This window comes from Notamacropus eugenii, chromosome 5 (genome assembly GCF_028372415.1).
Source record: "Notamacropus eugenii isolate mMacEug1 chromosome 5, mMacEug1.pri_v2, whole genome shotgun sequence".
NCBI lineage: Eukaryota > Metazoa > Chordata > Mammalia > Diprotodontia > Macropodidae > Notamacropus > Notamacropus eugenii.
Window position 1 is genome coordinate 458,912,174 of NC_092876.1, and position 72,089 is coordinate 458,984,262.

The 72,089-nt window shown below is 37.5% G+C and overlaps 1 long non-coding RNA gene and 1 pseudogene across 1 annotated transcript; both read right to left on the reverse strand.

Annotated features, from left to right (window-relative positions):
• Positions 1-266: 266 nt before the first annotated feature.
• On the reverse strand, positions 267-35,870 carry LOC140507257 (uncharacterized). The gene is made up of 4 exons (XR_011968267.1): positions 31,551-35,870; positions 5,235-5,348; positions 567-4,140; positions 267-463 (listed from the first exon to the last, which is right to left on the reverse strand). It is a non-coding gene; the product is annotated as an uncharacterized lncRNA (long non-coding RNA).
• Positions 16,034-23,713, reverse strand: LOC140507256 (translationally-controlled tumor protein-like; annotated as a pseudogene).
• Positions 35,871-72,089: the final 36,219 nt, after the last annotated feature.

Below are 72,089 nucleotides of genomic sequence, written 5' to 3' on the forward strand. Positions count from 1 at the left end.
ATATGCAAACATACACTTATTCACACATCATATACATGCACACAGATGCATTTTCATATGGGATTCCATATCTTGTTTTCCTTGCTTAAGACTATTTTGGCTCTCAGAGATGTCCTGTCTATACGTAGCTTCAATTTTATTGTACTAGAATGTGCATGAAAATAAAACTTTTTCTACCTTGATTTTCAGGTGTTTCTTATGGCCAATTAGAAAACAGAAAAGAGTACAAAAAGAAAAGCCAATTTTTTCAGATGCTAAAAGGTATTTTCATCTTTATTTATGGCATGTTAGTGTAAGTTTTAGCAATTATTGGCATTTGTGACTTCACAGACATTGAAATATTCCATGGATTTATCTGATGGGAAAATAGGTTGTTCCTACTTATGGAATCCAAACATCTGCTTCCAGTCTGTGAGGGGACATGCTTCCAGAGATGCTTTGACTACACAGAATTGGTGTCTACCTTTACAAAGAAATAGGAGTATCAGTAGCTACCAGTTTCAGATACTCAAAGACATGGCATAGTCACATATTAAGATACACTTAAGCCCACATACACATAATACCTGAAGTGCAGTCTTGTTTCTATACTTCCCTTGACAAACATGTCATATTCTCACCATAACTTCATCTTCTGAAATGCTTTTTGCTCTTCATTGTAGATCTTGAATTTGTGAATTTTTCCATGTTTATCTTTATCCTTCTGTTGTGGTAGGAAATGTTTCATTCTGTCTTCCTTATTTTTCCTCAGAACTAAGAATGAATCCAGAAAAAATGTTTCATCAGTCACACCATCCACAGGTTGCACTACTTTATCAAGTTCAGCTACTAAAAAATGTGCGAGAAAATGCAAGGAATAAAATGTAAGGAAAGTAAATTTTTGTCATCATGATTTTGTCATGAAAACTAACCATTTCTGTCTTCTCATTCTAATTAATCAGGCAGTCAGTAATAAGCAGCCAGTCAGTAAATATGTGTTAAGCATCTACTAATGTGTCAAACTCAGGACTAAGTGTTGGGCACACAAAGAAAGCCAAAAGATAGTCCCTGCCCTCAAGAAGCTCACAATCTTATTGAGGAGATAACATGTAAACAATCAGGAGAATCAGGTTTGGCAAGAGGATAAATATGTAATAATGAAAAGGGAGTGGATTAAAAGTGTGAGATTGGGAAAGGCTTCCTGTATGGGATTTTAGCTGACTTAAAGGAGGCTAGGGAAGACAGATGGTTGAGCATTCCAGGTTTGGGGGAGAGTCAGAGAAAATGAGAGATGGAGTATTTTGTTTGAGGGAGAGCAAGGAAGCCAGTATTACTACATCAAAGACTGTTTCAGGAAGTAAAGTGTTAGAAGGTTAGAAAGGTAGGAAGAGACTAGGTTATAAAGGGCTTTGAACAAAAAGGACATGATTTGGTATTTGATCCTAGAGGTGATAGGGAATCTCTTCTAATGTATGAGTAAGGCACAGAGGAATGACATGGTCAGAAATATTCTTCAGGAAAATGACTAAGGGCACAGGTATGCCAACCAGCTGGGTACTGTAGTAGCTCAGGCAAGAGGAGATGAGAGCCTTCATGAGAATGGCAACGTCAGAGAAGACAATAGGGTATATTCCAGAGAAAGTTGCAAAGGGGAAATTGAAAGATTTTGGCAACAGAATGGATCTCGGAGAGGTAAGAGAAGGTGAGAAGTCAAGGATGACATCTAGGTTGTGTGTCAGTGGGACTGGGAGGATAGCATTGCCCTTGAAAACAACACAAGTAATAGAATGTGGTAGTGTTAAGAGGAATGAATGATGATGATTTCAGTTTGGGACATGTTGAGTTGAAGATGGCCTCAGGATATATCAGATGCAAAACTGGAGATCAGCAGAAAGATTAGCGTTGGATAAGTAGATTAAAAAATCACCCACACAGAGAAATGAACTCATGGCAGTCAATGAGCTCATTAAGCACAATGGTACACAGGGAGGGTTCAGAACAGTGCCCATTGGGACATCCAAGGTAAGCAGATGACCTGGTTGATGAACCAGCAAAAGAGATGAAGGAGGAGTGAGTGGTCAGATAAGTGGGAGCATAACCAGGAGCAAATAGACAATTTAGAGAGGAGACTGTTCAAGAGAAGATGGTGATCAGCAGTGTCTAAGGTTGCTGTAGAAAGGGCCAAAAAGAGGAAGAGTGAGAAAAAGCCTTTGGGTTTGGCAATTAAGAGGTCCATGACTTCTTTATAGAGAGCTTTTTCAGTTGAAGGGTGAGATCAGAAGCTGGACTATAGAGAGGTAAGAAAGTGAGAGGAGAAATGGAGGTACCTGTTGTAGGTGGTCTTCTTAAGGAGGTGAACTACAAAAGGCATAACAGATATGCGACCAGTTAGAAAAGGTGCATGGATCAAGTGAGGGTTTTTTGAGAACAGGGGAGACGTGTATGTTTGTAGGCAGAGAGGGATTGAAGGGGCATGGTACGATAGAGAGTCAAACATGCTGGAGGAGAGGGGTTGGACTGCAGGTATGGAGTTTCCCTTGACAAGAAGAAAGACCACATTTCATATGTGAGACAGGTTTAGGTGGAGTTAGTGGCAGAGGCATTTTAGTGTTGGTAAATGAGGAGGAAGAAGGAGAAGGAACTCTCCACAAACAGCAGCTGGGTGACTAGTCAGGGAACCTCCTGACCAAAGTGGAGCCACGTTCCCCCTCATACATATATGTAGCTTGAGCCACTTCCCTCCTCTCTGCTGTCTTTCCTGGGGCCTTTTCCCTGGGTCGTGGCCCACAGGCAGGGTCATGAGGCTCCCTAGGTGCCAGTGTCTACTGCATATGTGGTGATTGGAATTAGTGTCTCCTGAGCTGCAGACACAGCCTGGGAGATGCTGACACAGGGTCCCATCTGAGTCCTGTGGGTGCAGCCTGGAAAAAAGTGTAGGAGAAGTACTTGACTTGGGTCCAGAGAATCACTATGTACCTCTCCATAATCTACAATGGGATGGTGCCAGGAAAAGCATTCCATGAGCAACGGAGACCCCAGGGAATAAGGGTTTGACTCTTCCCCAATCTTCCCTGCCTTGACTCCACTCAACTCCTCTGGGTACAGAAGTCTTGGGATCCAAGGGCTTTGGAGGAGACAAGTACCAAGTAAAGGGTCTGGTAGTCAATGAATATCTTCTACAAGAATGACAAAAAAGTCCTTCAACAGAAACCCTTGAAGTTCTTCCTGCAGGGGATTCTTTGGGCCCAGCAGAGTACCCACTTTGGTGAGCAGATGGTTTCCCTGAGTTTAGACATCTAAGGGGACAGGATTCTGGGAACTTAAAGTGTTCAGCCTCTTATTGGGCTGTAGCTTGAGTTTAGGGGGTGAGGGCATAACAGGTACCAACCAGAATCTTGGAAGAGAAAGAGGCAGAGTTGAACTTACCTCCAGAAAACCAAGATTAATTTATTAGCAGTTTGGCCAACAGAATCAATGCCTCAGGTGGGCTTCAGTGCTTCCTTTTTATCTGTGCTATTCTGATTCAAAGACTTTTGGTACCTCAGAGCCTACTAATGGGTAAGATGGAAGCAAACTCTCTTAAATTGAGTATTCCCGTTCCTCAGAACCTCATGATTAGCACCAGTTTCAAAGCCCAGATGGGATGAGTACTGCAATAAATACTGCTTTGGATGGTTGGATAGAAAGAAGTACTTGATCATCTTTCATCCCTTATATTTATATATTGAAAATTGTACTTTGTGTTCAGGTCAGCTTTTCCACCCCTGTGACATGTGTGAAGAATGAAAACCTCCCAAGAGACAGAGTTTCTGGAAAATTAATTAATTTATTCTGAAATCAATAAATTAAAGGTTAGTGCTTTCTCTCTGTGACCAGGCAGCAAGGGAGACTCTGAAACACCTTAAATAACCTTCTGACAGAGAAAATGCCCCTGACAAGTAAAACTCAGCTCTGATTGGTGGATGTTTCATGAGAAGGTGGGCTAAAATGTCTTCAGTTCTTTCTGCTGAGAAAGTAGCTTGATCCTGAGACTCAGCATCTGGGCAGGGTAGTCATTTCCATCTGGATGTCTCTGACTAGTTTTCTCCTTCAAGAGCTGAGTAGTCCTACTCAGCCATACCCTTCAGCAACAAATTGGCCTTCTCAGGAGCTGGGCCTTAACTGAAATAGAAGGAAAAGGATGGATTGCAAATTAATAATTAGTTATTAATATAATAGTGTAATATGAATCTCATATGAAGATATTTAAGGATTTATTGATAGGTACTGCTGCCAATCATACTTACCAAGGCACAGACATTTAAATAACAATATATTTATTGTATGTTTTCAGAGCATAGTCTCATGGTGTCTAAATAACCACTGAGTTCCAGATAATTTTCATAATTTTCATATATATATATGCATATATATGTATATATATGTGTGTATATATATGTATGTATATATATATATGTATATATATATATATAGTCTCTAGTTTCATCAGAAAAAATAAAGTTGGATTTTGTAGCTACCAAAGGGAAAAGGGAAAGATTTACATTTCAAAGATAACCTTATAAAATTGATAGCAGGCTTATGGAGAGGAAATAAACAGTTTACAGCCAAAGATAGCAGAAGGTGCAAAATTTCATCCAGTCAAGTTGTAAACTGATCGAGGAACAGAGGGGGAGTTACTCTGGAATTTACAATTAGCTGGGTAATGATTATCATCAAACTGAGCCAGAAAAACTTTTTACCTCTAACCAATTAAATCTCCGGGTTGAATTATTGGCAGTCTCACCAAATTCCGTGCTGTAAAAAAAGCCTTAGCTCATGTTATTTTCTGTACAGAGAAGATGGTTGTACTGGGACCGATAAAAAGGAAATTTTAAAAGTCTTATGACCATTTCCCTCTTCTTGTTTGTAAATGGACATGAACTGGACATCCACGACCACATTCTTCTACGTCTTCTCAGTCCCCTCTCTGGATACCTCATTCCGAGTCCTTCACAAGCATTTCCCAGACAAATAGAAGTATTAGACAACCCTGAATAACGGCAAAACCAAGGCAATAGTAAATAACATGGAAAGAGTAGATTTCTTATCCTTTTATCTTTGATTTCGCAGTCCTATGAAGTCATCTGCTTCTGGGAATCATTTTCTTTTGGAAACTCTATGGCAAAAGGGTCTATTCTACTGCAGTGTTCACAAAGTGTCTAGTTCATTTCAAGAATCCTGGTGTCTTTACTTGGGATGCCAATTGTCAACAATACCTGGAACAGGCCTTGTTTGTAGGGTCATATTGGAGAGCTGTCCTTCCTAGGACATCCACCTCTCTGGTTCCAAGTCACTTGTAGAGGTTCCTCAGGTAAACCTGCTTAAACCTCCTAGAGATAAGACATAGTATAATTTAGCAGAACCCGACAAAAAACAAATCATATTAGCTTTCCAGTAATTATTTCATAATTGGTGATGAAAGGTATTTCAGACTTTATCAAAGTAATGTTAGAAACTTAGCAATGGGGAGAATATCATCTGAGACTCCTATAGGCCATCTGAAAGTTGAGAGAATTTCAGGCTTCACATACCACTTCATCTTTCCATCTTTTTTGAACTCTGTATATTATATGGGTAATGTTATACGTAGGCTAGAGGAGTACATATAAGTAAATAAGTCCTACTGTCTCGTGATATCATCAGAGACCCATCTCAAACAGAAAAAAGAAATCTTCCACTTAATAAAAGCTCGTATATAAGAGAATATGAGAAATGATTCACTTGAATCCCTATTCTATTCCAATCAGTAGTTACATAAATCATATGGGGATAATTAAATAAGATAGGTTCCTATAGCATGCCTTTTTACTAAACCTCAAACTTTAATCTAATGTTCACCACTTGTTTGCTAGTTAAGAAGCTCACTTGCACAACCACAAGAATGCTAACAAAGATATCTCCATCCTGTTTTGCTCAGTTTGATGTCCAGACAGCATGGGTGGGATGCTTTAATTCTTTGGAAAGTCTCCAACTTATTTTTGTATCTCTGGACCTCTCCCTCTTATCCAACATGAGCAGATAGATGAGCATTTTATGACCATGTAGTCACTGGAGATGACTATCACCTTCCCCATCCTATGCCTTACCTATCTTGTAATCACTTATGCTGATGAATCGTTCTTGTCCCTCCTGGAAGGTCAAGATCAAAGTCTATCAATCAATGGGATTTTGTATTTTACTTTGCCTCTCCTGAATGTTTGGATATCAAACCCTTTAAAAGTAAGGCCCTGGTGAAAGGAGGCATCTCAGATTATGAGGAGGATCTGAAGTCCACTTCGTTAGAGGGAGCCATGGACCCTTTAATAAAGTGCTATTGGCTTGGATCTCTGCCTCAGTGTTTTTTTTGCAGATTGGGTAATTTTCAACCCTCCACTATGAATGTTTTTTTTCTTGTTATAAATGAAATGTTAGCTGTGTGTTTTTTTAACTATCATAGTAAAATCCATTCTTTATAATTAGCAACTCTGTAGTGGCGTCTGAATTTGAAATTTGGCCTTCTAATCAGTTAGACCACACGACAGACTGATTTGTTTGTCTTTTATTGAAATGCTAATGAATCACTAATCCATTTAATTTACGAACTTTAACAAACTGAGACAAACTTTTTTTTCTAAAGCTTAGTGTTTTAGGTTTGTATGACTAAAAAAGAGCCATTGTGTGGCTTTCCTTAATTATGAAAACCAGTTTTGTATATGAGAGCCTCAATCCAACTTGGGACTTTATCAACAACCACTAAAATATATCCAAAGATAAGTTCCGAAAACCCTAAATCTAAACCCATTACTGAAACATCCGAAAGTAATTGCTAAAATTTCTTAAACTTGTGGATTTGGACATCTGTACGGATAGGCATCTGCGAATATTCAAATGGAACTAAAAGTTCAGTAGTTGCTTCTTGTGTATAAAATTTAAAATATGCTATTTATGGCAACGTCATTACTAGGCCTTTTTCATTGCTTTTCACTGACATAACAATAGAATGTTTAAAGCTACTAATACCATTACAATTATCACAAGACATTTTAAGTATATTCCTTTATTCAATGAAATATTCGGAAGTAAATCACCTATTTCCTAATCCTCAGATGTAAGCAATTAATTCTTGTTGTTTTCCCAAAGTGAAGTTTGCTATTCCATTAAAAGTTAAAAGAGTTAGAATTTTAAATTTTTACTCATTACACCTTTATCCTATCCCACTTGAGAATATATAGATATGCACACATACACAAATATATACACACACCCACACACATATATTTGTTGCTCAGTCAATCATGTCTGACTCTGTTTCCCCATGACTCATATTTCAGTACTATCTGTGAGGTTTTCTTGGCAAAAATACTGGAGTGATTTGCCATTTCCTTCTCCAGTGGATTGCGCTTTTTTCTTCAGAACTCTCCACTTTGACCTGTCTTGGGTAACCAGGCACAGTATAACTCATAGTTTAAGTGAGCTCCACAAACCCCTCCACTATGACAAGGCAGTGATCTAGAATATGTATGTGTGTGTATGTGTATATGCGTATGTACATGTATGCATACACGTGCATATCTACATGCATAATATACAATATATAATGGAATAAAATTATATTATGTATAAATATAACTAAATTATATTTAACTATTATGTATAACTATGATTATATATGTATAGATATACACATACCTATCCATATGAAACATAATACATCTAGGAGAAATCCTGTACCTCTTTGAGGATATCTGTGTGTCTATGTAGATATAGATAGATATACGTATGTGTCTATATCTACATAGACACACACATATATACACATACATACATACATATGTGTGTGTATTCATCCTTTGTTGCCGAAGAAGACTATGCCATTGGAGAAATGATGACGTGACTTGCACTTGACTGTTTTGAGTGAAGGAGGGCTGTGCAGGTCACCAGCCTCACTTCTCCTCCAGAGTCATCTGAATCCAGTGACCAGATATTCATCAGGATGATTGGAGATGACCCAGGATGAGACTTTTGGGGTTAAGTGACTTGCCCAAGGTCACACAGCTAGTGAGTGTCAAGTGTCTGAGGTGAGATTTGAACTCAGGTCCTCCTGACTCCTGCACTGGTGCTCTATCCTCTGTACCATCTAACTGCCCCACATACACACATGCATACATATACATATATGTAATCATATCATCTAGAAAAGATGTGATGCTGTACCAACCTAATCTTACACATGAATATATACCTATTATAGAATATAAACCTATAGAAGGAGAGAACAGGTCCATAACTGAGTTTTCCTAATTACCCAGATTAGGAAATTAATAGAAGTAATGGTTACAAAGCCAGAACAATTTTTTTTAAAGCAATAGAGTTATTTATATTTGTACCCATATATCATAATTCAAAGATATTTGCTTATTGTAAGAAAGTGATCCTTTATAAAACATTTTCAGTTCTCCAGTTATAGTGAAAGAAAGTTGCTATGAAAGTGTGAGTAACGTGCTCCCACAAAGGAATCAAGGCCTTAACTGATGAAGCCAGGAAAGCAGTTTATTACCCTCTTGCATGCGTGGGTGCCCTATGCATAGGGGCACACTTTAATTTCCATTTTCAACCTTGAGATGTCCCTCCTCTGTTCTCCATTGACTGGGTACAACATCCTGAACTACCTATTCCATGTTTTTCTCCTAGATGTGTTCCCTCTTCCTCATCATGCATCGCATGTGCATTCAAATTAGCTTGCTCCACCCTGGAGGGGGAAGTGTTGATTAATATTAAACAGCCCATTGAGCATGTGTACAAACTTCTGACCTTTTACCCTATTAGAAACCTGTTTCTACCAAGCCACAGCTCTGATTGGAACGAGCTACTTCTGACTTTACATTCTGAGGTTGGGAACACGAGTATGTGTCACTTCTGTGGAAACACAACTGCTTCCTCTGATTCTCACAAAAGGAAAAAGAACACTGCCAAAACCTAATCAGGACTATTTCTTCAGGCCCAAGCCTATCATTACAGGTTGATCATCAATAATATTCCAAGGGAAAATTCCTTTAGCTTTGTTTCAGTTCAGGATAAAGTTATAAATCACACTAGAGAGTTCCATAGTATTCACAGGTTCAGAATCATCTAGGCAGGAAACATTTCTGTTCAGAAAGACAATAGCAGAATGGGGAAACTGAGTCAAAAAGATGCTGTCTTTGCCATCAAAAAGACATTTCCAGTTCTCCCAGACATTAACATTTATCAACAGCTAATTCTAGAAGCAGACTTTTTAGAGCAGCATTCATCTTCCAAGGAATGGTGACTTAAGGGCTTAAGAAAACCCATTATTCTGGAATTTAAGAATTAAAGCAAATTAAATTGTAGTTCAATCCCATAAAGAAATTTCTACAACTTAAGACTTTAGAGTAGGATACAGTGGTTTTTTCTTGGTGCAGTAATGATTAACAACAAAAGCATTTATAGGTAGTACTTACTGAGTACATGCAATATCTTTCCAAAAGCATTCATTCATTTTACTTTTCCAGGTTAAAGACATTTTGATAAAAAAAATCAGTTAAGAAATTAATATTCATATTCCAGATGTTTATTCATAAAATGAATACATAACAATTCACACAGAATTCAGACAATTCACTAAATAAACAATAAATTAGTCATTCCCCACGATGGACTATGAGAGCCATGGAAAGTCTTAGTATTTCTTGGAAGATAAGGGGATTTAAAAGTAAACCACAAAAGCTCAGTTTTAACTCTTACAAGCAACCTCTAATGATTAAATGATGTAATGATTAAAAAGGTTGGAGAGACATAGTTTTTGGGTAATTTAATAATTTTGTTAATAAGGCCAGCAGGTTATTAATAAAGGGATGGTCATTTGACCATCTCTCTTCAACCAAAGACAGTCATGGTGATGGACCCTTCCAAAAAGTAGCTGGCCAATGAGTGGCTGAATGTGACCCTTGCACAGAGAAATTATCTCTACTCAGACCACCACAGCCATGGGCTACCTAGACAAAAGGATCTGTCTCCCACCCAAGCTTCCGTAGAACACAAAGGGCTTCCCCACCTTAGATTAAATTCCTTATAAGTTTGTGTAGGTCTGACCAAGATCAATGAGAGAGTGTCAGTGCAGTCTCATTATCAGTGATGTCCTTCTGAAGACTGAACTTTTTCAAATGTGGAATTTAGAAGAAGAAACCTCTGAATCTCCCCAAGATATTGATTATCAACAATTATTTCTCTCAACTTCTCTGCCATTCAAATAAAATTATTAAAAAATGATTATACCTCTGTGCAATTTCCTATTTGATTATTTCCCCAAAGCATGCCTAGAAGAAATTAAGCATGATATCATGCCAAACAGATGACATTTATCCAGTTGAATGCATTTCTGAATTATCTTACAGGAACAAAATAGTTATGCAGTTAGATATATCATACCACATGAATCCAGAGACTAGAATTGAGTATTAAAAATCCAGTTGCACTTATGGTTACAAAAGTCCCTGTTCCTCTTGCAGTTCATATCCACTTTTTTCTTAATGGTGTATTTCAAAAGTATTTCCCATTAAAATACGTTTTATTTATAGAGTTTCAAATATAATTATCATTTTAAGAAGAGAAATTTTAAAAATTCACTTTTTAAGATCATGATAAAAATATTAGTAACATTTTTCTGTCTCTCTGATATAATTGAAAACTACATAGGACTTGTTAGAACGTTAATTGGAGTTCAGGGTTATTTTCTGGGCATTGACCCTGTGCTTAAGCATAATAAAGCTGAAGTTGATGGCCTTTAGCTGATGACCTGTAACTAATGACCCATGAAAGGTCTGTTGACAAAGTGATAATGATTGCTGGACATTGCCATTAGTCAATCATAAGTTTTGCTTGCTTCATGTAATCGTACTGCCTTTTTCTATTTTTGATACTCCTTCAATGGCTATAAAATGCTTTTTTTTTCCCTCAAGGAGAGGAGTCCCTGAACATGAGGAAGGTCTTGGAATCAATTAAATGGAGATCACTGGTCTCCCTAATAAATTGATCATGCATGGATCTCCCAGTGACTTTTGTCATAGATTGGAATTTTCTGACCCACAACCATAAAGTAGATATTAGATTTGTATCTGAAATGTAACTTCTTACTGTGAAATTCTAAATTATACTTCAAATGTTTTTTGAAAGTGCTGAAATATCCCAGTCATTTTTTGGGGTGGGTGGGGTTTACTATCCCTTAGGACTAAGTTACATGCAAAAAAACACTTGTATCCTTTTTATCATTCTTCTCTTCTTGGAGAACCAAAGATTCGACGTTGTAGTGTAAGAAAAGAAGGTGGTTTCACTGTCTAGAGAATGCTTAAAAAAAGCCTTAAAGCAGAAAAAAGGGGGTTTTTAGTTCACAGTTTACAAATTTCTCTAGTGCTTGAGAGATACCTACCATTAACTTTTCTCTCCACCTTAGGAAGAAAACTTGTTTAAATCAGCAGGTAACTTGAAAATGAGGCAAATTTAATTTTAGGATAATTTTCTATGTTACCACTGTATTTTCTTACATGAATAACTTAACAGAACTTAATTATTTAGGGAAATTAGAAGCAAAATCACCTGAAAGAATTTGGAATAGACTATGTGACCCAAAATATAAAATTTTTCAATAACTTACTTTGCAAATGAGAGATTCTGTGAGATAGACTGAGATGATTGGGAAATAAAGAAAAGGGACTAAGAAAATAATGAAGGTACATGAAATGTTGAATCAGAGTGTGCAAAGAAGGGTGTGTTTTTTCAACTTTGTCAATCCTTTCTCAAAGTTCACAGGAGAAAAACAAGGTTTAAGCAAATAGAGATGACAAGATAATAGGTGAAAAGCTAAAATTGGAGTCCATTTACACTGACACAGTGTGAATATGAAGCTCAGTTAGAGGGTAATCTTAGTGAGACTGGATTTAAGAAAAGAGATGTTTACATGCCTTTGAAAAGTCAGATGATGAAGCAGTAAACTGCTATAACTCTCCCATACTCAGCTCCAAAACAACCATAAAATAGAGCTCCCAAACAAATCCTGGAACAGCAGAACTAGCAAAAAGACAGAGTAATACAGTCTTTTAGCCTGAGAAACTTGGAGGATTGGCAAGAAATGTCTGCCTTATTCAGGTGAAAGGGAAGCACAGTCCAGGGCAGGAAGTGTCCTAGCAAGCCAGCAGCAAGCTCCACCTCAGCAAATCAGTGGGAGATGCTGAGCTAGAGTGTGGAGGATCAGGCAAGCATCAATGCCAGGAACCCCTTCTCCCCCAACATGTACCTTAGTATTGTCAGGGGAACTAGCCAACTCTACCTGAAAACCGCTACATGACATACTTCACTGTAGCTCTGGAAAAACAGGCAGCCTCCAGTGGCCAGACTGCCCCATACTTCACTGTGTCCCTAGACAAATGCAAAGACACTCCACCAGGCCTCAACATATGCCAGACACCACCACTAGGACCCCAGGTCAGCACCAAGTAACATGTCAGACCCCTACAGCCTTGAGCAGTGCCAGCCAACCCCCACCTCACCCCTGCAGTGCAGCATCAGACTTGAGGGTCCCCCCATGAGTCTCAGGACAACATCATTGCAGCACCTGTAGCCAGTAGCACAAAAAGTCTGAGACAGTGCCCCTTCCACCCCAGGAGCAGAGCTCAAATGTAAAAGAAAGGGAAAAGGCCACAACAAGTAACAAAAAATAATCTGACCATAGAAAGTTATGGTGACAGGGAAGATCAAGACGCAAACTCAGAAGAGGACAACAAATCAAAGCACCCATGGGCAAAACCCTAAAGAAAAATGGGAAGGGGTCTCAAGCCCAGAAAGAACTCATGGAAGAGCTCAAAAAGGAGCTCAAGAAAAGAAAAACTGGGAAAAGAAATGAGAGTGATGCCAGAGAATTATGAAAAAAGAATCAACAGCTTGGAAAATGCTTACAAAGTAGAATTGGTCAAATGGAAAAGGAGATACAAAACTCCACTGAAGAAAACAACCCCTTAAAGCATGCAGTTGGCCAAATGCAAAAGAAAGTACAAAAACTATTTGAGGAAAACAATACCTTAGAAACTAGATAGGACAAGTGGGAGCTATGAGATATGAATCAAATTCAAAAGAATGAAAAATGGAAGAAAATGTAAAATACTGCATGGGAAAAACATCTGACCTGGAAAATAGATTCAGGAGAGACAATATCAGAATCTTTGGACTACTTGAAAACCTTAGCTAAAAAGAAGACCATATTTTTCAAGAAATTATCAAGAAAAACCGATATCCTGATACCCTGGAACCAGAGGGCAAAATAGGCATTGAATCCACTGATCACCCCAGAAAAGAGATCCCAAAATAACAACCCCAAGGAACATTAGAGCCAAAGTGTAGAACTATCAGATCAAGGAAAATATGCTATAAAATACAAGAAAGAAAGAATTCAAATATTGGGGAGTCATGATCAGGATTACGCAGGATGTGGAAGCTGCAACTTTAAAGGGTCAGAGATCATGAAACATGATATTCCAGAAGGCAAAGGATCTGAGATTATAACTAAGAATCAATTACCCAGCAAAATTAATCATACTACATCAGGGTAAAAATAGTTGTTCAATGAAATAGATGGATTTCAAGTCTTCATAAAGAGAAGACCAGAACTAAACCAAAAATTTGACCTCTAATATCAAGACCCAAGAGAAGCATAAACAGGTAAAAAGGGAAAAGAAAACACAAGGGATTCAGTAGAGTTAAACTGTTTATATCCCTATGTGGGCAGATGATACTTGTAGCTCTTAAAAATTGTATCACTAACAGTACAAATAGAAAGAATATACAAAGACAGAGGGTATCGGTAGAAGGTGAATTTGAGGGAATGTAAAAATATTAAGGGATGAGAAATAGGAGTAAAATGGATGCAGAAGGAAGGGAAAGGTAGACTGAGGGTAAATTATCTCACATGAAGAGTCAAGAAAGATCTAATACAGTAGAGAGGAAAATGGGAGGGTGGGTGACGGGCTTCAGTTGAACTTACCCTCATCAGTATTGACTCAAAGAAGGAGTAATATACACAATCAATTGAATATAGAAATCTATTTTACCCAACAGGGAAGTAGGAGGGGAGAAGATTAAGTAAAGGGAGTGGAGTGGGGACTAACAGAGGGGAGGGCAGATCAGGGGAGGTGCCAGACTGAAGCAAAACACTGATGAGGTGGGAATGGGTAAAAGGAGAGAGAGGACAAATGGGAGGAAGAATAGGATAGAAGATGAACTCTCCCATAAAATGGAAGCCAATAGTAGAGTGGATAAAAAACCAGAATCCTACAATATGCTTCTTACAAGAAACACACTTAAAGCAGAGAGACACACATGGAGTAGTAGAGGTAAGAGACTGGAGCAGAATCTATTATGCTTCAGTTGAAGCAAAAAAAAGCAGGAGTAGCAGTCCTGATCTTAGACAAAGTAAAAGCTAAAAGAGACCTAATTGAAATTTGAGATAAGGGAGTAAACTACATCTTGGTAAAAAGTGCCATAGACAATGAAGCAATCAAGTTAGAAGAACAAGGGATAGTCTTATCTGTCAGATCTAAGGAGAGGGGAAGAATTCATAACCAAGCAAGAGATAGAGAGCATTATGTAATGTAGAATAGATAATTTTGATCATAGTAAACAAAGCTTTTATGCGAACAAAACCAATGTAACTAAAAATAAAAGGAGAAACTAGAAGTCTCTGATAAAGGCTGAATTTCCCAAATGTATAGAGAACTGAGTCAAATTTATGAGAATACAAACCCATTCTGCAATTGACAAATGGTCAAAGAGTGTGAACAGGCAGTTTTCAGATGAAGAAATCAACATATGAAGAAATGCTCTAAATCACTACTGATCAGAGAGATGAAAATCAAAACGACTCCGAGGTACCACATCATACTATCAGACTGACAAATATGACAGAACAGGAAGATGATAAATGTTGGAGAAGATGTGAGAGGGTTGGAACACATTCGTTGTCAGTGGAGCTATGAGTCGGTCCAACCATTCTGGAGAGCAATTTGGAACTATGCCCAAAGAGCTACAAAAATGCGCATACTCTTTGACCCAGCAATACTGCTTCTAGAACTGTATCCCAAAGAGACCATAAAAATGGGAAGAGATACCACATGTATGAAAATATTTATAGTAGCTCTTTTTGTGGTGGCTAAGAACTGGAAATGGAGGGGATGCCCATCATTTGAGGAATAGTTGAACAAGTTGTGGTATATGATAGCAGACTTATTTGTGGTGACAAAATATTGGAAATTGAGAGGATGCCCATTAACTTGGGAATGGCTGAATGAGCCATTTTATATGAATGTAATGGAATACTATTGTGAAGTAAGAAATGATGAGTAGTCAAATTTCAGAAAAACCTGGAAAGACTTATATAAACTGCTTCAGAGTGAAATGAGCAGAACCAGGAACACATTGTACACAGTATCAGCAACACTGTGTGACGATCAACTATGAACCACTCAGTTCTTCTCAGCAATACAATTATCCAAGACAAATACAAAGACTCATGAAAGAAAATGCTGTTTACATTCAGATAAAAAACTGGTGCACCCTGAATGCAGATCAAAACATATTTTTTCACTTATTTAATCTTTCTTGTGTTTTTTCCCCCTTTTGATCTGTTTCTTCTTCCACAATTATAATGAATATGGAAATATATTTTACGTGATAGCACAGGTATAAACTTTATCAAACTGCCTACAATTTTTAGAAGAGGTGAGGGGAGGGAGAAGATTTTGCAACCCAAAATCTTGTAAAAATGAGTGCCCAAAATTTTCTTGATATGTAATTGGTGAAAATAATAAATTATTGAAAGCCAAAAAAAAGAAGAAAAGAAAAAAAAGAAAAGCTGTTTGAAGAGGTTTGTTTTTTTTTTTTAAATTCATTGAGGTAAGAAGGATATTATCAGAAACTTTTTGTGATGATAAATATATCTGGAGGAATGCCTGTTAGAATCTGTCTTGAGATTTCTCATGGTTTCTGAACTTTATTTCTCTAATTTGGATATTCTTCTTGCTATGATAAAAATAGCTTGAATTGCAGAGTGCAATTGAAAATTGCCAGTATCTTATCTAATTACATTTTCCATTTACCCAAATAGAAAATATAGAAATGAATTTGTAATATGGAATTATTTGAATGTTGTATACTAAAATTCTTATCTTGAAGGACCAAAAGAAAGGTATTGTCTAATTTGTATGTGGGGAATACACATTACCAATTTCAATACCAGGTAACAGTTTATGTTTGCACTTTTCATATTTCAGAAGAGTATCATAGACCCCAAAGAGAAGGATGACAAGGCAAGACTGATTATACAATAAAACTTTGGCAATAAAGTACTGAATGTCACAGGCCTTACAGTTTGAGGTTCTAGTAGCAAATGGCATTTCTGGGAGTTTTCATTTTAGATTCCCTTTCAGAAAGTGATTGGTAGATTCTTTCCATTTCTATTTTACCCTCTGGTTCTAGAATATCACGACAGTTTTCCTTGAGAATTTATTGAAAGATGATTAGGCTCTTTTTTTGATCATGGATTTCGGGAAGTCCAGTAATTTTAAAATTATCTCTCCTGGATCTAATTCCAGGAGTTGCAAGTATTATTTTCCCTGAATGTGAACAGTTTAACCTTATTGAATCAATTTTGATTTCTCTTTCCTGTTTACCTTTTTATGCTTCTCTTGAGTCTTGTATTTGGAAGTCAAATTTTCTATTCAGCTCTGGTCTTTTCATCAGGAATTCTTGAAAGTCCACTATTTCAGTGAATGTCTATTTTACCCCCTGAAAGATTATAGTCAGTTTTGCTGGGTAGGTGATTCTTGGTTGCAATCCTAGCTCCTTTGCCCTCAGAAATATCATATTCCAAACCCTCTTATTCTTTATTGCAGAATCTGCTAAATCTTTATATTGAAACTTCCTAACCTAAGCAACTAGTAAAATGAGTTCTTTGGTTTGCCATCCCTAGTTAATCATTGTACATTCATGTATAACAATAGACCTACACAGTGCTACATCTTTTCTACATGATATCATTATATGCGTGCGTGTGTGTGTGTGTGTGTGTGTGTGTGTGTGTATTTTAAAAGAGGAGAAAGGACAAAGATATAATGTTTACAGATGTAAAAGTTTTAAAGTAAATATTTTAAATACAGGAACTTCACATTTTAATAGAGCAATGAACTTTGATTTGAAAAAAACAGCAAGATTAGACTTTTCATTATGAAGTAGAATGTATAAGATGGACTTCCACATGTTTCAGGTAAGAACAATGACAAAAACTCAAGTAAATTTGACTTTCCTGAATTTTATATTTTTAAATATACATTCATTTATTTATGCTGAAGGTAATAAAGAACAAGAAAAAGTAGAACAAATTACTGAACTTCCTTCAGGTGCAACTAAATAGTCAGACAGGATTTTTGTTTTTTGTTGTTAATCTGCCCCCACCCACCATAGGATATACACGCTTTATATTTAGCAAATGTTTATAAATTTTCAGAATTGAATTAAGGATTTTACATATAAAATGACGTTAATAATTAGGAAACTTAATTTTTCCCACTGTTTTGAAGTCTCTGACAATATTAAGAGATAAGAAGGATACTTTTATAAGTCATGCCTTCATGGATCCTTTTTCAGATTCTTCAGCCTGTAGACGACCTTATCCATATCATGTACAGTGTTCAGATAGAAAGAGTAAGTTGTACGTTAAAAAGTCAATCTTCTCTGAACTTTCAGATGAGCAATGATTTGCTAATTTTGACATTCTTCTCTCTTAGCTCTATAAGGTTTGTACTAGTTTTCATTATGTGAATTAATTACTGGAAGGCCAAAGGGATTAATAAATTATATTTTCTGATTACTAGCAAGTCTCAGCAGTATTATCTAGGGAACCTCTGCAAGGGAATTGAAACCTGGAAATTGGATCGATTGGGAGGAATGCCTCTCCAAATTTGCCCTAAGTATAAGGCCTTTTCTAGATTTTCCAAGGAAAAATGTTTGCCAGGACTAGACAGTTATATGGGACAAGCTAACACTGAAGATAGAAAATATGGTGACATTTGGAATGAGTTACCAGAAACAAGCTGGATAAAGGAAAACTTCTGTTATATAATATTTGTGATCCTTGTTATAACTGGGTTTACTTTGCTGTTGTCCTGGTATTTATGTTTGCCTGCAGAGGAATGTACAATGATTCTAATGTGAACATACCCAGAAAAGGGATGGACAGAATTTATAAGTGTATGATCAAAGAGAAGTATTACAAGCCCAAGATCAAAAGGGAGGGTTGTCATGGGAAGTTTTTTATTTCCTTCTATTAATCTTGACTTTGGGGGATTCTGGGTCACCTCTTCTGTTATGAGATTATCTAGTTGGCTATAGCTTATCTCATGTGCTATTAATATTAAGTGAGCAGGCTGAAGCCTGTCCCATGAAACGGTGAACATTTTCTGAAGGCACTTAGACATTTCTGAGACTAGAAGCCAAAAGGGAGGCCACACTTCCCAAAGGAACTTGACTTGTTCTATTTCAGGAAGGATTCCAATGGACTCCTACCAAGTGATTACCTTTTAACACATAACTTTCCCCTCAATGCCCACTGCAACCCTCTCAGAAAGTAGTAATAGGTAAATTGCCTTGTCTATAGATTTCAAAGTAAATATGTTTAAATTTTATGGTCCTGTGGAATGTATGAGACTATGGTTTTGAAAAAAAATTTCCCATCTCTGACAATTTTACATAAGCCTTGTTAGAACTATTATTGAAGATCAGAATAATTTTTCTGATCTTTCAATCTGCACTTGAGCTTGATAAAACTCAGGTGTGAGCTTCTGGAATCTCTGTGTTGTGAGAGTGTTATTTGGCAGTAATTACTCAAAAGAACTCAGTGGGAATATTTTTCCCATATCAAAGGAAAACTTCACAATTTTAAGGGATTTCCTGACTCCCCTTGTCCCCTCAGATCAGTACCTCTTTCCCCAAGTACCAAACCTTGATCATGTCTCAGAATTTTTTTATCACATTTCAATTCTCCTCTTGGAATAAAATTTTGTATTCAACAGATATCTATTATGGACCTAATCTATTTCTTATCCAGTACCAGATTGTATCCATGATTTGCAGTATAGTTTGAGATCTGATACTGCTAGGCTACATTACCTTTTGTTCTTTCAGAAGAATTTAATCATTTTTTTCTAGATCTGTAAAATAATTCTTTGAGGGTTTTATTGTTATGGCACTGAATAAGTAAATTAATTTAGGCAGAATTGGCATTTTTATTTCTTCTCTTAACCCATCCATGAGCAATTAGTATTTCTCTAATTGGTTAGATCTGTCTTTGTGTAAAAAGTGTTTTGCAATTGTATTCATATAGTTCCTGTGTATATCTTGGTAGATAGACTTTCAAGTATTTCATATTGTCTCCAGTTATTTTAAATGAAATTTCTTTTTATCTCTTTTTCCTGCAAGATTTTGTTGGTAATGTGTAGAGAGACTAATAAATTGTGTAAGTTTAACTTTGCTAAAGTTGTTAATTGTTTTAACAAGCTTTTTAGTTGATTTGCTAGGATTCTCTAAGTATATTGTCCTATCATTTGCAAGTGATAGTTTTATTCCTGATTGCTTATTCATATTCCTCCAGTTTCTTTTGTATTATTACTATAGGTATCATTTCTGTGTGTGTTCATCCTTCGTTGCCAAAGAAGACCATGCCATCAGAGAAATACTGACATGACTTGTGCTTGACTTTGTTTTGAGTGAGGGAGGGCTGTGCAGGTCACCAGCCTCACTTGTCCTCCAGAGCCATCTGAACCCAGTGACCAGATATTCATCAGGATGACTGGAGATGACCCAGGATGAGGCAATTGGGGTTAAGTGACTTGCCCAAGGTCACACAGCTAGTGAGTGTCAAGTGTCTGAGGTGAGATTTGAACTCAGGTCCTCCTGACTCCTGCACTGGTGCTCTATCCACTGCACTACCTAGCTGCCCCAACTATCATTTCTAGTATAACACTGAATAATAATGATGATGATCCTTACTTTATCGCAGATCTTATTGTAAAGGCTTCTAGCCTATCTCCATTATAGATAATTCTTACTCTTAGTTTTAGATAGATGCTACTTATGATTTTGAGAAAAACTCCATTTACTGTGATGCTTTCTACATGAATGTTGTTATATTTTGTCAAAAACTTTTCTGCATCTATTAATATAATCATATGATTTTTGTTGTTTTAATTATTGTTGTGGTCAATTATGCTTATAATTTTCCTAATCAATATTAGGAAATAATAATAAGTCAGCTCTGAATTCCTATTATAAATATCACTTGTTCATAGTATCTTTGTGATATATTACTGTAGTCTCCTTGCTAATAGTTCATTTAAAAATCTTTTTAGGTAGGACTCCTTTACATATTTTTTTTCCAAATCAACTATATACTATTATAATTGTTCTTAAAATGTTTGGTAGAATTTGCTTGTAGAATTTGATGGAATTTTACCACACATTCATCTGTTCCTAGACAATTTTTTCTTAGGGAGTTCATTTGTGGCTTGTTAATAGAATTATATAAGTTTTTAAATACTTCCATTAATCTGGGCAATTTTTATTTTTGTAAATATTCATCCATTTTAGATTTTCAATTTTATCAACACATAATTGGACAAAAAAGCTCCTAACAATTGCCTTAATTTCATCATCATTGAGTGCACATTTTTCCTTTTAATTTTTGATACCAGTAATTTGATTTTCTGGTTAAAAAATGAAAACAACTATATTAACCAATTATTTTTAATTTTATTAAAGTCTCCTTTGATTTTGAGTACTTATATTTTGGTGCCCAATGGAGGAGTTTTATTTTGTTCTTTTTCTAATTTTTAGTTGCATTCTCATGCTTATGTTTAATTAAATATTCTTGTTTTCCCCTTAAGATTATACTGTTTTACTTGTTAGATTATTCTACGCTGTAGTCCTAGCTCATTTGCCTTACAGAAGATCATATTCCAAGATCTCAGCTTCTTTATCATAGTAGCTGTTAAACTTTGTGTGATCCTGACTATGACTCCAAAGTATTCTTATTATTTCTTTCTGGCTGCTTGCAGTGTTTTCCCCTTTACTTGGGAGCTCTGAAATTTGGCTATAATATTCCTCAGTGTTTTCATTTTGGCATTTCTTTTAAGAGGTGACTGGTAGATTCTTTCCATTTCTCTTTCACCCTCTGACTCTAAAATATAAGGGTAGTTTTCCTTTATAATTTGTTGAGATATAAGGTAGTATTTCCCACAGCACTTTTTTCTTCTTCTTTTATCATGTTATTTTCTTTTCATAATGTTCTTGTATTGCTCTTTTTTTCCAAAATTTTCTTCTACCACTCTGCTTTTTAAAACCCAGACCTTTTTGCTTTCTTATGCTCTCTTGTTGGGTTTGCTACAATCTGCATTTTTCTTTGAGGCTTTGCCTGAGAAGTTTTTGCTTTTTTGTCTTCTTCTGAGTGTGTGTCCTGAGCTTCCCTGTCACTATCACAGCTTTGGATGGTCATGTGCTCTTTTGTTGTTGTTACTTATTCATTTTCCTAACTCATTTTTAACTTTGAATTTGATGCTACAGTTCTGCTCGTGTGGGGGGGAAGTGGGGGGGAGTTTTTGCTCATGGTATTCTGGTAGCTTAATGATTAATAATTTTTTTCTCACTGATATGTTTTCCAGGTCTATTGTTTTTGATTTGAGATAATTTATTCTTTTCTGAGATAATCTATTTTTTCAGCCTTTGTTCTTTAATAGTTTTTGTTGTCTCATTAAGTCATTGATTTCTATTTTGTCCCTTTGAGTCTTCAAAGAGTTTTGTTTCTTGGATAGTTTTGTATCTCTTGTGTGAAGCTATTAAATCCTCTCTTTTTTTTTCTAATTTTTTCCCCCTCATGTACTCTCATTCCACTCACAAAAAACCTTTTAAAACTTTTTTTGGGGGGAGAGATTAAATGAGTTTTCTTTTAGAGAACCTACATGACATGGTTTTTTTCTTTGCTTTAATCACTATTTTATTTTTTCCCACAATTACAAATCAAGAAAACTTTTAGCATGCATGTTAAAAATTTATTTTTAGTTTTCAACCTTCACTTTTATAAGATTTTTGAGTTCTAAAATTTTTGCACTTCCATCCCAGCTCCCTCCCCAAGATAGTATGCAATTTGATATGGGCTATACATGTAAAATCATATTAAACATATTTCCACATTACTCTTATTGTGAAAGAAGAACCAAAACAAAAGGGGAAAGCCACAAGAAAGAAACAACAACAAAAAAGGGAACACAGTATGCTTCAATCTGCATTAAGACTCTCTGATTCTTTCTCTGGATGTCGATAGCATTTTCTATTGTAAGTCTTTTGGAATGGTCTTAGATCATTTCATTGCTGAGAAAAGCTAAGTCCATGAGAGTTGGTCATCACACAGTGCTGCTTGTACTGTGTCCAATGTTCTCTTGGTTCTGTTCATTTCACTCAACATCAACTCATATTTTTCTAAAGTCTGCCTGCTCATCATTTCTTATAGCACAATAGTATCCTATTACATTGATATACTACAACTTGTTCAGCCATTCCACAATGGAGGGACATCCCCTCAATTTCCAATTCTTGTCTCCAGAAAAAAGAGCTGTTACAAATATTTTTGTATATGTGTGTCCTTTCCCCTTTTAATGATCTCTTTGGGATACAGCCCTAGAAAAGGTATTTCTGGATCAAAGGGTACACAGAGTTTTACAGTCCTTTGAGCATAGTTCCAAATTGCTCTCCAGAATGGTTGAATCAGTTCACAATCCCACCAGTAATGCGTTAGTGTTCCAATTTTCCCACATCTTCTCCAACATTTATCATTTTCCTGTTTTGTCATGTTAGTCAGTCTGATAGGTTTGATGCATGACATGTTTTTAAAAACCAATGCTTCCACTCCAAATAAATCAAGGTCAAAAAATGAATGAATAAAGTTCAAGGTGACATCAGTCCAAGTTTGTCCAAGTCCTGGTGTTGTGTAGATGATTGAAAAGTAGCAAACAGTTATGATGACAAGTGATTCAAAGTAGTCAGCTGAACTTGTTAACACTTCTCCATTTCTAAACCATCCTTCAAGAAAATCACATATGAAGGTCACACCGTTCTCATGGAAATCCAAGGGAGCCATCATGCCGTCTGGATTCATGTTTTTGCCCATGAAGAGTTGATTGTTTTTAAAAATTAGCAAGGATGTGTTTGATTTCTGCAGTTCTTGTCATAAAACACTTTACTCTGACCTGCATTTCCCAAGTCTGCCTTTGTTTGACTTCATGTAGCCTTTGCGGTGCTTTTTGTGGGATCTTTTGTGACACTTGTTTCTTGCAGATGATGGTTTCTTACTCTGTCCACTCCAGTGATTGCAGTGCCATCTATTCATTCACTCTCAGGACCGTCAGCAGAGACATTTCCACTGATGATCATCACTGGTGCCCACTATCCTACTGACTGTCTTCCTCTCCATTTCCAGGTGCAGCCTGTTCACCATCTCCCAGACCTTGTAAATTCCGGAGATCTCATCATGGCTGATGAGGTCCAGGTAGATGATCATGGCAGAGGAAGGAGGGAGGAGGCGATGCCAGTGCTGCAGAGCCCAGTGCTCCATGTGAGTGTGGTGCAGGCAGTGAAGCAGCTGAAGAAAGCTAAACTTTTTTTTAACTCCTGCTTCATCTCTTCCAAGAATCCTAGCTTTGTGTCCATCGTACGTTATTCTTTGCTTGATGTTTAGAGTCAGTGTCTTCTGCGTTTGTATCTTGAGTTCCCTGTCATCTTAATACCTCCTTATAGTGTGGCTTTTGTATTGGTCTGTTTGCTTGCACTTTGTTCTAATCTACTTTCTGACTCTGGACTCCATGTTAGCGCTGGGCTCTTGCCGCACTTCTGGAGGGAAGGTCGAGGCTGGTTCTGTTGCTACATCCTTGGGGTAATGTTTGTTGTGTTATTACAGGACATGCTGGGACTGTTGCAAGCTGTCAGTGCTCCCAGAAGTGTCTCATCCAGGGCCAAGTTTAATTGCGGCCCTGCCTAATCCTAGCTCTTCAAGTTCTTGACCTGAGTTTGGGTCACTGCAAGCACAGAGTTCTGTTACACTCCCATCTATCAACCAGCTGGAGAGCCCTACTGGCTCAGAGTGGCAAAATCATAAGCTCCATTTTGGTCTGGATTTCCTGCCTTGGCTAGTTCTGTGCAGGTTGTGCTACGTGCTGGAAGTGAGACCCTGCCCTGAGCTTGGGGTCTAAGCCCTGCTGCTGCTGCCCTCCATAACCGTTCTAGCCACACTGCCAGGGCTGACCTCCCTGGAAAAAGCAGACCCACTAATCCACAGCACTGGGTTCAAGTCCTCTGCTACTCTGGATCTTCAAGGAGGGATCGTGAGCAACAAAGCAGCCAGCTGCTCTCCGTCCACTGTAGTTATCGAGATGTCTCAGCGTGAATCTGAGACTTCCTTTCCCTTTTATTTTCATGGGAGAACTGCAAGCCTAATGGTCTTGATAATCATACTGAGCTCAGGAGGCTTGGAAAGGAGAAATGGATGTGTGTGGCCATAGCTCTGACCAAGGAAAACAAGTATTCAAGTATATGAGGAAGTTTCAAGTCTGAAGTCAAGAAAAATGAATTACAAGACTACTCTTATTTGGAGAAAAAATACAACTCCTTTCATCTCAGCTGAAAATTTGGGTAACACACTGGAATTCGGGTTTCCATGGGATTTAAAAAGCAAAAATGAGCTTCCTCATCTATGGATATTAGTATTGAAATATTTATGGCAGACAAACTCCCAACTGTAAGTTAATAAATCACATTCAGGTTTATAAATACAGGTGTTTTATAAATTTTATAAGTAATGGTTATTATCCCCAATAACATAATAGTTTCAGAGTACTCAAAGGCTGAATTTACTGTGATTTATAAAAATTTATAAAACTATTTTAAAAAGAATAAAAAGATTTATAAAATCTTACGGATTACATGGAATGTGCTTGAGCATTGTACTTGAATCTGGGACGGTCATGTCTATGGATGGAATTCTTATCTCTTCAAGCCCTGAATCTTTATCTTCTGCCCACCTAGGCAAGACCATTGCCCAAAACAAGGGATGAAGGATGCTGGGACTGACTTAACAATAACAGTAATAGTAATAGCCCCAGATATTTCAGAGCAGCAATTTATACTAGAGAAAAATCTTCTTGAAGAGTTGGGAGGAATTTGGTAATGAAATTCTGAGAGCTAAAGGATGAATAGGCTATTTGGATGGGTCCCGTGAAGATTGAATATGCACTCTCTCATATGTGTATACACACACACACACACACATGTATTCATAGAATATATATTCGCTGAAGTGCAGTTTTAGTGCTTGGAGCCAAGATAGGAAGAATAGCTGGAAGCCAGAAAGGTATGATTTCAGTAAGTGGGGAAAGGACCTACCTGAAAATACCTCCACTAGGTTTTGCCATGATCCCCCTTTTTTTTGTTTTAAAATATCTATAATTATGAACTGGATAGTTATCAAAAAACGTGGACTTTTCATAAGTAAGAAATGTAAAAAAGAAATTGCATGTGAGACTGTGTATCTACCATGTATAGCTTGTTTTTTTAAAAGTATATGTCACACTTAAAATGAAAGTACAATACTCCTCTTCTTGTCTCCTGAACTTTCTTCTGCTCTCCAGTATATATATATATATATATATATATATATATACACACATATATATATACACATACATACATACATATATATCATATATATACACATATATATACATACATATGTATCATATGTATACACATATATGTATATTTTATGCATATTATATATACTTTAACGCTTCATTGCTGTTCACTTCTTTTTTTTCTGTCATAGCCCACCATTCTTTTCACAATTCTCCCTCCTCCTTTGTAATAAAAGTCCTCCTTTGTAAGTACATGCATAGTTAAGCTAAATGCATTTCTATTATAATTGTTGCATCTGAAAATGTATGTGTGTACCCTCAGTCCAGCTTCTTTTTCTCAAGAATTTGGAAACATGCTCCATCTGTATTATAAAGTCTTTCAAAGTTGTTGTCCTTTAGGATGGGATAGATTGTTTTCCTGCTTCTGCTCACTTCATTCTGCATTTATTAGATCATAAAAGACTTTATATATGATTTTTTCTAAATCTATAACTTTCAGTATTTCTTATGGCACAGTATTGTTCCATTACATTCACATACCATAGTTAGCTCAGTTGTTCTTTGCTGTAACCAAAAAGTGCTACACACATATATATATATATATATATATATAGATAGATAGATAGATAGATAGATACATATACTTGTTCATATGTATCTTTTTCCTCTTTGATCTCTTTTTCTTTAATCCTAGAATAGTGGTATCATCAGGTAAAAAAAGGGTATGTATAGTTTAGTAACTTGCGGATTATAATTTCAAATTACTTTCCAGATGGTTGGATCATTTGATCTGATCACCAATATTGCATCAGTAGGTGTGTTCTGCCATAGTCCCTTCCACAATCATCATTTTCCTTTTTGTCATCTTTGTCAATGCGATGTGTGTGAGAAAGGAGTTCAGATTTCTTTAAAATTTGCATTTCTCTAGTTACAGGATTTAGAGCACTTTTTCCTTTGTTGATAGTTTTCATTCCTTCTGCGGCAAATATTTCACCTCCTTTGACAATTTATCTATAGAGGAATTACTCTCCTCATAAATGTGTATTGATTTAATATATATGCATATGTATATATGTATATGTGTATATATATGCACATATATGATTATATGTGTGCGATGTTATCAGAGGAATTTGGTCTGAAAAATTTTTTCTAGGTAACAATTTCCTTTCTAAATTTCATTTCATTGATCTTATGGTATAAAACCTTTTCAATTTTATGCCATCAAAATTATTCATTTCATCTCTGATGATCTGTTTTATGCTTGGTTTGGTCAAGACCCAAACCCTTATCCATAGTTGTAAAAGATATCTTCTTTGTTTCTCCTTTAGTTTGTTAGTAGCATGATCTTTTATACCCAGGTTGTATATCCATTTGGAGCTCATTATAATAAAGGGTATGAAATGCTGACCTAAACCTAATTTATTCAAGAATACTTTTCAACTTTCCCAGCAGTTTTTATTGGTAATGAGTAGTTATTCTAGTAGTTTTCTTGGATTTCTAAAACATTATGCTTTTATGTTGACTTTTTTTCCGAACTTTGTGTACCCAATCTATTTCATAGATGAACTTTCCTGCTTTTTATTGAGGATCAAATTGTTTGAATAATTACTATTTTGTAATATAGTTTGAGATGTGGTCCTACTAGGGCCTCTTCTCATTTCCTTTTAACACTGATATTCGTGTTCTTCCTCTGGATGAATTTCGTTGTTGTTTACATTGTGTTTGTAAAGTAATTCTTAGGTAGTTTGATTGGTATGTCATTTAATCTTTAGAGATAAACTTCTTTTTAAAAATTATATTCGTGTGGCCCAGTATCTAAGATATATGGAAGTGCTTGTCGAACACTGAAAACAAATAAAATCATTCAATTAAAAAAAAGAAAGAAATTAGATTACCTAATTTTATATCCTGGTTAATTGTTTTCTTTTAGTTGGTCTCAAAATTTTTCTTCCTCTGTATCCAGGTCTTTGGAATGACTGGGCAGTCCATTGACTAATTTATTATGCCTATTTTGCTAATAAATCATAGAGCTTGAATTGTTTCCTTAGTCCCTATTACTTATCTACCACATTTGTTACTTGAACAGTTTCTTCATGACTGCTTACAGTAAGTTTTCATTGACCCGAAAACTCTATATGTTAACCAGGACATTACTGGGTATTTTCTTTTAGGAAGTGCCTGATGAATTCTTAGTATTTTTTTATCTTGCCCTGTAGTTTCAGTAGATTTGAGCAGTTTTATGATTTCTGAAATATGATGTCCTGATTTTTTTTTGTTTTACTATGGTTTTTGTGGAGACTAATGATTCTTAAATTATCACCTTTATTTCATATCAGTTGTAGATGCTTAATAGTAGATGCTTAATACTTTCTTTTGTTTTTTTGATCTCTTAACTCTAATGCTGTTTGATGTCTCATGTGATCACTGAGTTCTCATTGCTCCATTCTGTTTTTCAGGGGGTCTTTGTAAACGCAAGCACCCTAACACATCCAGGGTGGCCTATCACAGGTTCTTTGATCTGCTTTTCTAAAATGAAAGGCAACTTTTGAGGGGTCAACAATCATTTTAATCAAGCACATGTATCATTCACTTAGTTTAGGAGAAAAAGTTAACACCCTAAACTTCAGAGAAAATACAAACAGAGAAATAAAGATCAACCAAACAGGGCTTCCAACTATCTGACCACAAGTAATACATACATCACAGATCTACAGACAGATATCTGTGTAACCATACTTACATAGTTACCGGAGAGAAGTATCAACATCTAGGATTTCAAAACTGGGGGGCTCTTTAGTGGCTGCTCAGAGTCTCACCTGGTCAAACACCTCAGAGTATTTATACATTTTTCGGTCAGTGGACATCACAACCGTTGAGAACCAGTGCATTAAAAATTAGCAAAAGGTAGGAGCCTCTCCTAATAAAGCTTTCCTTCATGGGAAAGTCCACTAATGGGTGGGGAAGATCTTTAACTCTTTGATTAGCATCACAATCTTTTACTTTTGTTAACTATGACTCTGATTATAAGCTATTTATTATCCTTCCAGATCTTTCCTAGTGAGCTCTCATTTATTGGTTTGTTTTTTAGTTTTTGCTTCATGTCTTCCTGGCATTCCTATCACCCTGAATCTATTAGTTTCTCTGTTATTCTACTTGAACTTTTTTATTTTGTAGAGTTACTCCCTTCTTCTGGGTTTGTCTTTAAGGATTCTCTTAACCTATAGTATTTCTTAATTGTTTTATACATGGGTTTTGTACTTCCTGAACACTGCAGCTTGGAATATTTCCTCTTATAATGTGAGCTGCCTGGGAGTTGCAATGATGGGACAGTGGTTTAGGCAGTGGTTTAGGTTTATGCTGTGGCTCTGGACACCATGATTTCTGTCTCCCCCGAGTTATTTCCATTTAAGTATCAGCAGTATTCTAGCATTCTTCTTGTGCAATCCCAGACTAAACAGAGGAGCTTATAGTCATTTCTTTGTTATTTCATCATTGTTCTTTCTAGTGGTGAATTTTTAGAGCATTATTAGAGCATTTATGGAGACAGAGGCTTATCCTAGTCCTATCACATCCGTATCTCAACCATAAGTCCACTCTTGTCTTCTTAATGGAGGAATCTGACGAAAATGGGGAATTCAGCACTCAAACTTCCCACTTTACTTCTCTTAAGGAATTAACAATAGTTCTCATTTTCTACTATCTTGATTTTTCTTATCAATTCCCTCCATTCCTCGCCCCACCCCCCAAAAAAGATTCCTAAGTTTCTATCTCTGTTCTGGGTCCTACTATAGGATTCCAGTTCTGTATTTTCAGATGCCTGAGGAATATTTCAACCAAATCCTTGCTCCTGGTAGCTTGCAGGCAAATAGCTATTAAACACATTCTTTATTCCAAAGCAATCAGCCTCATGAGTTTTCTATTTCGTATAGTATCGTTACCATTCTCTAAGGTCTGAAAGCTCAGAATATGCTCTCTGATCCTCTTTACCTTGTTTCTGGTCTCCTATAATTTTGTGATTGAGAAATCAACCATTTCAGTCAATGCTAACTCCCCAATTAGTCCCTCCTTTCCCCACCAGGACCCTAGGTTAGATACTACTTCCCACTAAGAAGATTTTGTCTCTCCTAAGAATAGGGTTTTCCTACACAAGCTGTTTACATTTAGTGTGTTCAAAAAGTGACCATTATCTAAGTTTCCAGAAGATTTTGTGATATTCTTAAGTAATACCAGAATTCTTGATTCTAACATTTAAGGCCCAATTGCAATTTACAACATCATCTATGTTGGTTCCTTGTAACGCTCTATCTCACATGGCCTAATCACATAACAGCACACGATAGTTATTAGTGTCCATTATTATCTCTTATTCTGGTCTAATTCAGAAGCCCTGATGCTGCAGGGGGCTAGCAACTGGGTAAACCCACTCCATTTCAGAAAGGAGGGAACTGAAAGCCAATGACTTGCCAATGAGCACATGGGTTTGCAAGAAGAAATCCAATTGAAAATAGAATACTCTGACTTCAAATCCAATATTCTTGTCCTTTATAGGCTGAGAGACAATAACTAGGAGTTATTCAAACAGTTTACTCATAAACATCTTTTGATGTGTATGTGGAAAAGGATAAACTTCATTATATCAAAAAAGGTGGCAGTCAGGGAGGTACCTGAGAAATCACATTAATGTTTTGTTACCCCTAACTATGTCAAATTGTGAATTTCCAAGAATAAACTCCTTAGGTAGGCATTTAACCTCATAGACCACATTCCAACCACATATATTTCAATATTCGGGTTTTAAAAACTGGATAGGATTTATTCATCTGATAGAATGGAAGAGAAAATTTCCGTGGTGCAAACAACTCCTCAGAAGCACAAAGTTACTTAATGGTTGCTTAATGCTTAATTTGATTAATAGGTTCATAAAACAGCAATAAATAAATAGGAAAGAAGACCAAACTACTAAGCGTGTGTGTGTTTGTTAAAGCATAAAATTTGGTGCAATGAAAATAATAACCATCTACTTTTGAACATTTGGGAAGAAAATTCAAATTGGGGAAGTAGTAGGAAATACTGATTATAGAGGAATATATATTCATAGCTATATATGTGCATATATACAGACACACACACATATTTGTATACTTATATATAGGAATACATATATACATACTAAATTTATTGCATATATACATTAAGTATATATACTTAAATATGTAATTCTTAGATATATTTATACTTAATATATAATACTTCTATATGTACGCATACATATATGTATGTGTGTGTATATATACATATATATGTATGTTTGAATGAGTATATGTATATATGTGTATGAAATATAAACTAGGTTCAGTGGTAGTAGGGTGTCGTAGGTAGGGGGATGGGTTGGGATGTTATGGGTTTGGGCCTGATCTGAAACTGTGCGTACTTCCTTGAATTAGAAAGGATATCCTGTCAGAACGTTGAGCAGTGTTTAAATGTCACAGTCTAAAAGGAGAGGGAATTCTCTTGAGGAGCAGGCATCTCATTTTTATGAAGGGAGATACATAAGATTCTTAGTCTAGAACAAAAACAAACTCCTTTATCAGAACCTAAAGTACTTTGTTTCTTGCCAAGAATGTTAAACCTTATTTATTATTATCATATATTATATATTATATAAACCTTTCCTCATCTTTCCCCATAACCTCCTTTAACTTCTGGAGTTGGTAATCTTTTCTGATGTGGACTCCTTGAAGTTGTAATGCAAAGACTGAGTACCTGTTCCTCTCCTATTTCAATGGCTTTAGATATCTAACATTAGAGAATAGGAGCTCGATTTCCTTCTAGTTTTTTGCCTTCAAAGGGAATCTTGTGCATTTCTCCAGACCCCAACAGTCACAGAATCCAGGTACCAACTGTCACATTCTTTGGTGGATATATATAGCTGTCTGGTGACATCAGTGGACTGTATTTCTCTCAATCTGCCCATCTTGAGAGGTCTAGATACCTGCTCAATCCCAAGAATACATAATTCAAGAATGTTCCCTCAGGCAGTGTGAGATCTTGAGAAGACAGAATAGTTTAGCAAAAAGAAGAGTGGGAAAGGTGTCAGGAAATTTGCCCTGACCTCTTGCCTCAAACCAAGCCTTAGCTCTACCATTAACACATCTGAGACAGCAGACAGAAGCTGCAACAAAAATAAGGCTAGGTCTAGGTCAAAGAGCCATGACTGCTGAGTAGCTCAAAATTGATCGGATCCATAGACTTAAATTATTCTAAAGACTGATATGCCCGTTAAGAACTTTTGCAAACGCAATTTGAAGTGGACATTCGTGTTTCAGGACACCCTTTACAATTTGAGGCAATTTAATATGAAAATAATTTCTGCCTTTACTCTGTAGTTTTCCGTCCTTCTCTATTAATACTATGGAAACAATTTATTTGTGTTAACGGATATTTCCAGGCTTCTATACTTGTAGCTTACGTGAACTAGAAAACTGAAGATCATGCTTACGTACAGCAAATTCAATGAAAAAAATACAATTAATTAGCCGTTTGCTAGGTTCAGTCAAGTAACTTAGGCATTCAGAGGAAATTGTGACACTTTTATAATACTGTGCATTTTATAATACTGTGCATTTATAATACTGTGCATATAATACTGTGCAAACTTTCTCACACATCGCTGCTCTAAACAAGAATGTAGTTTACTGTATATAAGAAGCAGTGTAGTACTTGGAGTCAAGAGGACAGGTTCAAATCCTTTCTCTCATATATATGTGTCTATCTATCTATCTATCTATCTATCTATCTATCTATCTATCTATCTATCTATCTATCTATCTATAGTACTTGTGATCCTGGGCAGATCACATATTCATTTAGTGCTCTCAACATCTAAGTGACAGAGAAAAGGGACTGATCTATTTTGGTAGAAGGAGTTTCCTCATCTAGGAATTCCTTACACTAATGAAATCACAGATCCATACCCTATCCCTATGTAATTTCTAATGAAATAATAGGATATGTAACTAAAAAGATTAGTTCTATAGATGTCATGTTAGCATTCAGATTTTTGTTTCCAAAATGGTGCATGACACTCCCCAATTGATAAATGGTCAAAGGATATGATCAGTTTTCAGATGAAGTAATCAAAGCTATCTATAGTCATGTGAAAAAATACTCAACTCAGTAACTGGAGAAATACACATTAAAACAATTCTGAGGCACTACCTTATACCTATTAGATTGGTTAACAGGACAAAAAAGGTAAATGCCAAATGTTAGGGATGTAGGGAAAATGAGACATTTAATGCACTCTTGTGTGGAGTTGTGAACTGATTCAACCATGCTGTAGAGCAATTTAGAACTATGCCAGAAGAGCTATAAAACCATGCATATCCTTTGACCTAGCGATACCACTAGTAGGTCTGTATACCAAAAAACATTAAAAAAAAAAAAAGGAAAAGGACCTATATATACAAAAATATTTCTGGCAGCTCTTTTCTGGAGTGAGAGAATCAGAAATTGAAGGAATTTCCATCCATTGGAGAATGGCTTAACAAGTTGTGGTATGTGATTATGATGGAATTGTACTATAAGAAATGATGAGCAGGATGCTCTCAGAAAAACCTGGAAAGCCTTGCATGGGCTGATGCAAAGGGGAATGTACTGTGTGTAAAGTTACAGCAATATTATAAGATGATCAGCTGAGAAGGACTTAGTGATTTTCAGCAATACAACAAGCCAGCTGAAGGACTTCTGATGAAAAATGCTCTCCACCCCCAGAGAAAGAAAAGATGGTGTCTGAATACAGATTAAAGCATATGTTTTTTTTTACTTTAAAAAAAGCCTGTTTAACAGTATTTAGTAATCTCTACACCCTCATTAAAAATAATGCAGGAATAGAAATATTCTTGATTTCTTGTTTAGACTTCACTTTCCACTCTCAAGACTTCATATATCAACCCCTAGCATTCCCTCCCCTCAACTGATTCCCAAGTTTCTGTCTTTGCTTTAATTTCCTCCACAGATTCCAGTTTGGGATCTATAGCTGACTGATGGACATCTCCACCAAATTGTCCCGCTGGTAGCTGATATGCATAATAGTTAACTGAACAAATTCTTTCTCCTAAAACAGGTCAGCCTGTTGATTTCCCTAATACTTACTACAGTGCTTCCCCACCCTGTTTCCCTGGCTACCTCTTACAATATTATGTTTAATTTCAACCATTTCTATAAATGTAACCCCTCCATTTATCCTTCCTTTCCCCACCAGTGCTTTTGGATGGATATCACTTCCCACTTAAGAGAATTTCAAGTCCTCCAAATAGCAGGCATTTCCTACGCTAGGCTCTTCATGTCTAATCTCTCCTATAAGGGGCCACTATTTAATACTTCAGAAAATTTGATGACCTTCTCCAGGGTTTTGATAATTTACCCCCAACTGACACAAATGCTTCAGTTCTTCCTTTGCTAAAAATGTCATCAATCTTCATTCTGGTTCGTTCACTGGGTAACTGGAATGTAATTTGTAATTTGGTACGATGTCTCTTAAAGTTCTTTGTAACTCTTTCTCACACGGTTCTTATCATACAACAACCCATGATAGTTACTTTTGTCGCTGTATGAGCTCTCCTTCTGGACTGATTTCAGAGCCCTGGAGCTGGAAGTCCAGTCCACTAGCACCTGCTAATCCATCTCTCTCATTTTAGAAAGGAGAGAACAGGAGACCAGGGGGGACCAGCTAATTAGCACAGAGGGTAAAAGAGGAAGAAAGGGGATTAAGTAATACTCCAAATCCAATATATTTCTCACCTGTAAGTTGACCGTAATTCTGTCAGCTTTGTATTCCTCATGGTCATTTACTCATAAACATCTTTTGAGATATATTTGTAAAAGGATTCATTTTTTATTATATAAAAATTATGGTAGTAGAGTCAAGGAAAGGGCATGAGGTTTCCCTGTGTCAAATGATGAATTTCTCTATGTCAAATAAAGAGTTTTAGAGAATTAACTCCTTATATTGACCATTTTATATTGTGGGACATATTCCAACAATATAATTTTCAATATTTCAAGGTTTGCTGTATCAACTGTGTACAGTTTATTCATCTGACAAAATGGAACAGAAAATTCCACTGACAAAAATAGAAAAATAGTTCCTTGAGAGAAAAAAAGTTGCTTATCTAAAGGTGAATGGTTTGATTAGTAGGTTTATTAAACCACAACAAATAAAAAGGAAGCTCTCAATCACTGAAAGTTTAAAAAAAGTGCTACACTGGGTGAAATGAAAGTAGCAGTCATCTGTTTTTGAACATTTGGGAGGAAAACCCTAATTGGGGAAGTTCTCAATTTAGAGAATATAAGCTAGATTCAGGGACAGGTGCCATATGAGTAGAGGAGTGGGTTGGGATGATCTGACACTATATGTACTTCCTAGATTTAAAAAGATGAACTCCTGAATTCAGTCAGAACCATGAGGAGTGTTTTAATCTCAGATTCCAAAAGGAGAGGAAATTTGCTTTAGGAACAGGTATCTCATTTCCTTGAAAAGAGATTTGTAAGATTCTGAGTCCAAAGCAAAAACAAACTCCTTTATTAGAGCCAAGGATGTTCAACTTTATTTCTTCCTTTCATTATTTTTTCCCCAATAACCACCCTTAAAATTTGAAATTAGTGATCTTTCCTCATGTAGACTCCTGAACTTGTACTCAAAGACGGAGTACCTGTTTCTCTCTCATTTCAGTGGGCTTAAGTATGTAATAAGAGAATGAGAGCTTGATTTCTTTCCTGCTTATTTACCTACCAAAGGAATCTGTGCACTTCTCCAGACTTCAACAGTCACAGAACCCAACTACCAACTGTCACATTCTTTGGTAGTACATAACTGTCTGGTAACATCAGTGCACTGTATTTCTCTCTCAGTGCAACCATCCTGAGAGATCCAGACACCTGGTCAATCCCAAGAATGCATAATTCAAGAATGTTTCCTCAGGGAGTGTAAGATGTTGAGAAGACCAGAGTGGGAAAGGTGTCAGGAAACATGGGCCCCCAAACCAAGCCTTAACCCTCAGCTCTGTACCATTAACATATCTGAGACACCAAAGTGAAGTTTCAAAGAAGAACCAGCATAGGTCTGGGGCTTCAACTGCCCTGTTAGGATGCCAATGGGAGAGAAGCATATTTACCCTATTATCTCATCCAAACCTGATACTTTGAGATGGACATGAGATGTGGATCACTGAATTGGGGATAAAGTTTTGAAGGCATCACATCCTTTTTCTATTCTGTGGGGGCAGAATTAGAGGAGTGTTGTCTTCCACAAAATAGGTAGAGGTAGAAAAAAGAGACAAATCAGCTGCCTGAGAGTAGCAGAGAGCTTGACTTTATCCCAGAGTACTCTGCTATGCCAGTTAGAAAACCTAACTGTTTAGGGTGAGCATTTGACTAACACTTGGCCCTAATTATTGCTCCTGAATGGATCAGAGGAACTCTTCTTGTGCTTAAACAGACATTATTATATAAACTGGCATTTCCTTGACTGAGAGAAACTATAATGCTAGACACTGGTCCCAGGGTTTCCATACCCTATCAGCCACCTTTGCCTTTGTACAAAATCTAAGAATGGATCTTCGATTCTGACAATATCCTTTGAGATCAACAATCCAGTATGATGCAGCAAGATCTAGCTAGTCTATGTATTACTTCCTATCTTGATTTCCCTAAAAAAAAAAAAACAACCTGATAAAACATACAATTTTTATGAGAATACATTTTCCAGCTAGACGTTATGGTTTGAAGTTTCTGAATTAGTCATTCACAGAGCTTCTGATCAATCCTTCACGTGACCTTTATAGAAAGCCTCAATTCCCCAATCCTTTGAGTATGGCTACAGAGTCTCCTCTTCCATAGGGTCCTCTGTTGTGTGAAGACTGAGCTTTGTATTTTCTAGTAGACCTTTCTGGCCTCACTCCATTTTTATCTTATTTTACCTAGAAAACAAAATATCATTGAATCCTCTCCTCCCCCACTCTTCCACCATTCCATATTCTTGGGGTTCTTTTGTGAAGTATAACTTATAATTAATTAGAGTCACTCTTCTCTACCATGAAAGTCACTTCTAGGTGTGTTGCCTGAGTATTCCACTCACCTTAGTTGATTTTTTTGACTATTACTATTTCCAGGAATAGTCAACATGCATTAGTGTTGCCCAAGTGCTGAGATGTAAGAGTCCTGAGCAAGGTCTTCTTCCCCAAACTATCTTCTCCAGTCAACTACCACGGAACTTAGAATTCTACCATTGGGATTAGATTAATTTCCTTGCTTTGCCTTTCTATTCTAAATCTTGTGGTTTCTATGATAATAGGGAAGATATGGTTTTCAGGGAAGATATGGTTTTCAAGAAAGAGAAGTGAGATGTAGGCTACTCTTGTTATCACCTCAAGGGGATAGAGTGAGAAGTTTGTTTATGGGACTGAGAGTTGATTTATTACCTTGGTTCAATCAGCAAAATAGTTTAGAAAAGATTCCTGCAGTGGACATTTTGGATCTTTTCCCACAATGGGTCCTGATAAGATATTTGGGCTCTGTGTTTTGGGAATATGTTCTAGATTCAATACAATTAACTTAAAAGTTGATTTCCCAAGAGATTCTACTAGCAGAGGATAAAGGCAGAATGAGCTGAGCCTGACAGAACATGAGTAAAAGAATGAAAAAAGGACAAGGTGGACTTCAAGGCCACATTGTGGTGAGAAAGGGAAAGACATGAAACACAAATGGAAATTTTTGGTTTTATTGACTGGCAAGGGAAAAGGCTAAAGGGATTCTGGTGGTTCTGTATCATGAACAACACACACACACACACACACACACACACACACACAGAATTTAAAATGTGACCCAATTTAGTATACAAATTATTTCTACATTTGCCTACCATCATAGCCTATTAACCCTTTGGAAATGGTTTCTTTTTTTGTGTTAATGGATATTCAGGTTTCTAGGTGGTACAGTGGATAGAGTGCCAGACTTGGAGTCAAGAAGACTCATCTTCATGAGTTCAAATCTAGCCAAGGACACTTACTTATGTGACTCTGAGCAAATCACTTAATCCTATCTGTCTCAGTTTCTTCACCTGTAAAATGAACTGGGAAAGGAATAGCAAAGTACTCCAGTCTCTTTGCCAAGAAAATCCCAAATGGGGTTGAATATCATTTTAATTCAACTCATATACTGAGACAAAGGCTTTTCCCATAATTTTTGGAATATTCTCATCATTGTTCTTCCTGCAAGAGAAAGGAAAACATTTCCATTAAATACACTTTTTTTTTTTTTAACATTTTGTATATGACATCATGTTATTTCTAACAGAACCTTTTCTATCACCTCATGAAGGGCCCTCACAGAGGAATCCAGTTGAGTATTTTAGGAAAGGTTTCTATACTGGGCATTTTGGATCTTTTTCCACAATGGATCCTGATAAGATATTTATTTGTTCTCTGTATGTTTGAGATATGGTATGGATCCAATGGAGTTAACTCAAAGTAGTTTTCCCAGGAAATGCTATTAGCCGAGAATAGAAAAACCGTGTTACTACGTTTCTACTGGGTATTTAGGCCCCCCATTCCCAGGGAAGCTTATGGCTACCAGGATGACCACAGCTTCAGGTGGCCTCCTTGGTCCAAGATCTTATGAACATAAGAATTATTGTTTTTCCTGGTCTTCTTGAAGCCCTTGCTAGTCATCAGCCTTGTGGTGGCAGTTCTGAGCAGGTCAAAGTAGATCGGGGTCAGGATGAGATGTACCAAGGGATCCTCAGTAGGACTGATGTTTTCTTAGGGCCAAAAATTGGAGAAGAAAAGGCCTTTGAAGGGTCTGTGCTCAGCAGGGAAAGGAACATATTCCTTGAGTCATCCAGAGCAGTCCTTGGATTCCAGTTCCATGGAATCACAGAGCAATTTCCTTTTGTTTCCCTGTAAACCCAGAGCAGTGGAGCCTCTGAACTGATCCCTAAAAGGGAAGGAGAGAGGGAGGCAGGAAGATTCTGTACTGGAATGTTTAGTGTATTCTAGATAAGTGGTGCTTTGCCCTGGTAGTGGTCTATGCTCAAATGACTTCAGTTTACTTCAAGTGATGTCTAAGAAATTCTCAAGGTAAAACAAAACAAAACAAAACAAGAAAAACAAAGCAAACAAAAAACCTTCGTCGCTCTTTAGAGACAACAAGCGTTTATATTTTCAGGACCTAAGACGTCAGCAGGCTGGGAGGTCAGAATACAAAGGAAACAAACATGAATGAATTCCAGCTGCTTTCCTTCATACATTCAATAATTCTGAAAAGATTGCAAAGTAGAAACTACGAGATTTGAGTCCTGTCAGGACTTCTATCTTTTCTACGCTATGAACTGGCTGGTTTTATCAGTGACTACTCCCTTGATTATGCCCTTGGCAAGCATTAGCCAGCTCAGGATTACCTTTTTATTTAGGTTCTGGTGGTTCTGGATGTCCTGATGTCCAGGAGGCACTATTACTTACCTCTGTTGATCATAATAGGTAGGAGGGCTTGTTACCCAGTACCAGCTCTCCCTTGATCCTAGAAGCTCCCCAATGAGCAGGGATGCATGGTATAGGATCTCTCCATAGAATTACTGTTTTCCCTTTGTTTCTAGGCACTTTGATCACTTCCTTCTATGCTCTTGATGGGAAGAATATCTGCATTGATTAACTTGGTATTACCTAGAAATGTGCAGAAAGGGAATATTTCCTTTGGAATTGCTCTTCTAGGGCCTATTTAATATTCCCCAGACACCAAAAGGGAGATCTGGATTCTATATCCTACAGAAAGGGAAACCTGGCTTTAAAAGTGTTAACTTATTAAAATATAATTAAAATTTATATAAAATTTATTAAACTAGGGCCTCATAGTTTGCAAGGCAATAAGCTGAGACATGTCAGACAAAATAATGTCCACGTAGATTGCTATGTAATAGTGGTGACTTTTAGTGGGAAAGCACCTTATGCTTTGTTTTTGTCAAGAGAAATACTGAGTCTGATGTCAAAAGAACAGAATGGAAATGCTTAAAAACTACTGGAGAAGAGCAGAAAATTCCATTTTTAATAGAGTTAAAGCCCAAGCTATTTTTTCCCCATTTACCAGAAGAATTCAGAGGGCAAAGGTTACCTCTTGATGATGATAATGGAAAATGGCTGGTTCGTGATGTCTCATTAACCTCATGTCTTCTATATGCTCCGATACCACAAAACTCAGTCTTTCATAGGCTTCCTTTGGATTTCAGGACACAATCCTTTCAGGAGAAGCTATTTCTCTTAAAGAAAGTGATGCTGTCTTGCTATTTTCTTTCCAATGGACACTTATTCTTTTAGTTTGAATAGGAAAAATGTCTATCCACCAAGGCCATTGGGAAATGGACTTCTGGACATTTGAAATACTCTGAGGACTGTGTTCTTTGTAGCTCCTTCTGGTAAGAAACATTTTGGGATGGAAAAGAATGCAAAGCCACCAGTATGACTGTTCAGGTGTTGGGGAAAATGGAGTAAGTTTGGAAGAGGGCCTCGTTGATCTCTTGTATTTCTTTGACCCTAGTTTATGATACTGTGGTTTGTAGGTGAATACCATATTCTGCACTTAAGTTATAAGTCTATTAGAAACAATTTTATATAATTTCCCATTCCCAAACCAACATAGTTGAAATTTCCTGGCCTGAATTCCTTGAGACTCTAGGGACAATCTCAACCTCCATCACTGGGGAGGGGAAAGGATCAGGATCAGTGGCAGGGAAGGATTGGAGGGGTATCAGATAAAACAAGCAGCCAAATTGAAAGGAAAAGGAATTTATTAGTCCTGGTAGCAGCTTCAATCTCTCAGGGTACAGTTTTTTAATAGCTTTTTAGGTTTTCTTAGAGTATACAGCCACTGTATTGGCATTCTGTGGCAGAAAAGAAATGGGAGAAGTGAGCTTGCCTTGAAGTCACAGAAATTGCCAAAGGTCGGCTTTGTTCCACAGGAAATTCTTTTTTCATTATTTAGTCTTATCCAAATATCTTTTGTTAAGAGTAAATCTCTAAGGTTGGTGGGGGCTTCCTTCAAGATAGATTCAATCTGACTTCTTCTAGGTTTCCAGACCTGTATTCTTGGTCTTTGAAATTACTTTATCTGGAGCATTTTTCCTTCAAGCTCAGAACAGTGGTGTTCATCCACTTCCTCCACAGAGACGCATTTAATTCTTAACTTTTTCAATTGAATTAAAAAGGGAAGTTTTTAATGTGCTTCTCTATTTCCAATTTGCTAATGGATTGCTGCATAGTTCTCTACAATCTCAAAATGAAATTCCTTTTCTTGACTTTGAATTGAGAATACAGATAGATAGTTCTCACTTTATGTAAGTTTGCATTACAAAATTCAATTTTGCATATAAAGAATTCTTAAAGTCACATTCCCCAGCCCCAAATTATGAAAATTCCTTATGCAAAACAGACACTATACAATAAGATGGTACATGATGTGGGCATCATAAATCGTGGTGGGCAGCTGAGAAGCATCTGTAAGTCAGTTCCCACATACTTGAGGACAATGAGTGATAACAGTGCCTCTCCTTTATGTTCCCTATTGATCTCTTATATTTTTCACCGAGCATTTAAAGGAATCACTGAAGCAACACACTACCTTGTGCATTATTTCGCTAACCTTAAAATATAAACTTCTCATTTTTGAACATCGATTTATGCACTGCTTCATTCCCACAGTCAAAATGTTTTGTAATGACAATGACATTCCCTTTGAGATTATACTTATTTTGGACAATGCCTCGGGTCGCCCTCCCCATCAGGATGATTTTAATGAAAATGTAAAAGTGGTCTACTTCCTTCTAATACTGCCTCATCATTATAATCTGTGGATCAGATGGTGATTCCTTATGCATATTATATTTGCCCAGGCAATTGTAGCTTTGGATGCAGATAAAAGTCTTGACACACTGAGAGTTTTCTGGAAGGAATGTATTTGCCATGTGACTCAGAATATTGCTAAAGCATTGGAATATATAGCAAAAACATAAATGAAGAGTTTTAGAAAAAGTGTGCCTGCAATTTGTTCCTGATTTTCATGAATTTGACAGAAATGAAATGTTCAAAGAAGTAAAAAGATCGATAAGTGAGCATGAGGATTAGAGATAACAGTGGAGGAAAATGATGTGGAGTTGGTTGAGTCTCCTGGAGAACAATTGTCAAATGAAGATCTGATTGAGATACTAGATGCGAAGATTGGAGAAGATAAAAGGGAAGCTTCAGGACCCAAGGTCAAATCCAAAAGGTTCACAACAAAGCAGTTAACAGAAACATCAGCATTTGAACAAATTTTTTTCTTGTATTGAAGAAATACATCCATATACTTCAAGATTTTTAAAAGTTCAAAGGCTGGTTGTGAATGCTATTGCTTGCTAAAAGCAGATACATGAGGAAAAAAAGAGTTGGTATTGAAACATCTCTAAACTTCAGTGATAAAGGCTAGGTGCAGTGGGTGGGGAAGTGGCAGGATATTGTACACCTATATCAACTTTATTATGTACAGTATCATTAACTTTACCTCTCATTTCATATCTGTTTATTGTTATGGTACAGAATTTAATGTCCTCATTTTAGTTCATTTAAGACTTGTGTAAAGGAATAACTTTGAGTATGCCTTGGTTATATAGTTTAAGTGAAGTGGGTGGGTAGGGGTAAATTCCCATTACATAAAAATCTCTTCTACTTATGCAAAGCAAGGACCATCTGTACAGGAAAATCTTTTCTGGGACATCAGTGTTCCAGTCTGAGCAAAACCTGTGAGATCAGTCACGAAATCGCTATTAAAACACAATTTAGAAATTTATTTGAAGACAAATTTTTTTTGACGTGACCTTTGTGGGAATTTGTTCTGCTGGATTTGTCATGAGGCTGCCATTTTCATTTGATTCAATAGAGAGGAGGTGCAGGAGGAAGAGGAGAAGAGGGGAAGGAAGAAATAAGGAAGCCACTCATGATAGTGGCCAGAGAGACTTGGCTGGGGCTGGGGCTGGGGCTGGGGCTAGGATTGGTCCAGCCTTTGCTCCTCAGACCAGGCAGGGCAAGGAGGGCCACACACTGGCATGGCTACTGCTTTCTCTTCCCTCACTTGGCCATAGTCACATGTTAAATACACACATTTCCACCCTTTCCCTCAATGCAAAGACATCTCAGTCATTGAGGTTCAAACCTGGGTTCTCTCTCTTGGTCAGAATGCCCTTTTCTTTGAGCTCTATCCCATTCTTTCCCTCTTGCATTCTCCACAAAGATCCTTCCAAAGGTTCACCTATGAAAATCATATTACAAGTGTTATTTCCTTTGTAGTCAAAAGCTAAGTGGGAGGAGAAAAGAATAAAACCTTGTAAGCCAATAAATGATGAAGTTGGGGAAAGATCTCCTATGGGAAAGTAACACGGGAAATGACAGGGCAACATAGACTGAGTTTCTAATGTTAGCGAAACTGCTCCAGGAAGGGTATTTCCAGTCTTTTCTCACTCTATAGCCTGATGTACATGAGTTTGTCCATTCCTTTTCTTCCATATTAATAAAGGTCGGAGAAGGCCCTTGTGGACCATGATTGGCTTAATCTGTTTTATCAGTTGTGTTGAAGTAGGTCCTATGAGATATCGAAGCACAATAGCAGTGGCCCAGAATGTGGACAAAAGGAACTGGATTAAAATGAATTGTTCCATTAACCTTGTGGGGGGGGGGAGGGGCAGGAGGTGGTGTTGGGTAGAGAGTGGCAGTGGAACTTGAGATCCCCTCATTATCTTATTAATATGTTTTCTAAGGAAATCCTTAAATAGACAAATAAGATTAAAAGTGATTTCTAAAAAGTGGGAACTTTGCATTTTAATCCTTACATCTTTCCTTTGAAGCCTTTTTTTTCTGTGGTTCTCATCCTAACCCTACGATCCTCTGAACCAACATTGTATAGTAGGAAGAATACTGGTCCAGACCTAAAAGGAACTGGGTTCGAATCACACCTCTGCTCCTTACTATCCATATGGACTTTAGAAATCACTTAAACACTCCAAATATTAATGCCCTACATCTGAGCCCTTGTTCTATCGCTTGCCAAGCTGTTAACACTGAGAAATCAGTCAAATCCTCTGTGCCTCAATACCCTTAACCCTATAAGTCTGTAAATTATTATTATTATAATTTTTATTATAATATAATGTATTATATTATTATATATCATATTACATATATTATATAATTATACAATATATTATATATAATTATATATTATAATTTTAATATAATATAATTATTATTATAACCCTATACCGTAATAAATTATTATAAATTATTATTCTTTCAAAGGTTATCAGGAAAATTATTTTAAAAGTATAAATCCATTATTATTATATGGACATGGTTTATTTCTCCCTCTGTTAAATGGGTATAATAACAGTGATCATTCATGTGAGGAGTTTTTTTGTGTGTATCTAATGAAGCAATATATAAAAATATCACTGTGAAAGTGAAGATGTGTTGTGGGAATTTTCCCAGCCTGGCTTCCTTGAAAATCCAAGAAGACTTTCACTTGCCATCAGATCTGCAAGAACGGAGGTCAAATAAAGTGAGTGGACAAACTGACAGAAAAAAATATATTGGGCTGCTGAGGAAGATTGCTTGGACTGGCAGCATCTTCAACCTCTTAGCAAACAGATAGTACTTACATGCAGATTTGGAGCTGTTTTGGCTATCTTAGGGTAAACAGCCAATCATTGGTATTCTACAGCAGAAAGTAAACTGGGGTGGGGGCAGAAAGGAGTAAAAAAGCCTCAAAGGAGTGGATAAAGATCCAGTTTGTTACTGTTAGAAAATGAACATCTCTGTGATTAATAATCCCTTAGAGGCCTCCTGCAAGATAGAATCAGTTGGGTTCATTCTGTCATCTGTCAATAAGGAGGGAAATCAATTGCAGCCTGAGGGTTTCCCATAAACCCTTTGGCCACAGAGATTTTGTTAACTGAAGAGATATTTCCTTCAAAATCACAATGATCACATTCATCCTTCTCTTCCACAGATGCTTGACAAATAGAACAAACATTCAAACCCTGCTCCCCACAGGCTGCCTTTTCCTTTTTATTTGGAATATGCAGTCCATTTCTTTGCTATCATGTGGTCCCTTCTTCAGCAGAAGCCTTGGTTCAGGTTCTTCTAAAAGGCTTTTGTCACCAGGCCAAGTGAATGCTGAGACCATGTCCACTGACCACATAGCTTTATCCTCTCTCTGTCCCTCCAACATTTGGCTTCCCTTGTGAGATGTACACCCTTGAGCTATAGATGTGATCTTTCTGTGTGGACTTGGGATTTCATTGGCATATGAAAGTCCAAGGGAAGCAAGTCCCTGTGCCAACACTGATTGCACTTCTGCCATTTACACTCTTGAGAGTAACTTAGGGCACTGAGAGGCTGTGACTTCACACAGCAAATATGTATGAAGAGTAGTACATGAATGACATTATTTGGGACTCTGAGCAAGATTGAGACCAAAAGTAAAAAATGGGCTTTGCCATGTCTGAGTAAAAAGGATACGGCTAAAACACCCCTGTAAAGTCACCAGGCAGATGCCTTGGCCATGCTCTTACCGTTTTTCTGGACGTCAGGGGTGATGTTGTTGTATGCATGGATTGTGCATATATGCAGTTCCACACCTGAAGATGAATCTTTGATTTGCCCTGACTCCCAAATTAGAGTCACAGACAGTCACCAGAGTAAAGTTGACTTCACCGACTCTCAGATACTGGATCGAGGGTACAACTGCCTGGTTCTAGTGTTTCATCCTCTCGCACTGGGCTACATTTGCTCAGCTATGTCGTCCTGTACTTGCTCAGTCCAGAGTCAAGGATGTGAAAACATCTGATCTGAACTAATCTGTCAAAGTCAAAGCTTAGACAGGATAACATTCTGATCTTTCTTTCATGGGAAGCTCTTCAGTTAAATACCTTGAGCAGGACTCTAGAGGTTACACCAGTTCTGAACAGCCAAGCCATAACTTTGCTTGGCCTCATCCAATGCAGAGGTGTCAAGGGACGTTAATCCACCAGGCCTTGTCAGTAACCTAAAAGGCAGGTGCATAGGCCTGCAGACTAGGACAACAGTCAGTCTAAAGTAAGTTCCTAGCAATACTCTAAAGCTGTACTAGGTCTTGAATACTAGCCCATACCTTTACTCAACATAGGATATAAGACTGAGCTTCCAATGACCTCTGAAGCCCAAGTCAGTAAAAAAGTTTGGCCTGAGTAATGGAGTGAAGTTTTTTTCGTGTGACCCCCTAGGCCACTACTCTACTGGGTACCCATCAAGCAGCACTGACCACCCTGTCCAGAAACTGTCTTCCAGACTTTATCTTCACTAGGTCTCAAACATTAAGCTAAGCACTCCAACTCCCAGGCCACAAATTCAATGGACCTAGACCATAATAAGCAAAGTGATTTGGGGTTCTAGAATTGAAGCCACACCTAAGCCCTTCCTTTACTAACAGGCCACAGGTACGCCAGGCCCCCCATCCTTGGGCCAAACTTCCACTGGCCATAATTCTACTTGGCCCTGATCAGTGGCTTCCTGTGTATATACCCAGCTCTGACCATTACTCTTATTTTATGTTGGGCCCTAATGACTAGATCACGAGTCCCCTTCCCTCCCACCTAGATTATTATTGGACAAAAAAATCTACACGTTCAAAGAACCTTAGGGCACACCTCCAAGAAGTCTGGATGATGAGGCAACAGTTCCACCAAATGAATCCAACAGAACCACATCTCTGCTAGGCCAAGGCACTAGGCTGAGGTGCTGACACATTCTGACCACCATGAGTCTGCCCTAATCTGACTGCACAAGTGAGGTTCGTTCTGGGTTCCAACACCAGCCCCACATCGTGCACAATGGAGAATGTTCCATGGTGTTTAAAAGGCATCATGTCATTCGCTACGGAGGAGAGGGCACAACTCCTTTGAATGGTATAATCAGTCCTGTCACTGCTGAAAAAACTTATTTGTAAGCAGAGGGATTGCTTCCGCTCGTCAGCCTGGTCAGTGGGTGCCACTTGGTTATCGTATCGATTTATTTTGTGCCTCCTGGATCCTCTATGGCTGCTCTGTGCTTAAGGATGGAGATATCTTTCCCAAACACAATTATTGGCCATACCTTCATCTCTGCACAGGCTAAAAAGAGCAGGCTGACATCTGTTCACTTGTTCCACCCAAAAGAGGACTCCATTTTTAGCCTTTTTAGCTGATATTTCTGTCACCCCAGGACATTTACCTGACTGGTCATCCCCACTCTTTGATGCCCACAGGCCTTGCCCAACTCCAGAAGCATCAAAATAACAGACAATAGGGGAACGAGGGTTTGGGGGGGAACATAGCAGTAATGGACATCTTTTAAAGCAAGATTGCAGATAAGGGAAAAGATTGCTGGCCAGAAGCATAATTTTAACAGTGACATCACAGAAAAAGCAGTGGAGAGACTGATCAAAAGTGATTAAATCTGAAAAAGGATGAAAAATGGGCAATCTTTGAAAAGAAATCCAGTAAAATGAACAAATATTTCAAAACAAATGAAACTTGAGTCCAAAACCTCTACAGAGCAAAAGGCGCCCCAGAGGCATCTGTAAGAGAAGCTCCAGAATGGTGGAGAAGAACAATGCTGTAACTAAGTGAAAAGGTCAAAGAAATAAAGATGGGAGTGAGACTTGTCAAGGAAGAGCTAAGTTAAGTAAGAAAGGAAAGACTTTAGAATGAAGGACTGTGAGGATTAGAAGCTCAATTCCGTGTGGACGGTCTCGGGGGGGTAAAAGTGGGACTTCTAAATCTTAGAGCTCTCACGAGACCCTCCCAGGAACGGCAGGGAATCAAGGTGAACCGAGCTATCTCGAGTAATTCCGCCTCTTCCCGTGAGAAACGTGATGGGAGAGAGATCTCCCCGCCCTCGAGATGGTCCCGGATCTGGGCACACTATTGTTATCTAACAGCACGGTATTGAGATGCAAACTGTGTGGCTGAAGGTTAAGTAGGATTGAGGAAGCCTGAAAGCTCTCTTAGCACGTGAGGAGCCAAGAGGACAGCAGGCTCCGCTTCTTTTCTTTTCTCTCTCCCCTCCCCCTCTCTCCCCACTTGTACTTCTATTTCCAAGCCCTTAAGATCCTAGCCTCCTTAGGAAATCTCCCCCTCTTTCTCCTAAGGAAGACCCCCCTGCACTTGTAACTAGACCCTGAAATAAAGCTCAACCCTTGTTCGACTCTGGAACGTCCTTTCTCTCATATGTGCATCCGGTTTTGGCCAGCCGAAGACCTCGGGAGGTGAGGTAAGAAAGACTCGGGTAGCCCACACAGGCCTCTAGGCCTGGCAAAGGACAAAGACACTATCCCAAAGAGCTCTTCTGAAAATTAGAGTGACAGATTTGGAATGCAAAATATAAAGGAGGAAGAAATTAATTGGACAAAATCAAAACACAAGGTTGGAAGGTGAGATTATGCTATAGAAGTAGAATTCTGGACAGGATTGTAGGATTCAAAGTGATAATCTAAGTAGTATATGCCTTCCAGAAAAAGAAAAACACATGGAGAAAAATCCTGAATATCAGGGAGTTGTACAGGAAAACTCTGAACATCAGGAAATTATACAAGAAACTTGCCCAGATATACTGAAAGAAAGTGGCATAATCTATAGATCTACAAGTTTCACCCACCAAGAAACATCATGGTCAAATTTTAGAATTGTTACAACAACCAAAAAATATTGAAGGCATCTGGGAAATAAAAGAGTTCCTTTCCCAAGGAAAATCAATCCAATCAGAGCAATATTGCTTCTCATTTGTGGGGAATCAAAGGAAATATAGAATATGATATTTGGAAAGGCAAAGAAGATGGTTAGACTATAGATAGCAAAAGCAAAGACAGTCTTTGCTTTCAAGAAGCTCATATCCTAATAGAGTGAGGCAACACATCCAGGCAGATGCAGTTGAGGTCAGATGAAAAAGTAGTGTTCCTTACGATGCAGTTGGTAATGAATCTTGGTCAGTGTCGTCTACATTGGTAAAACCATACCCATTTCTGATGGTCAGCTGTTTGATAATGTCAAATACTTTGGTGATGAGAACTTTGTTGTCTGGGTCCTTAGCATGTTATGACTACTGATGAGATCAGGGCTGCAGTGACTACAGATGTAGTCGACAAGTTGTGTCTCCACAAGGATCATTCCCCAGAATGATGATGGCTAAGAGGTCCCTCCTGACTGGATGAGGGGCCAGTTGTCTGGGACCACTGAGAAGAAGAAGAGAGGACAATGGAGAGGAGCAGCAAGAGGAAATGAGAGAGAGAATATATACAATGATAATAAGATTGGGCTGACTCTTCACCAAACTGAATGAACCCTGTGAGGGAAATCTAGAAAAAAGTCACAGTGGGTTCTTTGGCCACACCAGTTCTACATAGTGAAACAGAGAAGGAGAGAGGTCTATAAGCACTGTGGACTTGGTCAGAATGTGAGCATACTACACAAAGGAGTCCAGCGCCCAGGGAGAAGCTGTTCATCAAGGCAAGAGGAAATCTTAGATCCATAACAGGGCATTCTCAAACACATCAGAGGGACAAGTGGCAGCTTTGTTACATACTACTCAGTTTCAGGTCCAAGGTGGTCTGGAAAAGGACCTATATTTGGGGTGGCATTCCCAGGTAGGGAGGCCTTGGATTGTATACTGAAAAAAGGAGGAAGTTCAGAAGTTGGCTGAGCTGTGCTGTGTGGCTCACACCATAGGAGCAAAGTAGGATCTCAGGTGCAGGCATCTAGCCCAGCCTACAGAAGAACACCCAGTGCAGGAATCCCAGATCAAGGGGGAAGCTATGGCTCCATCACACTGAACCAGCATAACTTCCTAGCTTGCTGATAGAGGCTGACCCCAAACATTCTATTGTTGCTCAGACTAAAGCCCAGGTTAGGAACTTGCAGAGCTCAGAACAGTGGGTAGCCATTAGACTTTGTTTTAGATTAAACCATTTTGAGAGCACTGAAAGCTTGCAGGTCCCCAGTCTGTCTCTGAAATCCTAGAATACTGTGACATTCAATACCCCAAGAGAACAACAGGAGCTGCACAGACCTTTCTTGAGAAATATGGTAGGGCTCAGCCCTAACATCAAGTCTGAAATCAGAAAGGCTAGGAGAATGGACAAACAAAGAACAAAGCACGCCATCAAAAGCTATTATGGGATAAGGAAGTCCAAAGCACAACTGTAGAAGAGACTGACTCCAAAATATCTACAAGTAAAATCTCAGAAAAAAAAATACAGCACAGTTTGGTTACAAATTCAGCTAGAATTACTGGAAGAGATGAAATATAATAGTATTTAGGGTTAGAATATTGTAATGATGATGAACTGTGAAAGACTTGGCTACTCTGATCAATACAATGACCCAAGACAGTTCCAAAGGACTCTTGATAAAAAAAAAAAAATACCATCCACCTCCAGAGAGAGTGAACTCTGAATATGAGTTATTCTCACTTTATTTATTCTTATTTACTCTTTTCCCCAATATGGCTAATATAGAAATATGTTCGGCATGATTTTACTTGTATAATTGGTATAATATTATTTGCATTTTCATGGAGTGGGAGAGAGGGAAAAAACATCTGAACCTCAAAATTTAAAAAGAAAAAAAGAATGTTTGAAAATAAACAATATTTCTAAAGAAGAAAAATAAATAGAAAAATATTCACTATGACTACGTTGTTTCACACCAGCAGTACAAGGATAGTATGCTCTTATGAAAATAATAGTAAAATTAATCATGTAAACAATAAAAACAAAAAAATTATTTCAATAAATCTTGATAATGCTTTATTTAGAATATAGTGCTTACTTTTGTTAAAACCCTAATGTGGGCATTAAAGATACCTTTTCACCCACATAAATCATTGGCATTTCTATATATTACTAGCAAAGCACAACAGCAAGAGACAGAGAAATTCCTTTTGATGTTACTGTAAACATTATAAAATATTTGGGAGTCTACCTGTCAAAACAAACCCAGGAACTATATAAACATAATTGCAAAACACTTTTCTCACAAATAAAGTTAGACCAAAATAACAGGAAAAACATTAGTTGCTCATGGGTAGACTAAGCTAATATAATAAAAATGACAAATCTACCTAAATTTATTTACTTATTCAGTGCCATACCAATCAAACTAGAAAAAAATATTTTATAGACCTAGAAAAAATAACAAAAAAATTCCTCTGGAAGAACAAAAGGTCCAAAATATCAAGGGAATTAATGAAAAGAAATGCTATGGAAGGTGGCCTAGCCATATCAGACTCTTAAATTGTACTATAAAGCATCAATCATCAAAACTGCTTGGTATGGGCTATGAAATAGAGGGGTAGACCAGTGGAATAGGTTAAGTACTCAAGACACAGTAGCCAATGAATGTAATCTACTTTCTGATAAACCCAAAGACTCCAGTTTTTGGGATAAGAACTCATTTTTTAACAAAAACTACTGGGAAAACTGGAAAATAGTATGTCATAAACTGAGCATAGACAAACATCTTATACCATATACTAAAATAAAGTCCAAATAAAGGCTGATACAGTAAACAATTAGGAGAGCAAGGAATAATTTATCTGTCAAATTTATGGAAAATAGAGCAATTTAGGACCAAACATGAGATAGAGACCATTATGAAATGCAAAATAGATAATATTGATTACATTAAACTGAAAAATTTTTGAACAAAGCCAATGCAACTGAGTTTAGGAGCAAAGCAGAAAATTGGGAAAGAATTTTTACAACCAGGGTCTATGATAAAGGCCTCATTTCTAAAATATGCAAAGCTCAGTCAAATTTGTGAGAATCCTAGTCATTCCCCATTTGATAAATGGAGAAAGGATATGAACAGGTGATTTTCAGAGAAAGAAATGAAATCTATCTATAGTCATATAAAAAACAACTCTAAATCACTATTGATTAGAGAAATGCAAATCAAAACAACTCTGAGGTACCACATCACACCTATCAGATTGGCTGATGTGACAAAAACAGGAAAATTATAAATGCTGGAGATGTGGGAAAATTGGAACACTAATGCATTGTTGGTGGAGTTGTGAACTGATCCATTCTGGATAGCAATTTGGAACTATGCTCAAAGGGCTATAAAACTGTGCATACCCTTTGACCCAGAAATACCACTTCTAGAGTTGTATCAAAAGGAGATCATACAAATAGGAAAAGAATCCACATGTACAAAAAATATTTAGCTCTTTCTGAGGTGGTCAAGAACTGGAAATTAAGGAATGTCCATCAATTGAAAAATGGCTGAACAAGTTAGGGTATATAGATGTAATGGAATACTATTGTGCTATATAAGAAATGATGAGCAGGCAGACTTCCAAAAGTCCTGGAAAAACTTATATAAACTGATGCTGGGTGAAGTGAGCAGAACGAGGAGAACACTGGACACAGTAACAGTCACATTGTGCAATGACTGACTTTGGTAGACTTGGCTCTTCTCAGCAATGAAACAATCTAAAACAATCACAAAAGACTCATGATGGAAAATGCCGTCCACATTCAGAGAAAGAACTATGGAGACTGAATGCAGACTGAAGTATACCATGTGCTCCATTTTTTGGTTTAGTTTAGTTTATTCTTTCTCATGGTTCCTCCCATTTGTTCTAATTTTATTCAACGTCACTGATGTGAAAATGTTTTATTTAATAATTTGCTATTACCAAATCACCGTACATGTGATGTTAAATATTTTGAAAACAATTTCCATAATTAATCACGTAAGAATAAAATAGAAACCACATTAGTATTTCAATAAACAAAAAAAAAGGCTTTGACAAAATAGAAAGGTCAGGGGTATTGTAAGGCCAATATGATACCCACAACAGCTGCTATGGATATGCATGTACATTTCCAGGGTAAATTCTCAAAATATAAACTCTCTTCCTCAGAGATTAAAACCAAGACATTTATTCAAAGCCAAATCTATCACAGCAACAAAGAAATTTATACACATTATCAATTCAGGAGCACAGTCATCCCCCAGCCTTCCCTCTGCCAGGCTTCACCACAGACGAGTTCCCTTAGGCAAAATCACTCCCTCTTTCATTTATGCTAGCTGCTCTGCTCTGCCTCCTCTCTCTCTCTCTCTCTCTCTCTCTCTCTCTCTCTCTCTTTCTCTCTCAGATCAAACTGACTCTCTTCCTGCTGCATCCTGCCTGCTCCACCCTTTCAGTGAGCTCCTCCCATCATCAGTTCCATGTGACTTAGGCCGTAGGCTGAGTGAAAGATCAAAACAGGTCACATGGGTCTATTAAGGTGCAAGGAAGATCTTCAAATTCCTTTACCACTGCAGGTATGTGTGTGAGAGATACACACACTCGCACACAGAGACAGAGATAGAAAAAGGGATGGAGAGATCCTTAATATGTTCAAAAGCATATATTTCAAACAAAACATTGTTTGAAATGGAGAAATGTTAGATTTTCCCAGGTCAAATAGTTAAAGTAATGATGCTGTTTCTTTCCTCACTCTTAACTGACATGTTATTATTTGAAATGTTAAAGAAGAACACAATTCAAGATATAATTATCAGCAAAGAGATGAGAAATCCCTTTTTGCAGATGTCATTATGGTATAATCAGAAAATTCCAGGGAATTGAAGAAACTCTTAGGATGATTAATAACTTCAGCAAATTGAAAAACTAAGCAAATCACAAACCCATGGTACTTCTATATAGTTAAAAAAAAGGAGAAAAGATAATAAGAGAAATTTTATCTAAAATAATTACAAAATGAATACATGGTATCTAACTTTATAAGAGAAATGTATGATTTACGTAAATGTTATTTTAAAAATTACAAATTTTTTTGGACTGTAATAGATATATACTGTGAAAGATTTTCACTGACCATACTTAGGTTATTCTGGTACAATAAATATGACAATATTATCTAAATTTTAAAATCATATTTAGTACCATGACAATTAAAATCTACTATTCTTCTACATTTTTGCAGGCCACCCAAAATCCTTTGGTGGGCTGTAGGTTGTGCAGCTCTGATCTAGGGGATACTTTCTAGAGCTATATAAAAGAATAATAAAATGCATTTAGAAGAAAATGCTATAATCTTAGGGGAAAAATGGGAGAAAAAGTGAGAATGAAGTAGAAATAGCATTTCTAATTAAGTAGAGATAGGGAATAAACCTGTGATATTATTGATACAGGGATTTTATAGATGAGGAAACTCCTTTTACCAATGCAGGTTTGCACCTTCTCTGCAATTTATAGCTTTAGAGAAGTCCTTAGAACACTGAGAGGTTGTGTGACTTGCCCAGAGTCATAATGTACATGTCTTGAACCTTCCGTTATAGAGGGCTGAGATTTGAATTTTTTAGATAACTCTCCATTTCCCATCAGTCGCTCAATCTGGTTTCCACTCCATGGAAGATTATACCCCTTGATGGAGGGCCTTCCCTGCCTCCCTTGTCTTCTTCCCCTATTATTTTGTAAGGTCCTTGAGGGTATGGACTCTGTCTACTTAGTAGTGGTAGTAGTCATAACTGTCATCACAGTAGTAGCAGCGGTAGTGGTGATGATGGTGGGAGGAGTAATAATAGTATTCCCAGAGTCTAGCACAGCACCTGGCACATAGTAGGCACTTAATAAATGTTTGTTGAAATGAATTGAATGAATATGAAATGAATAAAGTTCTATGACTTTAATCCATAGTTTCCTGCCTGTTTAAGTCATTTTGCTAAGTCATTACAAAGTTGTAATCAATACAACCATTAGGTCCTTATTAAGAAATTGGTAGTCAACAGTAGAGAATTGGCAATGAATAATATAGCGGTAGACAACAGAGCAGAGTCTCAGGGGTCAGTAAACACCCAAACACAAAATACCTGAGGAAGTATGCCCTTACCAGCAAGCACAGTTGGTGAACCTGGAAAATAACTAGATTAGAAACAGGTTTAGGTTTACAGAAAAGATGAAATCATTCCTACATGAAAGGGTACAGATTTACCCCAAGGATTTTTCAAAAATGGAAGAGAACAGAATCTTCAAATTATATTTAGGTCATAGAAATAGCCAGACCAGGCTGCCTTACTTCCTTTTGTTGACAGGCTTATTTAAACATGTAGATGGAAATGCATATGTATAGTTTCCTAAATTTTAGCAAAGCTAAAATTATATTCTTGTGAAGATCGGTAGGCATGTGGATTAGATGCTAATATAATCAAACTGATGCAGAACTGGTTGAATGGCTAAACTGTGAAAGATTTCCAATGAGATACTTCAATCTGAATGTGTCTCTGTGCTCTTCCACATGACTTAGATAAGGCAAAAATAGGATTTGTATATGGCACAAAGCTGGGAGAGTTGATAAACTGGTTGACAGAGACATCATTCAAAAGCCAGGTAACAGACTAGAGCACTGGGTTGAATAGAACAAGATGAAGCACAATAGGGATAAATGTAAATTCTTATTCTTGGATGTTGAAAACATCAACTTCACAAGAGTGACATGATTGACATAATTTATTTGGAATAATAGGCAAAGAAGGAGTCCTGCTAAATTCCTTTTATGACACAAATATTTATTCTTAAACTAGTAACAGCAAAAACAGAGAAAGAAAGCTGTAGACCAAATTCTCTAAGGAATATTGATGCAAAAATATTTTAAATAAAATACTAGCAATGAGATTACAGTAATATATGACTAAGATCATACATTTTGATCTACAATAGTTCAATATTAGGAAAACAAATAACATAACTGACCATATCAATAACAACAAAACCCCAACAAAATCATACGATTATCTCAATAGATGCAGAAAACGTTTTTGACAAAATACAACACTCAGTCCTATGAAAGCACAGGAATAAATGGAGCCTTCCTTAAAATGATAAGTAGTATTTACATAAAACTATCAGTAAACATTATGTTTAATGGGTATAAGCTAAAAGCCACTCGAGGTGAAATAAGGATGCTCCTTATGGCTACTATTATTAAATATTTTGCTGGAAATGTTATCTATAGCAATAAGAGAAGAAAAAGAAATTGAAGGAATTAGAATAGGCAATGAAGAAACAAAGTTGTCACTCTTTGCAGATGATATGATGATATATTTAGAGAATCCTAGAGCATCAACCAGAAAAACTAATTGAAATAATTAACAACATCATGAAAGTTGCAGTATATATTATCAATAATGTTGAGCAGGAAGAGACAGAAAGGAAAGGTTCATTTAAAATACTTGAAGAAAATATGAAATACTTGGGAATTTATCTGCCAAGACAAACTCAGGGACTAAATGAACACAGTTACAAAATGCTTTTCACACAAAGTCAGATCTAAACAACTGGATAAATATTAATTTCTCAAGGGTAGACTGAAGCAATATAATAAAAATTACAATTCTATCTAAATTAATTTATTGATTCCATACCAATTGAACTACTAAAAATTATTTTATAGTGCTGGAAAAAAATTCCTCTGACAGAACAAAAAGTCAACAATATTAAGGAAATTGGGAAAATTAAGGGAAAAAATGTGAAGGAATTTGATCTAGCAATACCAGATCTCGAAGTATGTTACAAAATGCTAATCATCAAAACAATCTGGTGCTGGCTAAGAAATAAAGTGGTGGATCAGTGGAATAGATTAGGTATACAATACAGAGTAGTAAATGAGCATAGTAATCTAGTGCTTGATAAATGCAACAAGATAAGAACTCACTATTTGACAAAAATTAGAAAACTGGAAAGCAGTTTGGCAGAAATTAGATATTAGAAATGACTTAACTGAGAGCATGATCACATTATTAGTTAGACTAGCACAAGTCAATAAATTAGGTTATTGACTTCTCTCAGTGACCAAAGATCTTGAGGTGGGACTCATCAGCCTTAAAATAGTTTCAGGGAGTACAGAGTTGGGTAGGTAGAGAAGATGGTGCAGTTGCCCACAATGCAGATAGCATCATGGGAGTGAGGACAACATGATTCGTTACATCAAGAAGAGATGACTACCACCCTTGTGGGTCTAATAACCATCTCTCTCTGATTGATTTATGGAACCCATTTGGTTATTAAAGATCTTGTTAGTGGACTTGAGTTAGTAGACTCCCTGGTGCCTAGAAAGATTTGTGAGCTAAGTCTTTCTTTAATGGTGCAAGGACAGTTCAGGGACAATGTATATCTTAAATGTCTTGGTATTTTCCCCAAAAGCTAAAAGTATGGTTAAATAATGGAGTTTCCCCCCTACTAATTATAACTTTAACTAAGAGGGAAAACTGATCTCAAGACCATAGAGATATGGCTTGAGAAGTCATACAAAATGTGACAGTAATACAGAATAGGATGAATTACATATTAGAATCAATTATAAAATGGCACAAAATCAATTTAGTTCCCTCATTATATAGATGAACACCTCGTATGGTATACCAAGATAAACTCAAAATGGGTACTTGATTTAAATATAAGGGTGATAAGTTAAGCAAATTAGAGGAGCACTGAACATTTTAACTGTCAGACCTAAGATAAGGGAAGAATTTATGACTAAACAAGAGATAGAGAACATTACAGGATATAAAATGGATAATTCTGATTAAACTGAAAAATTGCACAAGCAAAACCAATGCAGCTAAGATTAGAAGGAAAGCAAAAAACTGGGGATTATTTTTACAGGTGCTTTCTTCTTAAATACAGAACTGAGTCAAATTGATAAGAATGTAAGTCATTCCCCAACTGATAAATCGTCAAAGGATATGAATAGGCAGCTTTCAGAAGAAGAAAACAAAGCTATCTATAGGCATATAAAGAAGTGTTCTAAATCTCTTGATTTGAGAAATACAAGTGAAAACAACTCTGAGATACCACTTCAAAATTGTCAGATTGACCAATATGATGGAAAAGGACAACGATAAGTGTTAGAGATGATATGGGAAAATTGGGACACTAATGTGTTGTTGGTAGAGTTGTGAACTAATCTAACCATTCTGGAAAACAATTTGGAACTATGCCCAATAGTCTATAAAACTGTGACCCAGCAATACCACTACTAGGTCTATATCCCAAAGAGATATTAAAAAAGGAAAATGACCTATAAGTATAAAAATACTTAATCAGTTCTTTTGGGGTTAAAAAGAATTATAAATTGATTATATGTTTGGCATAGAGAACCATAGAGAATCAACTACAAAACTTGTCAAAACAGTGAACAACTTTAGTAATGTTGTAAGACATAAAATAAATTCATACAAATCATCAACTTTTCTTTATATTACCAATAAAATCCTATAGGAAGCAATAAAAAGAAGAATTACATTTGAAGTAACTGAAGACTGTATAAAATACTTGAGAGTCTACTTGCCACAACAGAGAGAGGAACTATACATACACAATTATGAAGCAGTTTTCACACAAAGATCAAAATAGTTGAAGAAATATTAATTGTTCATGGGTAGGCTGAGCTAATGTAATAAAAATGACTATTACCTAAATTAACTTGCTTATTCAAACCCATATCGTTCAAAATACCAAATAATTATTGTAAAGAATTAGAAAAATAACAAAATTCATCTGAAGCATCTGGTCAAGAATATCAAGAAAATAAAAAAAAGATGAAGGAGGCCTAGTAGTACCAGATTTCACCCTATACTATAAATCATCAAAACAATTTTGTACTGGACAAGAACAGAGTGGTTGATCAATAGAATAGGTTAGGTACACAATATACAGAAGTAAATGACCATAATAATTTTATACTTGATAAACGTAAAGATACTAGTTACTGGGGCAAAAATTCAAAATCAACAAAAACTTCTGAGAAAACTGTATATAATCTAGCAGAGAGTAGGTATAAATCAACATCTCACATCACATGCCCACAGAAGCTCAAGATGGTCACATGATTCAGACATATAAGGTGATGTTATAAGCAAATTATGGAGGCAAGGAAAAATTGCCTGATCTACGGAAAAGAAAAGAGTTTATGACCAAACAAGAGAAAGAGGATCACAAGAGGTAGAATGGATAATTTTGATTAAATCAAATAAAATTTTTACACAAACAAAACCAACACAATCAAAATTAGAAGGAAAACAGGAAATTGGGGAACATTTTTATAGCCAGTTTCTCTGATAAGGGTCTTATTTCTTAAATATTTAGGTAACTGAACCAAATTTATAGAAGTAAGAATGATTTCAAAGTTGATAAGTGATGAAAGGATATGAGGGGCAGTTTTCAGAGGAAGAAATCAAAGCTATCAATAGCCATATTTTTAAAAATCTTCTAGCTTACTAATAATTAGAGAAACACAAATTGAAACAACTCTGAGGTACCACCTTATACCTATAAGATTGGCAAAGAAGACAGAAAAGGAAAATGACAAATGCTGGAGGAGATTTTGAAAAAATCGGTATATTAATATACTGTTGGTGGAGTTGTGAACTTGTCCAACCATTATGGAGAACAATTTGGAACAGCAGAATCAACAAAAAAAAATGTAAAACAATCTTTTAGCCCATGAAACTTGGAAGAAAACATTAGTCTCACTTAGGTAAAGTGGGGATGAAGTATAGGACAGGATGAATCCCAGCAAGCCCCAACCTCAACTTCAGCAAGTCAGTGGGAGATTCTGAGTCCCAGTGTGGTGGGGCAGGCAAAGTCAAACACTAGGGTCCCCTACATACCTCAGCATAACCAGGGGAATGTGCAGACTCCAGCTATGAGAACCATTAGGTACTTCAGCATAGCCCTGTGCAAACAGGCAGCTGCCAGTAGCAAGACCATCACACACTTCAGTGCAACCTCAGGGAAGCACAGAAATACCCCACTGTCCTCTGCACATGCCAGAAACCATACCTAAGACCCCAGTTCAACACCAGATAAAGTAAAAAACCTCTATAATGTCTAGCAGCACCAGTCAACCCCCACCCAACCTCCTCAGTGCAGAACAAGACATAGGGACCTCTATAGGCCTCAGAGTAACATCATTACAGCACCACGTAAAAAGCCAGGGTCTGCATCTTCTAGCACAAGAAGCCTGAGACAGTAACCCTTTCCCTTTAGGAGCAGAGCTCAAATTTAAAAGAAAAGGAAAAGCCAAAAAATATGAGCAAGCAGCAACAATAAAAGGAATGTGACCATAGAAAGATACTATGGTGACTGGGAAGATGAAGATATAAACTCAGAAAAGGACAACAATTTCAAAACACCTATGGGCAAAGCCCCAAAGAAAAATGGGAAGTGGTCTCAAGCCCAGAAAGAACTCATGGAAGAGCTCAAAAAGGAGCTTAAAATCATATAAGAGAGCTAGAAGAAAAATTGGGGAATAAATGAGAATGATGCAAGAGAATTATGATAAAACAGTCAATAGCTTAGAAAAAGAAAAACAACTGCTTAAAAATTAGAATTGGCCAAATGGAAAAGGAGATACAAAAATCCACTAAAGAAAGCAATTACATGAAAAGCACAATTGGTCAAATGGAAAAGGAAGTACAAAAGCTCACTGAGGAATTCAATTCTTTAAAAATTAGAATTGGGCAAGTAAAAAGTAAGGACTCATCCCCCATGAGACATCAAGAATCAATCAAACTGTTTTTTACTTCCAGGAACCAAGATGGTGAAGTAAGAAGAAGTAATTTGCTCTCATTCTCCTTTATTGACCTCTAAAAACCTAGATATCCCCCTGGGAAAAACCCTGGAGTAGCTAAGCTAGTGAAAAGATGAGGTACAGCAATCTTTTAATCCAGAAAGCTTGGAGGATTAATGGGCAATGACCCTCTTGCTTTGGTGAAAGGGGAGGAGTACAAGATGGGAGGTGTCCCAGCAAGCCAATGGCAAGTCCCACCTCAGCAAAACAGTGAGATATCCTGCACACCAGGATGGTGGACCAGGCAAGTGTCAGCAAGTGTCAACACTAGGACCCCCTGAGTGCCTTGGCACAAGCAGAGGAACTGGTGGATTCCAGCAGGCAAACCTCTCCATCCTTTAGCACAACTCCAGGAAGTATACAACTCCAGGAAGTATACAACTCCAGGCAGGCAGGCATCTTCCAGCAGCCAAAACTCCAGGTGCTTCAGCATAACTCTAGAAAGTGCAATTCTAGGCAGGCAGGCATTCTCCAGCAGTCAAATCTTCTGGTGCTTCAGAACAGCCCCATAGAGCAGACTTTCTTCAGGAAGCAGACCCCCATCCCTATCCCAAGAGCTTCAGTGTTGCTGATCCCAGATCAGCACGAAGGAAGCTGCCAGACCCCTACAGCCTCTACCTACCAGCATCTGATGCTCCATAGAGTACTCAAAGCCAGTGACCAGGTCCCTGGCCTCCAGTACAAGAAGCTTGGGTCAGTACCTCCTGTCCTCCAGCAGGAGAGCTCAACTTTAAAAGCCAAGAAATAAGTAAATATCATGAGCAAAAAGTAGAAATAGACATTGACTATATATTCTTTCTACAGTATAGTATATTGTAAACAGGGAAGATCAAAATACAAACTCAGGGGGGCAGAGCCAAGATGGCAGAATGAGAACAAGTACTCACCTAAGTCTAGGACAAAATCCTTCAGATATCCTTAAAAGAGAATCTGAATAAATTTTAGAGTGGTAGAATCCCGATAGGAGGTAGAGTGTGGCAGATTTTCAACCCAGGACAGCTTGGAAGGTAGAGGGGAACAATCTGTTGCACAGGGCTGAAGGAGTACAGAGTGCACATCACATGGCCCACTGCAAATCCCACCATAGTAAACCTGAGCAGGGAGCCCTGGGTGGTCTGAAGCAGCAGCAGTAGTACCGTGGATTCTCAAACATATCAGCCCTGGACAGGAGACCAGTAGAACTGAGCAAGAGAGAAGCGCAGCACCCGTGGTAACAGCAACAACTGCTCTTGAGACTATCAACCTGCAGATTAAATGTCTGTAAGTCACATACTTGAACTTCCAGGAGTCAAAATTGTGGAGTGATCTGCAAATGCTCTACCCTTGTGACCTTGGAATAATCCAGAGAATATTTCCCCAGGAAAAATGCTGGAACCATGGGATCAGCCAAAGGGGTAAACAGTCTCTTAGCTCGTGAGGCTAGGAAAATCGTAAAGGGGGGGTCCCTCTTGCTATGGCTGAAGGGGAACTTGCAGAACCGGAGCTGTCCCAGACAGTCCCACCTCAGGGAACCAGGAGGAGATTCTGAGACCCAAGGGGGTGGAGCCCATAAGCACCAACACTAGGACTCTAGGCATGTCTTAGCATAGTGAGGGGAATCTAGTAACTGCTGAGCCTACCTGTGCTCTAGCTCAGGAGAGGAGACCTCCTTCACCCAGACCACTTCTCCCCCACACCTCATGCAGTGAGCTTCAGGGTAACTCTGGGAAAACTCAGACTTCACCTGGCCTCTGCTCTGGCACACCAGCCAATTCAACACCAGATAAGCTGCAGCATTCTAGCTTCTAGCTGAAAGAACCAGAGACCACAATACATAAAGCCTCAAGTTCCAAGCACTAGAACCATGGAACAGAGCCCCTGTGCCCCAGAAGCAGAGATTCACTTTAAAAACCAGGAAAAAGGCCATCATCATGAGCAGGAAGCAAACCAGAAAAGAAAAGACCATAGAATCTTACTATGGAGACAAGGACCAAAACACGAATACTGAAGAGGTGAGCATTGAGACCGTACTCCCATCTGAAACTTCAGAAGAGAATATGAACTGCAGGAGAGAATATGAACTGGTCTCAAGCCCAAAGAGCATTTTTGGAAGAATGATTTTAAAAATATGAAAAAAGAATTTACTGGAAAAAAAACAGCTCCTTAAAAAGAAAAATTAGACAAATGAAAACGGAGGGACAAAACCTAACTGAAGAAAATAGCTCCTTAAAAGGAAGAATTGGGCAAATGGAAAAGGAGATACAAAAAGTAAGTGAAGAATATAATCTATTAAATTAGAATTGAGCAAGTAGAAACTAATGACTGAGACATCAAGAATCAGTCAAACAGAATCCAAAGATTGAAAAAATATAAGAAAATGTAAAATATCTCATTGGAAAAACAATTGATCTGGAAAATAGATACAAGAGAGAAAATCTGAGAATTATTAGTCTACTGGAAAGCCATGATGAAAAAAAGAATCTGGCTAATATTTTCCAAGAAATCATCATGGAAAACTGCCCTGAGGTCCCAGATCCAGAGGGCAAAATAGTCATTGAAAGAATCCACCAATCACGACCTCAAAGAGATCCCAAACTGAAGACACCAAGGAATATTTCTGCCAAATTCCAGAACTGTCAAGTGAAGGAGAAAATACTGCAAGCAGCCAGAAAGAGACAATTCAAATATCGAGGAGCTACAGTCAAGATCACACAGGATCTTGCAGCTTCTACATTAAAAGACCAGAGGGACTGGAACATGATATTCTGTAAGGCAAAGGAGCTTGCACTACAACCAAGGATCAATCACCCAGAAAAACTGAGCATAATATTTCAGGCAAGGAGATAGACATACAATGAAATAAGGGATTTCCAGACCTTCCTGATGAAAAGACAAGAGCTCAATAGTAAATTTGGCCTTCAAATGCAAGCCTCAAGAGAGGCATAAAAAAGCAAACAGGAGAAAAAAAACTTGTTATTCAATATGGGCGAACTGTTTACATCAATATAAGGGAAGATTATATTTGTTAATCTTGAGAATTGCATATTTATTATGAAATATAAAAGGGATATACATAGATAGAGGGAGTGGGTATAAATAAATGATGTGATGATAAAAAATGAGATTTAAGAGTGCCAAGGGATTGTAAGGAGGCAGAAAAACATAAATTACATCACAGAAAGAGGCACAAAAATATATTACAATAGAAGGAAAGATGGGAAGGGGATGAGCACTGTTTGAAATTTACTCTCATCTGATTTGAATCAAGGAAGGAACAACATACTCTGTTAAATATAGAAATCTAACTAGCTCTACAGACAGTAGGAGAGGAAAGAGGAAAGAAAAGGGAGGGAAGGCTAACAGGGAGGAAAGTAGTAGTAAGGGAAAAGGGGAATAAAAGGGAGTGGGACTGAAAGGAGGAAAGACTGAAGGAGGTGGTGGTCAAAAATTAAACTATTGTGGAGGGGAAGGGAGAAAGGAGAACTAAAAGCATAAATGCGGGAGAATAGGATGGAAAGAAAGACACAGATAGTAGTCATAACTGTGAATGTGTATTGAAAACACTGGAGAGCATAGGAATAAATGGAGCCTTCCATAAAATAATAAACAGTATCTACCTAAAACCATCAGCAAGCATTATATGTAATGAACATAAGCTGAATGCATTTCTAATAAGATCAGTGGTGAAACATGTCCATTATCACCACTGCTATTGAGCATAGTACTAGAAATATTAGCTTCAGCAATAAGAGAAGAAAAAGAAATTGAAAAAAGAACAGTCAAAGAAGAAATTAAGCTATCACTCTTTGCAGATGATATGATCATATACTTAGAGAATCTCAGAGAATCAAGTAAAAAAATACTTGAAATAATAAACAACTTTGGCAAAGTTTTGGGTTACAAAATAAACCCAGATAAATCATCTGCATGAGAAAGAGGAGTACACTGGGTACAGAAGGGAGGGAAACATAGAATGGAGTGAATCATTTCACATGAAGAGGCACAAAAAACCTATCATAGTAGAGGGAAAGATGGGAGGATGGGTGATGGGAACTGAGTAAATCTTTCTCTTTGGGAGCAGATCCAAGATAGTGGAGTATCAATCCAGCAAATATCTGTAAAAAATGACTCTAAACAAATTCTGGAGCTGCAGAATCCACAGGATGATGGAGTGAAGCAAATCTCTAGCCCAAGGCAGCCTGGATCCAGTCACCAGGAATTGTCTATCACACCATGCTGGGAAGAGCACTGTAGTCCAGTGTGGGCTGTGCCAGCACACAAGGAACCTGAGCAGACCTTTGGGGGGACTAAATCTCAGGTACCTGTGGTGGTTTCCAGACTTCACTACCCCAAAATGAGGAGGACAAATTGGAAGATCAGTGGAAAAAACCTGTGGGATCTGTGTGAGAGTAGAATGTTCAGGCCCAAGACCACAGCAGCAGAGGGGATGAAGGAGTCTGTAGAGGAGGAGCCTGCAGCAGCATCAGGGGCATAGGCAGTGGAAGCAACTGTTTCTGGAGCTGTAGGTCAATAGATTGTGGGGGAAATCAAGCGTCTGTAAGTACACAACTGACTCCCACTGGAAGTAGAGAACTTCCTTAACAAAGAGCTCAAAAGTCAAGCAAATAGCTGGGAAAATGAGCAAAAGCCAGGAAAAGAATCAGATTATATAGAATTTTACTTTGGTGACAAGGAAGACCAAAGTATACAAACAGAAGAAGATACAGCTCCTACATCCAAAGTCTCCAAGAAAAATACCAGTTGGTCTCAGGCCATGAAAGAGCTCAAAAAGGATTTTGAAAATCAAGTAAGAGAAGTAAAGGAAAAATTGGGAAGAGAAATGAGAGTAATGCAAGAAAATCATGAAAAATGAATCAACTGCTTTTTAAAGGAAACCCCAAATAAATGCTGAAGAAAATAACACTTTAAAAATAGACTAACTCAAATGGCAAAAGAGATCCAAAAAACCAGTGAGGAGAAGAATGCCCTAAAAAGTATATTCGACCAGATGGAAGGAGGTCCAAAAGCTCACTGAAGAAAATAATTCCTTAAAGATTAGAATGGAGCAGATGGAAGCTAATGATTTTATTAAAAATCAAGAAATTATAAAACAAGACCAAAGGAATGAAAAAATAGAAGACAATGTGAAATATCTCACTGGAAAAACAAATGACCTGGAAACTAGATCCAGGAGAGGCAATTTAAAAATTATGGGACTACCTGAAAGCCATGATCAAAGAAAGAGTCTAGACATCATCTTTCAAGAAATTTATTGAGGAAAACTGCCCTGATATTCTAGAATAAGAGGGAAAAATAGATATTGAAGGAATCCACTGATCACTTCCTGAAAGAATCCCCAAAGGAAAACTCCTAGGAATATTGCAGCCAAATTCCAGAGTTCCGAGATCAAGGAGAAAATATTGCAAGCAAGCAGAAAGAAACAATTCAAGTATTGTGGAAATGCAATCAAGATAACAAAATTTCTAGCAGTTACTAAATTACAGGAACAGAGGACTTAGAATATGATATTCCAAGGAAGAGCCAAGATGGCAGAGTAGAAAGACACACATATGCTAGCTCTTAACCCACAGCCCATAAAATATCTATAAAGAAGAACCTGCAACAAATTCTGAAGCAGCAGAAGCCACAGAACAATGGAGTGGACGAGATTTCTGTTCCACAGAGACCTGAAAACCTGACACAAAAGGTTCATAGTGCACCGGACCCAGAACAGAGCCCAGCCCTGCCTTGACCATGCGGCACTGAGAGGAACAGATCCCAGCAGGCTTCAGGGACGGAATCTCCAGTGGCAGCGCAGGTCCCTCCACCCACAGGTGCTGAAGGTGGGTGAGAGGGTCTCTTTGGCTGGTCGAGAGGGGAGTGGGGTGTCCCCATAACTCAGGCCCCCTCGGGAGGCAGCAGTGGAGGCAGCGGTGGACAGGGGCTCCCTAAGCAGGCAGGAGCCTGGATGCATTGTTGAAGGTCTCTGCATAAACCCCCTGAGGGAACTGAGTCCCGTATGGAGGCCCTGCTGCCACCTGAGCACCTGAACTTAATCTCACACTGCATAGCAGCCCTGCCCCCACCCAAAGCCCTGAGGCTGGGAAGCAGCATTTGAATCTCAGACCCCAGTTGCTGGATGGGCAGATCTGGAGGCTAGGTGGGGGTGGAAAGAAAACTCAGAAGTCAAGTCACTGGCTGGGAAAATGCCCAGAAAAGGGAAAAAAATAAGACTGTAGAAGGTTACTTTCTTGGTGAACACATATTTTCTCCCTTCCTTTCTGATGAGGAAGAACAATGCTTACCATCAAGGAAAGACACAGAAGTCAAGGCTTCTGTATCCCAGCCCACTCAATGGGCTCAGGCCATGGAAGAGCTCAAAAAGGATTTTGAAAATCAAGTTAGAGAGGTGAAGGAAAAACTGGGAAGAGAAATGAGAGAGATGCAAGAAAAGCATGAAAAGCAGGTCAACACCTTGCTAAAGGACACCCAAAAAAATGCTGAAGAAAATAACACCTTGACAAATTGGCTAACTCAATTAGCAAAAGAGGTTCAAAAAGCCAATGAGGAGAAGAATGCTTTAAAAAGCAGAATTAGCCAAATGGAAAAGAAGGTCCAAAAACTCACTGAAAGAAAGCAGTTCTTTCAAAATTAAAATGGAACAGATGGAGGCTAATGACTTTATAAGAAACTAAGAAATCACAAAACAAAACCAAAAGAATGAAAAAATGGAAGATAATGTGAAATATCTCATTGGAAAAACAACTGACCTGGAAAATAGATCCAGGTGAGACAATTTAAAAATTATGGGCCTACCTGAAAGCCATGATCAAAAAAAGAGCTTAGACATCATCTTTCATGAAATTATCAAGGAAAACTGCCCTGAGATTCTAGAACCAAAGGGCAAAATTAATATTCAAGGAATCCACAGAACACCGTCTGAAAGAGATCCAAAAAGAGAAACTCCTAGGAACATTGTGGCCAAATTCCAGAGTTCCCAGGTCAAGGAGAAAATATTGCAAGCAGCTAGAAAGAAACAATTCAAGTGCTGTGGAAATACAATCAGGATAACACAAGATCTAGCAGCCTCTACATTAAGGGATCGAAGGGCATGGAATAGGATATTCCAGAAGTCAAAGGAACTAGGACTAAAACCAAGAATCACCTACCCAGCAAAACTGAGTATAATACTTCAGGGGAAAAAAAGGTCTTTCAATGAAATTGGGGACTTTCAAGCATTCTTGATGAAAAGACCAGAGCTGAAAAGAAAATCTGACTTTCAAACACAAGAATGAAGAGAAGCATGAAAAGGTAAACAGCAAAGAGAAGTCATAAGGGACTTGCTAAAGTTGAACTGTTTACATTCCTACATGGAAAGACAATATTTGTAACTCTTGAAACTTTTCAGTATCTGGGTACTGGGTGGGATTACACACACACACAAACACACACACACACACAGAGCACAGAGTGAATTGAATAGGATGGGATCATATCTTAAAAAAATGAAATTAAGCAGTGAGAGAGAAATATATTGGGAGGAGAAAGGGAGAAATGGAATGGGGCAAATTATCTCTCATAAAAGAGGCAAGCAAAAGACTTATTAGTGGAGGGAAAAAGAAGGAAGGTGAGAGAAAAACATGAAGTTTACTCTCATCACATTCGACTAAAGGAAAGAATAAAATGCACACTCATTTTGGTATGAAAACCTATCTTATAATACAGGAAAGTGGGGGAGAAGTGGTTAAGCAGGGTAGGGGGGATGATGGAAGGGAGGGCAATGGGAGGAGGGAGCAATGTGAAGTCAACACTCTTGGGGAGGTACAGGAAAAGAGAGAATAGAAGCAATGGGGGGCAGGATAGGATGGAGGGAAATATAGTTAGTCTTATACAACATGACTATTATGGAAGTCATTTGCAAAACTACACAGATATGGCCTATGTTGAATTGCTTGCCTTCCAAAGGGAATGGGTGGGGAGGGAGGGATGAAGAGAAGTTGGAACTCAAAGTATTAGGAACAACTGTCGAGTACTGTTCTTGCTACTAGGAAATAAGAAATACAGATAAAGGGATATAGAAAATTATCTGGCCCTACAGGACGAAAGAGAAAATGGGGACAAGGGAAGGGAGGGATGATAGAAGAGAGGGCAGATTGGTGATATGGGCAATTAGAATGCTTGATGTTTTTGGGGGAGGGGACAAATGGGGAGAAAATTTGGAACCCAAAATTTTGTGAAAATGAATGTTAATAGTTAAATAAATAAAAAAAAGAATATGATATTCCAGAAGTCAAAGAAGCCAGGATTAAAATAAAAAATCACCTACCCAGCAAAAATGAGTATAATAATTCAGTTAAAAACGTGGTTTTTCAAAATATTGAGAACTTTCAAGAATTCTTGTTGAAAAGACCAGAACTAAACGGAAAATCTGTTTTTCAAACACAAGTATCTAGAGAATCATGAAAAGGTAAACAGGAAAGAGAAATCATAAGGGACTTACTAAAGTTGAACTATTTACATTCCTACTTGGAAAGGTCATATTTGTAACTCTTGAGTCTTTTCTCAGTATTAGGGTAGTTGGAAGGATTATATACATACAGACAAAGGGCACAGGGTAAATTGAATAGGTAAGGATGATATCTAAAAATAAAATTAAGGGGTGAGAGAGGAATATATTGGGAGGAGAAAGGGAGAAATGGAAAGGGGCAAATTATCTCACATAAAAGAGGCAAGGAAAAGCTTTTTCAATGAAGGGGAAGAGGTGGGAGGTGAGAGGAAAAGAGTGAACCTTACTCTCATCACATTTGGCTTAAGGAGGAAATAGCATGCACACTCAATTTGATATGAAAATCTATCTTATACTACAGGGAATTAGAGGGGAAGAGGTCAAGAGGAGGTAAGGGGGTCATGGCAGAAGGGAAAATAAATGGGAGGAGGGGGAAAGTAGAAGTAAACACTTTTGAGGAGGGATAGGGTCAAGTGATGACAGAATAGGATAGTGGGAAATATAGTCATTCACAATATGACTTTAATGGAAGTTTTCCATGACTACATATGTTTAATCTATATGAAATTGCTTTTCTTCTCAGTGGGGATAGGTGGGGACGGTGAAAAGGAGAGTAGTTGGAGAGAGTTGAAACTCAGTTTTAAAAACGAATGTTAAAAATTATCTTTATTTGCAACTTGGAAATAAGATATATAGGCAATGGGTATAGAAATCTATCTTGCCCTACAAGAAAATAGAGGGAAAGAGGATGAGAGAATGGAGAGGTGTGGTAGAAGGGAGGGCAGATTAGCGAAAGGGGTAATTGGAATGGTTGATGTCATGAGGTGGGTGGAGGGGAGAGACGGGGAGAAAATTTGCAACTCAAAATCTTGTGGAAGAGAATGCTGAAAACTAAAAATAAATTAATTATAAAAATCCCTTCTCATCAGTATTGGCTCAAAGAGGGAATAATGTACACAATCAGTCCAATATAGAAATCTATATTGTCCAACAGGAAAGTATGAGGGGAGAAGATTAAGTAAAGGGGAGAAGGGACTGACAGAAGGAAGGGTAGATCAGAGAAGTCAAACAGAAGCAAAACACTGTCAAGGATGAAAAGGGTGAAAGAAGAGAGAACAAACAGGAGGAAAACAGAATGGACAGAAATACGCAGTAATGATAACTGTGAAAGTCAATGGGATGAACTCTCCCATAAAATGGAAGAGCAAAGCAAAGTGGATCAAAACAAAGTGTCTTACAATATGTTATTTATAAGAAACACACTTGAAGCAAACACGCACACACACACACACACACACACACTGTAAAGGTAAGGGGCTGGAGCAAAATCTACTATGCTTTAGTTGAAGAAAAAAAAAACTAGAGACAGCAATCCTGATCTCAGGCAAAGCAAAAACAAAAATAGTCCTAATTAAGAGATTAGGATGAAAATTACTTCTTGCTAAAAGGTACCATAGATAATAAAGTAATGTCAATACTAAACATATATGCACCAAATGGTACAGCTTCTGAATTCTCTGTTTAAAATGTATTTAGTCTTAGTTTTCAACATTCACTTTTAAAAGATTTTGAGTTCTAAAAATTTTCTTCCCTCCTCTTCCCCAAGATGGCATGCAATCTGATATAAGCTATACATGTACAATCATGTTAATCATATTTCCACATTAGTCATGTTGTGAAAGAAGAATCAAAACAAAAGGGAAAAACCATGAGAAAGAAAAAAAAATAATATGCTTTGATCTGCATTCAGACTCCATAATTATTCTTCTGGATGTAGATATCATTTTCCATCTTTCATCTTTTGGAAATGGCTCAGATCATTGAACTGCTAAGAAGAGCTAAGTCTGTTAAAGTTGGTCATTGCAGTGTTGCTCTTACTGTGTACAATGTTCTCCTGGTTCTGCTCACTTCACCCAACATCAGTTCATGTAAGTCTTTCTGAAATAAACCTCCTCATCATTTCTTATTTTTAAATGTCATATATATGTCAGCATTTATTATTTACAGTTAAGAACAGGTTATGAAGGAGGTGGGTAGGGGGCTAGAGGAGAAGGAAGGAGGGAGAAGACAGGGAGCCAAGAGCCTCTCATCTGTGTCTGCTCTGTTGATCCTGATTTCTGAGCCTTGGTCCAGGGCACACAATGAGGCACACGATAAGATGGGGTTCTGGGGGGTACAGGTTTAGGAACACATGAGGGGTGGCCAAGAGTTATACATCCAGTCAGAAGTAGGGTCTGGGATTCTCCTTGGATCAACAGCACTGCTTCTTTTTAGGAATTGAAGCATAGTGATAAGTTCCATCCCACTTATTTCAGCTCTTATAAAACATTTTCATAGTTAAAGACTTTGTGCTGAAGAAGTTTTTCCTTGCCTTTCTAACTTCTTATACTTTGTTTCTAGTTTCTTTGAATATGCATCCAACTTAAAAGCTGCCTGCTCCAGAGCTGCAATTTGCTCCTCAATTAAACTGATCTAATCCAGATAAGGCTGAAGTGTTGCATATTTCTGGTCTAAGTCCTTCAGGTTTCTACATATATTTACCGTGATATATTTTATTTCTAGGTACTTCAAGCTAGTCACTTTGTTCATATTTTCCAGAAGTTTATAGCCTTAACTGGTGGCTGTCAGGTACGTGGTCATTTTGGAGAACACATTCTGGCACACCCCTGTGATGTCCACTTTGGTGGGCTCCATGGCCTCCATGGCAGTCTCCACTACTGCATCATCTAGGCCAGGGAAGGGAGCAAAGAGAAAGGATGGAGGGAAGAAGACAGGGTAGGAAGGTGAGGAAAGGGGAGGAAGAGAGGGAAGGGGACAAGTAAGGGGAGAAAAGGGGAAGGTTGAAGAGTCGGAGAAGGAGAAAAGGGGAGGGGCCATCATTTCTTATAGAACAAAAATATTCCATTATATTCATATACCACAACTTGTTCAGTCATTCCCCAATTGATGGGAATCCCCCAAATTTCGAATTCTTAGCCACCACAAAAAGAACTGCTATAGATATTTTGGTACATGTGCCTTTCCCCCTTTTTATGATGTTTTGGGGATATAAACATGGTTGTAGCATCCTAAATCTTAAAGGAGAA